The sequence below is a fragment of the Delphinus delphis genome, chromosome 11 (assembly GCF_949987515.2).
Source record: "Delphinus delphis chromosome 11, mDelDel1.2, whole genome shotgun sequence".
NCBI lineage: Eukaryota > Metazoa > Chordata > Mammalia > Artiodactyla > Delphinidae > Delphinus > Delphinus delphis.
In genome coordinates, this window is record NC_082693.1 from 54,263,138 (window position 1) to 54,335,226 (window position 72,089).

Below are 72,089 nucleotides of genomic sequence, written 5' to 3' on the forward strand. Positions count from 1 at the left end.
GTTTGGCCACTTTGAGTCTCTCTCAGGGGCTAAAAACATTCAGTTTTATCTTTTGAAAAAACCCAAAATAAAATAACTCTACTACTCCCATTATTCAATGACAATATAGGTTAATACTAGCTTATGGTCTAGTTAGTGTTGAATTGGGAGAAAAACAGTTTAACAGAAAATACCCGGTTGGGGCGGGGAAGTGGGAAGGATCTATATTTACTATACCAAAATAATAGCTCACTACATTACAGAGAATTTCCTCACCTCCTACACTCCCACCAGCACTGCCTGCCAAGGATTATACCCCCTACCCATTCCCCAGGTGATGCAGGCATGATGTGGGTTTCAGTAGATGCTCAGGCTACAAGCTCAGGTGTGCAAGAAACACAATTTCATTTTTTTCTCGATTATGAAGATTAACTTTTTTTTTTCAGGATGGCAATACGACCAATCAATAAATATAAAATGTATACATTCTTTGACCCCCAAACTTCATGTTTTTTTGATATATACCTGTTATGGGCTGAGCTGTGTTCCTCTCCCCTACCCACCAAAATTTTATATGTTGAAGTCCTAACCCCCAGTACCTGAGGATGTGACTGTATTTGGAAAGAGAGTGTTTTGAGAGGTAATCAAGTTAAAATGAGATAATCTGGGTGGGTCCTAATCCAACATGACTGGTGTCCTCATAGGAAGAGGAGATTGATACACAGGGAGATACCATGTGAAAACATGGGAAGAAGGTGGCCATCTACAAGCCAAGGAGACACACCTCAGAAGAAACCAACCTTGCTGCCAACATGATGTCAGACCTCTGGCCTCCAGGAATGTGAGAAAATTAATTCCTGTTGTTTAAGCCCCCTAGTCTGGGGTAATTTGTTATGGCAGCCCAAGCCAACTGAAAAAGACTTGCACTTTTGACAAGGCAGGTATTTGTGGGACAGGACTCAGACTTGTAGAACTTGACTTCAAGGAATCAGGACAGAGGACAGAAGAACACAGCACTGCAGCAGACACTAGGCACTTCCCTCTACCTACCCCTCCACCTCTTAAGTGCACACCTTGGCCTGAGGGCTATCTCATCCCTTCTACACAGGAGTTGCCAGAGCATTGATGCTACTGATGCTTATTCACTTTCCTCTCCATCCTGCCTCCTTCAGTCAGTGACTCCTTGGGAAATCCTTCGACCCTCAGCGCTCAGATACGAGCTCCCAGAGTTTTCCCAGCTGTGCTGAGCTCCAGTCACCCAGCATGGTAGCTGGTTTAACAATATACCCCTTTACTGGATGTTTCTCTGAATCTCCAGGGTAGGTGCATTGCTGTAGTTGCAGGCTTCCGTGTGAACTGCATCCTCTCTCTTCTCTTTTTTTAAACTTCTCTTTCTAGTCCCATTTGGGTGGGTGGTAGAAAGGAGTCAGAGGAGATATGTTCGAGGTCCAGACAAAAGGATGCCAATGAGCTGCTGTGCACCTCTTAAGGTTGACCCTCCTTGGCCCTTGGGCCACTGCCCTGACTTCCTGTCTCACTTGCTAATTAAAAATGTTTTAAATGCTAAGTGAGAATAACTTTCATTCCTCCCAGCCTCCCTCATTTCCAATAAAACTGAGCAATTTTAGGAAGTGAAGTAGAAAATAATCATTATAATTTTTGAGTTCTATGTGGCAGCATTAAGTGCTTCAGGTGCACAGAATTACTTAATTTTCACAGTAACAATTTGAAATAACTTATGCTTATTACCCTATTTAACATACTCATCAACTGGAGCTCAGAAATTAGGTAACTTGCCCAGGATCACACAGCTAACAAGTGGCAGAACCAAGATTCCAACATCCTCTCGCCTGACCCAAGAGCATAAGCTCTGTTTAAAACGAATATTTGGGAGTGTTTCTTTTTTCCAGCTTCATTGTAGTCTTGTTACAGTTGTTAAAGAAAATCTACTGTAGGAAGACTCGTGGGGATTGCACCATTCACCCAGAGAAAAATATGGTAATATACTCCAACACATTTGACCTTGTGTCCTTGCCGCATCTGGATTTGAGATGGCCTGCAAAGGCCAAGGAAAAAGTGAGTTCTAGAGTAACCGGCACCTTGGAGCCCAGGAAAACCAGAAGGCAGAGACAGGGCAAATGTTCTTTAAAGCAGCTTGATTTGACAGAGGAAAAAAGATGCAAGACTTGTTATTTCTATCTTATTTAGTGTGCATAAAGTAACTGAGGTAGTGTGTTGGTATCATCAGTAACATACATGCAAACACATAGGTACACACACAAACCACTCATACCATATTTTACTGTAACTGATGAATTTGTTATTAGCAACTAGGAAAGAGTTGAACAAAGGGAACCTGACACAGGAAAAAGGAAGACTCGCTGGCTGGTTACGATGCCCTCCAGAGAAGGAAACGGAAATTAATTGTTACAGAAAATTTGAAATCCATGAATCATGAGTGGAAAATGATTTTTCTCCTTATATGGAATTAACAAAAAACCAATATCTAAATGTCTGGTAGATTATTTTGTAACTTGCAACTGTGACTTGTGTTTATCTTAAAGAGACACTAGGATTAACATTGTGCATAGCAGAAAATATCTGTGGAATTTTTGCATGCAGTTTTAATGAATGAATAAATGAATATAGTCACTAAATTTATAAAATAAGGATTGCCAGATTTTTAGGAGCTTCTCTAATCAAAAGTGTTCTGCTTCTAAGGTTTTCTAACATATTATTTAAATAATTAAAGAACTGTATGTGTTGATATTAGTCTTTACTGTCTTTTTTATATTCAAATTATAAACACAAACCTAAATTAAAATTTTTTTAAAATTTTTCTTCTTGGTCCTCACATGTTGATTCTGAATGATGAAAAAAACTGATTATGTTCTTAGAGCCTTGACCTGTGGTGTTTTTAAAGTCTTGGCAGCTACAATTCACAGTAATTAAAGTGATCAGGCTGGAGTGTTTGTTAATGCCAGGTTATACTCTCAAATTAGTATAGTACTTTGGACGTTTCATCTTTGCAAAATTACAAGTTAAACCTTATTACTGGTTCTTTATGGAACAAAAGTGTGAGTATTGTCATACAAACCTATTTTCAATTTTCTTTGGTTTTTTTCCAGAACCTTAACTGTTTTGACCTGAATAATTTTTAACGGGAACATTAACTGCTAAGGTACTCATTGTGGGCAAAATTTTCCTGGGTGACATGCTCAAAGTCTGACTGTAATTGAATTTATGAGTGTAATGTTTCTACATTTTCCCATAGTGTGTGGCATTTAGGTTAGTTTATATTTCCTTCTTGAAGTTACAAAACTCTGAGTTTTTATTTAATTCATCTCCAAAAAAATAATAACTTGTAGCAAAAGTAGGAAATCTTTGATATTGACTGTGCATTCATTCAGAGACCAACCTTGCCTATCTTTCCTTTCATCAGTAATTATCGTGGGTCCTTTATCTCTGCATGTCTGGCTCATACCTGATAACATCTCCAATTCATGGTTCCTCTAATACACTTTGCATATACCGAGTAATTGATTCCACCTTCTAGAATCGCTGAGTCACAACACTGTAGTCACAGACTTCTTTGCTTTACCACATAACGGAAATAGACAAATCATGTCAGCACCCCTGCCCCAAACTGCCTCTGTGTGAGCTGAATGTAGGTCATCGCACACAGGGCTGTGATGCGAGATGCCACGATTTCAGGATACACTGCCTCTGGCTTTTTTATTTAAATTCAGCCTCTCTAAAACACACCTTTCCCCTACCATTGTTTTAATGAAAATTTGCCTTCAAAATAACAGAACTAACATTTCCAATTGAATTGTAACCGAATCCAGGTTTGGCTATCCACAGCTCATATGCCAATAATTGAGAGGCAAATGTCAGTAGAAAGGAAAGATACTTTAATCAGAAAACCCAGCAATCTGGGGAGATGGTGGACTCATGTCCAGAGACAAATTCCAAAGATTCTGCTCAGCCATGACAGTTTTTAAAGGAAAAAATGGGGGGGGGGGCGGGGAAGAATCTCAGTGATTCATCGAGGCAGGAGGTTAGGTTCTATATCATTCTCCATTGAGTGTAGACTAGCTGACTCTCTCTTCAGAAGTTGTCTTACCTGTGTGATCTGCCTGCAGGATTGCTTAGGGGGCTGCTGGGGGTAGAGGGCTAATCATTTTTTAACTGCTTATTTCTTCATTCTTCTTTTTATCTAGGAAAAGAATCAATAGTTTAGGCAAGGCATGATGTACGTTCAGGAGAGCATAAGTCAGGAGTTAGTTTCAACTGCTTAGTGATCTCATTCCTATAATTAGGTTTTTTTAAGGTTAGAGGGGAATAGAAATGGGCAAACAGGAAAGGGGCAAAGAGCTGCTTTCAATTCCCCACTATCAAGCATCATTCCATTTCCAAGGGATTAAGGGGAAGGTCTATCTTCTGTAACATCTTCATACTGACATAGGGCACCATATTCTCAAGAGTGGAAGATGTCAACCTGGGTCTGTAGCATCTCTTTGCTGACAATTTTAGTTGCCCGCTTACATATATGGGCAGAGCAAGCTACAATTATTTTGATGCCCACAAAGATATAGATTACTATGAGCAGTAATGTTAATCCCATTCTCTTGAGGCCAGTTTCTTGGAACTGTGCTAGCCATAGATTCAGAACTACTCAAGATGAAGAAGCTTATATCATGACTACAGTCTGGTCATCAGGCAGTTTTTTTTTGTTTGTTTTTCTTTCCCTTGGTGGCAGTTATAGTATCTGTAAAACAGCTCAGGAATGTGCATCAGACACTGAGTCTGTGACTCTATTGTCCTAATCATTAACTGCTCAGTTTTGTACTTGGGGGGGAGGGAGGTTCTGCTTGGTTCCAGAATGACATTTCGGTAACATACATGAAACGTCTTTACAGACCTTAATCATAAGTTTTGTAGATGAGAAACAAACTCAAAGGGATTTAACCAGCTTACTCCAGGTTGAGTTGGGATTCAACCATAGCTTATTATAACCCCAAAGCCAGTGGTTCCCAAACTACCTGAATATCAGAATCACCTGAGGATGACACATACAGATTCCCGGCTCCATTTCTGGATAATTCTGTGGGTGGATCATGGGTAGTGTCCCTGTATAGTCTAGTATCTGCTATTTGTGGCTTATTTTTATTTTCTAGGTAGACTTCAGCCAAGAAAGGAAATTAAACCAAAGTACTTTATTTTTATAAGCCAAGGAAGATGTGAATGGTTTAATAAATCTCATAGCTTATCTTGAGCTGCTCTTTTCTTCTTCCTGAAATGGATCATTTTCTCTATCAGGCAAATGATATGGAAAGAAAAGCAGAGACTGATGCAGTGGCTGCCATGGTGAGCTTGTATACTGCCTCTGGAGGTAATGGGGAGGAAACTCTAGTCTATAGCATTTGCCAATTTCTGTGGTGTAAATACTCCCACCATTTTCAAAATTGTCAATTTCAAACTACTGATGGTTTAACAACCTGCTCACAAAAGTTCTGAATATTTAACAATTGGCCCAAAAGCCAGCTTCAGGATAGGATACTACTGGGTATAAAATACATAGGGGGGAACTGAACAATTTCCCAACATTATCGATATTGTCCACTACATGGCTCGAATTAGTCGCGTGGTCCGAGTTGGTTGCGACCTCCCCAAACATCATTCTATCTGTTGCTCTCCTGCTCTGACTTCCAAAGGGACCTCGGTGGCCCCGCTCCTCATCTCTCACTCAGTTTCCAAGGACATGCTCTGACATGGGCCTGGGGAGTAATGAAGCCACGGAAGGGACTAGTGGGTAGGGAGCATTTAGTGGAAGAGAAGTGGATGCCGTCTTTAGGAAGACTACTCTTTCTTCTTACCTGCCTTATAGCAGGGGCAGTACAGCAGGCGAGCCGCCCTCTGCTTGAGAAAGGCTTCTATCCTTAGCAGGCCTTGCAGGACAAGGTGGGAATGACACATGAAACAGAGTTTAAGGGAGCTTGGCTCTGAATCTGAGAGGACCAAAAAGGGCTGGGTGTTTCTGTGCCTCCACAGGAGAAACACGCATAAGGCCAAGTCAGAGTACAGGATCAACATTAGCGAAGATACCATAGTGAAGATACCACTGGCTTGATTTTAATCCATGAGTTAGGCTAGAGGGGCAGGCTGGTTTCCCAGGCAGGGCACAACCCTAGCTCATCCAATGACAGAGACTGTTCTTGTGCCTGGAGTAGCCTTTGTGCCACTGACTCATCTTAGGAAACAGCGACGCTGGCAGTTTGACAAAGACTGGGCCCTGAGCATGCTATCGTGACTAATGCCACCACATGGAAAAGGACCAAAAACATATTCCCAAACCAAATGTAAATGATTCTAAGATCACTTACCGTTTTAGATGATTTGTTCCTTAGGTAAACTTCCAGAAGTTGTGATATTTTGGGGGTGTCTACAACTGCAACGAAGGTACATAATCCATCCTTGAGCTCCCTGAGTAGCCAACTGCAACACTACTTATATGAGAACAAACTTTTTTTGAACGTTAACTCACTTTTACTCTGGTTCAGTCCATTTGTACAATAACTCATTGCCCATATACTCTTTTTCCCGACTAGACATAAAGATGTTTAATTTATCTTCTAAGATGACAAAGTTAAATTAACTCCCAAATGAATCAACCAGAGAGAAATGAATCACAGTAGGACTCACAATTTTAGTATAAACACTCTAGAGCAGGCAGCGTGGGTAGATTTCAAGTAAAAAGACCTAGATTTACTCCACCAGCTGTCAAGACTTGGTCCAGTCATTTAACCTAAGAGGGTTTTCCCATCGGTAAAACCAGGATATTTATACTTAAATCTCATGGTAACATTTCCTGCCATGTACTAAGCATGTTTATCATGTTCTTTGCCCTTAATCCTCAAAATCATCCTTTAAGAGTGCTTAACTTGGAGTTCAGACTCCCACACAGAGATTGAGATGAGATCCAACATGAACCTGCCTTCCCATACACGTGTATGAAATTGAATTGAACAAAGTCTCCCATATATGTGTGTTTGTGCATTTTTATCTGGGTTCTCAGCCAGGGACACATGAGAATCTCAGGATCTGGGGTGAAGATGGGGGTAAGGAAGAACAGAGGCAGTAGGTGTGCTACTTCCATTGTGATCCTGACATTTGCTCCCCTGTCTAGTTTGTGAGATACCAATTTTGACAAAGCGACCAAACCACCAGTTTATAACAGTGATTTGGGTGTGTACCATATACGTAAAGTAGAAGTTATATTAAAGATGAATAAAAATGGAATTACCTAGGATTTTCCAGAGAAATTAAAGCACATGTCTACAAAGATTTGCACACAGATATCAAATATTCATTATAATCCGAAACTGCAAATAACCCAAAGGTCCACTGTGAATGAGTGGATTAAAAGGAAACATAGGTGCCCAACACATAGATGACTCTCAAAAACATTCTGAGTGAAAGTCATATATAAAAGTTCCATTTATATAAAATTCTGTGGGACTTCCCTGGTGACACAGTGGTTAAGAATCCGCCTGCCAATGCAGGGGACATGGGTTCAATCCCTGGTCTGGGAAGATCCCACATGCCGCGGAGCAACTAAGCCCGTGCGCCACAACTACGGAGCCTGCGCTCGAGAGCCCGGGAGCCACAACTACTGAGCTCACATGCCACAACTACTGAAGCTCACGAGCCTAGAGCCCGTGCTCCACAACGAGAAGCCACCGCGGTGAGAAGCCCGTGCACCGCAATGAAGAGTAGCCCCTGCTCTTTGCAACTAGAGAAAGCCCACGCAGCAACAAAGAGCCAACACAGTCAAAAATAAATAAATAATAAAATTCTTGTAAACTAATTTATACTGACAGAAAACAGATTAGTGATTGCCTTGGGGACCAGGGGTGGAGGGATGGACTGAACTGCAAAGGGAAATGAGGAAACTTTTTCCATGATGGAAATACAATGTATCTTGGTTGTGGTGTTGGTTTCACGATGTACACATTTTTTCCAAACTCATTGAGCTGCAAAATTTTTAATAACTGCAGATTGTACATAAGTATGCCTTAATAAAATTGATATAAAATTGAATTCACAACTCCAACTCCTAGATGCCAGCAAATCTCATGGAGCATTTCTCGTGTAATTAAAACCACTCACCAACTCAAATGCATGTCCTTTGAGTTGCTCTTTTAGGGAGAATGATGAAATAGTACTGATCCCTCAGCACTTTTCTCTCCCTTGGGCCTCTGAATAGGGCTTTTAAGAGGCAGTCAGAAGTATACTGCAAAGCTAAAGTGTCATGCGGAGGCTGGGGTAATGACCTCAGCCTCATGATAACCATACCCTAATCCATCTTAACACCTGATAGACCAAGTTCATGTGGTCTGACTTATCCAAAGGGTATATCCAGATTCTACACTCTGTGGCTTAGGTAAAACAGACTGTGTGTTATGCACAATTCCCTGCAAGCAAGCTATAATTCCTCTCTTTACTGTAGATCACTGGTCAGCCATTGAAAACTATGCTAACCAACTAAACTAACAAGCTTTTTAGAAAGAACACAATGATACATCTAAGCTTCCAGAGAAATAATGTTTCAAATTTATTTTACAATATGCCTCAGTACACATTTGTATAGAAGCCAAGATGATCTGTGTTCTGTGTTCTCAAATCCAATTATACACTAATTTCTAGTTTTTATTTCCATCTTTAGTGCCTTAGTTTTTAAATTAACAAACGTTTTTAAAAGGTCTGTGAAATGTAAGCAAATACTTTGCATGACCACAGTTCTTTATAACCTCATGGTAACATAAGATCTTTAAGACTTATTGTGAATCAGTGATTTGCAAAAACACTCGACCAAATTAAGCACTTTAGAACAGACTGTTCACTTGCTTTCTAACCAACAGGCATGAATATTCTGTGTATCATCTTCAGTACCTTCTATCTATTGTAAATATTTTATGAAATCCATACTTTTTAGAAAATTAAGTTTATCATGACCTGCAAGATAAAGAGTAAGACCACAGAACATGTCCTAAGAGTAAAGAAGTATAGTCAAAAAGTTTGTGTTAGGGACTTCCCTGGTGGCACAGTGGTTAAGAATCTGCCTGCCGATGCAGGGGACATGGGTTCCAGCCCTGGTCTGGGAAGATGCCACATGCCACGGAGCAACTAAGCCCGTGCGCCACAACTACTGAGCCTGCACTCTAGAGCCCATGAGCCACAACTACTGAAGCCTGCACGCCTAGAGCCCGTGCCCTGCAACAAGAGAAGTCACCGCAATGAGAAGCCCGTGCACCGCATCGAAGAGTAGCCCCTGCTCACTGCAACTAGAGAAAGCCCACGTGCAGCAATGACCCAGTGCAGCCAAAAATAAATATGTTAAAAACAAAAATTCTTAAAAAAAAAAAGTTTGTGTTAAATTTTTAAAAAATGAGTTTGCCTTGGAAATTCTACATTTTTCCTACATTTGTGCAAAAACATTGTGGACTCAGTTTTGCTGCATTTGGACCAAGCTGCAAAAGAAGTATGATATGTTTAAGTTGTTGTGAGTAGAATGTTTTTAAAAAATAATTATTTGTTCCAGATAATAACTTTCTAGAGAAGCCAAACCCTTGAAACCCTTGAAACAAACAGAACTGAAACACTTGATCAATTTTTATTTCAAAATGTCTACAAAGTTATAATTCTCCATTTTACAAATAATTTTTCAAAATTCAGACATTATTCAAATGTAAGCCAAAGTCCTTATACAAACAGAATACACACAAAGATCAAAAATATACATATTCTCTCAGCAAACTTTGTTACATAAATAAGTATATACAAAAGCTGGTATTTTCAATCTAAAGAACAATTATTTTAACACTGTAACCATATACAGAAGGTACTAAAATAAAAATAAACACCACAGCAAAAGTTAAAGGAACAACAAACTCATTTTATGACATCTACAACTGTAAACATACATAAAGCCAATCTTGGGGGGAATGTGTACTTCACACTTATATCTTAATTTTTACTTCACTTTATTCATTTTTAAGAATATTCTCTGGATAGGTGAAATTCACAATTCTACCAGCTACCCCTGACACCTAATACAAGTTAGAACATGTGAAGAACTATATACTCTATGTCTTTGTACTTTGGGACAGATGCAAAACGAATTCTTCAAAAGTTAAATTTTTGTGAACCTATGTTAAAAATTTTCCAAGTAAATTGAATTGGCTATTGAAAAATCAAACAATTCTTTTTAGGTAGGAAATGTTAGAAAAAAATCCAAACACTTGTAGTCTTAACATAGTAAAGCAATAAAGAAGATTATGCCAGTGGTTCCCCTAGATAAAAACAATTTAACTAGGTGTATGTCTAATTATGTTTTGCCCCAGAAATTCTCCTTCCTTCTCTGAGCTCGTGACAGAGTTTGAAAAGCCCGGAGACTAGAAGCTGCAGAGCGAGCAGAAATCTCCGACAATCTGTCCTCATCTGCAACGAAAGAATTATATTCAGTGCAAAAAATATGTCTTATAAAAATACTATGTTTCAAAACATTAACAGCAAATTAAAAGCATCAAGCTTTGTAATGTCAATATTGACTCTGTCAGAAACCAGTAATCTATTAAAATACAAGATATCAACATTTTTAGGATAGTTCATAGTAATTTTCCAAGTTTATCATATTTAGAAATCAAACATTTTAATGTTAAATGAGCATTCTGTTTCCTTCCTGAAATCCCACTATGTCATTACCTAAACACTTGGCCTGTGATTTCAGTATTACTTGGAAACAGTTCATCATCATATTGTCTCGTCCTACTTTAAAAAGCACAGCTGTTTGAGCAGAACTTTAATGTTTTAAAAATGAAACGCCATACCTTAACATGGTACTCACATCACATTTCTAAAATAATTTCACTTAATGTAGAAATAATGTCTGACTTTAATATGCTACCCTTCATTATTAGTGAAATTCCACAATCGGAGCAAGTAAATCTCTTATCAAGTTATTTGTAAACACTGTTCTTCCATTAAAAAGAAAACAGAACTGGATTCAAAGTGTCCAGATATTGGCATTTCAAAACATAGCAACTTGATTTCCAGCTCACTGAATTCTGAAAAAAGTCTCAAACTTGCTAAGAGAAAACCTTTAATGTGTGTGAAGCTATAATACATAAAGTATTAATTCAAATTTAATTTCAAATTCAAAATTTATAAATTTAGTAATTTCATACTTCTTAGGGTGCATTTAAAATAGTAATTTCAATTGTTCAACACTGAGAATTCAAAATTCCTCCTGCCACTATTAGAAGCAAATGAATTTGTCAAAACAAAAGAAAAAAAATTCATTTTCCCTAATTATATATATTTTAAGAATATACAGACATATGAAAAAAATGATGGATATAATGCTAGGCTGAATTCCTGAGCCACCAGCTACCCAGGCTGTAAAACAGAGTACTGACCTTAGGTGTGATGCTAGGCACAATCTCTTGCCAACTGTTTGTTTTAAAAAAGATTCTTCAAGGCTTATTTTCCAGTTTACTCATTTATAAAATGGGGATAATTTCACCCTCTTCACAGGGTTTCAAGGTTCTAATGAAATGACATCTGTGGAAGTACTTTGTAAACTATAAAGTGCTAACCAAATGTAAGATCATACTATTATGAACTACTATATAATAAAACATTATACTTTTATCTTGTGTTCTTTGACTATTAAAATACCTTCATCATTAAAGGCTTCTTGCTGGGGTAACTGGAAATTGTTCATCCTTGATTTTCCCACTTAAAAAAAAAAAAAAGCCAGAAGAAATTATCCTTCAAAGCCACCCAACAGTGTATCTTATTTATAGTCAACTCTAAGTGAAGGTAGGCTGTCAGAAAATTTATTAATTTTATAACTTTAATAGAAATTACTGCCAAAGGGCCATTCATTAATTCATAATGTACTTAGCAAATATGTAAACAAACAATGGATAATCTCCTGGGATTCTTTTCAGTGAAAATACTGATCTATTCTAACTTTAAAGAAATACAGTAAGCTTCTCTTTAAAGATGGCAGCTGGACTACACACATCTACAAAAGTGATATAAACCCACAGGACAGCGAAAATGGGAAGCAAGAAAACAGCAACAAAATTTTGGAAAGTGGGAAGCAAATGGAAGGGCAGTGAGTATGTGGTCATCATAGCCAAGTGAGCTGAATCCTTAGCAGCAGAGGAGGGATACCAAGAAGCAACCAATTTGCTCCCCTGATGGCTGGGGTTTTGGGAGTTCTGAGTACCACTGAGAGTTGGAGCGAAGGTAAAACTGAGTCAGGAATCTAGTTGAAAGTCTTTCTACAAAAGTCTGCCAGATCCTTCTTCAAATTTGTACAGCAGGGTAACTCTCCCAAAAGAGGAATGGAGGTCTCATTGCTGGAGAAGGTTTATCAGAGCTACTTTGACTGAAGGACACCGGATTCAACTGGGGGCACATATTCAAAATAGGGGTATTATATATATCATTTATCTCCTCAAACAGATAAAACATGCCATCCATGAAATAAGAACTGGATGCTGTATAACAGGAGTATGTAGTGTTTAAAAAATCTTAGAAATTAAAAATATAGCAAAATATCATTTAAAAACTCAAGTAGAAGATAAAAATTAGTGACCCTTTCAAATTAAAACAAAAAGACAGACATGGAAAATAGGAGAGGTAAGATAAGAAAATATCATGTTCAACACGTCCAACATCTGAAAAATAGTAGTGCTGGAAGGAAGAAATAGAAAGTGGAGGGGAAGAAATCACTGACTAAATAACTTGAGAAAATTTCCCGGAACTGAGGAACATGACTTTTCAAATTGAAAAGGTCTAGTGAGTACTAGCAAAATGAATGAAAAGGGACCCACTATAAAACTTCAGAGCACTGGGTATAAAGAGAAGATGCCAAGAGCTGCCAGGAAAAAAAAGAAAGCCACAAACAAAAGATCAAAAATAAAAAGAGCTTCAGACTTCTCAGTCATAATAGTGGACGTTAGAAAACAGCAGAGCAACACCTAATAAAACCAAAGGAAAATATTTTATGACCTTGAATTCTACAACCAGGCAACATTTGGTAATGTCTGAAGACATCTTTGGTTGTCACGCCTGGGGAAGAGGTGCTATGGCACTTAGTGAGTTGCCTGGATGTTTATGGGAAAGAACATGAGAGACACCTCACACTTAGACCAAAGTGAACTTGGGTACAGCACAACTGAGTGTTCCAGAGATGAGATTTTTTTCTATTTAAAGAAATCTATTACATTAACTAAAAAACTAAATAACACAACTTATTAATACATAGTATATACTCAGAGCCTTTGTATCTATCAGTATAACACTTTCATTTTAATAGACAAAAAACTAAAATCCAAGTAATTACCATTATGCTGAAATTCTGGATCTCTCAGGGAGCCCTGAATTCGACGAGAAGGATGCCAGTAGGATGGGGCACAGGGTGGAGATGGAGACTGCCCAGGTGTGTTAGTTGGATTTTCTGGAATTTTTGAAACTGGAAGAGTTGTCTCAGCAAATTTGGGGATATTGGGTTCAGAATCTTCCCTCAAAGGCAAGGGATCAATTGTTTTTAGACCAGCAGCTGGAGAAGTCAGGAGGGGTATAGCACGACTTTCTTTCTAAATGACAAAAACAAAACAAAATACGTATATGCGAGTGTACATATATAAACAAAACAAACATTTAAACACACAAAAGTATATAACCATAAAAGCAGTAGGAAAAAATATGGGGAAAATTTATGTAACCTCCATGTGGGGAAGGTTTTATAAGCCTAACAACCGATATAGATAAAGATATTTAGCTAAGTAAAAACAAAAGATATGTAAATATTTAAAAAATGAAAGAAAAATGACAAACTTGGGGAAAATATACAACTTACTGGACGGACAATGAATTATTATCACTGTTACATAAATATTTCTTTAAAAGTAGTAAGATAAACCTAATTTAAAGGTAGAAAAAGGATACATGTCAGCAATTCATATACATACAAATTACAAATAGCAAACATATTCCACACCTCACTGATAATCAAATAATTACAAAATAAAAGCAATGACATAGTAATTTTTCACTTACCAAATTACAAAGATAAATTAGAACAAACAAACTATAATACCCTGAGCTGACAAGGATGCAGAAAACTGGCACTCTTATCCAGTGTTACTGGTAGGACAACCTTCCAGGGGAGCTGGCAAGATAGCAAAAACCTTAATACTGTGGCTCTTTGACCACACAATTAATACTTAGGGAGTATTTACATAAAAATAGGTAACAACAGTATGAACAAAAATGCAGGTAAAGAATGGATTTCTTTAGAGCATTTTTTCAAAATAAAGTAAAACTAAGAAATAACAACAATAGGCATCTAGTTTTAAAAAATACATTTCAACAATGAGCATCTAGTTAAAAAAAACTATAGTATAACTACAGATCGTACATCATATCACAATTAAAAGTCAGATTATAAATTAATGGTATGGAAGTATGTTCACAATACATTGCTAGGTGAGAAAAATGTATTATGAAAACTTATCTACAGTATAATAAACAAATACACTATATATCTAAACTCAAATTCAACAACGGATGTTTCTGAACAGTAGGTATGAATTACCTTCTTTTTTGGTTTGCTCAGTATTTTCTATTTTTCCACAATGATAGTATATCATGAATAGAAAAGTCCCTGTATAATTTTACTTTTTAGGAGAATGTAAACAAGTAAAATCAAATATAGCCCCAAACTTTCCTGATCATTCCTTGTAATTGTTGCCTTTAGTTATTAACTTTGAGTTTATCAATGTAATGTTCAAAACATTGCTTTCTGACCTTAGGCATCATTTTCTGCAATTAGAGGGCTTATTGCTTCAAAGGGGAGATAGCCTGGGGTCTCATCCAAAAAACAAATATTTTTAAATCAAGATCTAAGATAAAATCACAAATTTTCCACTTGCTTCCCTTTTTTTTTTTTTTTTTTTTTTTTTGCGGTACGCGGGCCTCTCACTGTTGTGGCCTCTCCCTGTTGTGGCCTCTCCTGTTGCGGAGCACAGGCTCCAGACACGCAAGCTCAGCAGCCATGGCTCACGGGCCCAGCCGCTCTGCGGCATGTGGGATCTTCCCAGACCGGGGCATGAACCCGTGTCCCCTGCACTGGCAGGCGGACTCTCAACCACTGCACCACCAGGGAAGCCCCTGCTTCCCTTTTTAATTACAAAGATCTCTTATGAAAATCGTTCTTTTGGTTTTTTCTTTTTGTATACATATATGTAGAATTTGGAACTTCTGTCAAATTGGTTTCATTACTGTTAAAACCTGAATTAAATCTATAGAATATTTGTAATACATGGGGTTCCCAGGTTTAATTTGACTTTATGATCTGTTCTTGAACCTAAAAGCCTCCTTATTGGCCTCACTGCTTCTACTCTCCCCCAGTATAGCCCATTCTCCACTGAGTAGCCAGAGTGATTTTAGTTATCAAGTGTATCAGAGATCTATATCTGCTTTACTGCTTAAAATCCTCCAAGAGCTTCCCAGTGCCATTAGAAGAACATCCCACTCCTTACCCAGCTCCCTTGCCCACTCCCTTTCCACCCTCATTCCCACCCTCTCCCCTGCTTTCTCCAGGCTCCAGTCACACAGACCTCTTCACTCTCGATGAAACGCTCACTGTTGTTCACCTGCACTTGCTGTTCCTTCTACCTGGAAAACAATCTCCAGCCCAGATCTCTGCATGGGCACCTCCCTCATCAGCCAGGTCTTGCTAAAATGTCACCTCCTCAGAGGTGCCTGTCCTGATGACCCAAACTAAAGCAGTCTCACCCACCTCTTGGAGGTCATTTTCAGTTTTATTTAATTGATAGCACTTACTACTATCTGAAATTCTTTTTTAAAAAATCATTTGTCTACTTCTCCCAATGAAAATGTAAGTTCCACGATCGCAGGAATTTTATCTTGATTACCAATGAATCCCCAGATCCCAGAACAGTGTTTGATACATAGTAAGAGCACAGTAAATTCTGAACTGAGTGAATGAAAACGAAACTCCTGATATTCCCCTCCAAAGATGGCTTTCGTGCAGAGTTCTCTTAGTGCGTGGCACTCTCCATCAATCCTGCTGGGCAAGCCAGAAACCTAGAAGTCATTATCCAACCCAGCTCCAGGCCTTGACATTGTTCCCCTTACACAATTCTTCAGTTTCACTCACGTCTATGCCCACCCTCTTTAGTCCAAGCTATCACAGCTCCTATCAGGACTACTGCAATGGGCTCTCAAAGGTATCCACAGTCCACTCTTGCCTTCCACGGCAGCCAGAGAGATCTTGCAAAACATAAATCAATCACAACACTCTCATATTTAAAATATTTCAGTCGTTTTCCATTTTACTTGAGATGAAAGAAATTCTCAATATTGCTGTCTCTTCCAGCCTCATCGTGCTCCTGCTCCCTGCCACACACTGCACTGGTCTTTGTTTCCTAAAACTCTATGTCCATGGGACTTCCCTGGCGGTCCAGTGGTTAAGACTTCACCTTCCAATGCAGGGGGTGTGGGTTCGATCCCTGGTCAGGGAGCTAAGATCCCACATGCCTCGTGGCCAAAAAACCAAAATATAAAACAGAAGCAATATTGTAACAAATTCAATAAAGACTTAAAAAAAATGGTCCACATCAAAAATAAAAACAAAAAAATATGCCCTTTCTCTCCACGGGACTGTGGCATATGCTATGCTTCTCCTCCCCTCCCTTTTTACCTGGTTAACTCTTCTTCTTCCTCTATATCTCAACTCAATTATGACTTCTTCAAAGAAGCATCCTTGACTTTCAAGAAGCTTCCTGATCTCCATGACTAGGTCAATTCCTTCCAGGACAGCACTATATACTTCTTTGAAACTATTATTAGTTTTAATTTTACTTTTTTGGGGGTGTGATTCTCACAAGACTGTAGGTTCAACAAAATCATGTACCATGTCTATTTTTGCTCATTATCACAACCACAGCATCTAGCATGTAAGTAAATGGATAAGAAACATCTGCTGAATGAAGTGAGCTAACATACACTTGGGTTTTTAATATCATTTTTAAAATGTACAGATGGTACTTGACTATAAAACCAATATCATGAGAATTCTACTCTCAAGTCTTGTGAGACAGTGTTGTTTAGGGGTTAAAAATGTGGGCTCTGAGAACAGACTGCCTGGGGACAAATCCTACTCCACCATTATGAAGACTGAACAAATTAACACATGTAAAGTACTTAGCACGGAGCCTAGAACATAGTAAGTGCTCAGTAAATGCTAGCTATTATGATCATCCCCACAGAAGTTCCCCAAATTGCTGCTGCCCCACAACACTCCCACAATTCAAGGTGAAAATATTTCTGGATAATATAATATAGTCTTCCTAATTCCTATGGTAAAAAAGAAGAGATACAGAATGATATTAACCAAGGGCAACTGAATGACAGGGATAATTCACTGCAAACTGAATGACTTACAGATTTAATGTTATTATAATAGTAGCTTCTGTAAGAAAACAAAGGAAAAAAATGACTGTGTTCAGTGAGTTTAATGACTCCTCTGCCTACCAGCAACCAAGGGGTAGACAATGGAAAATAACCAAATCTAGCTCCTGGTACAGCTACTGCTATGATCCAAATGACCATCACCTCTTGCCTGGATATTGTAACTGACTAACCAGTTTCAGGCCCTTGCTCTTGCACCCCTACTGTCTATTCCCAATACAGTTGCCAGAGTGACCTTGGAAAAACCCAAGTCAAATCATATCACTCCTCTGCCCCTCTAAAGGCTTTCCATTTCATTCAGAATAAAATTCAAAGTCTTTGCTATGACCTATAAGGCCCTACACAATTGAGTTCCTCATTATGCCTCTGACCTCATTGCCCATCCTGTTCTCCCTTTCTTGCTCTCAGCTCCACTCCTGCCTGTTCCTCAAAGAATCAGGTACCTTCTCACCTGGAGGACTTTGCACTTGCTATTCTTTTTGCCTGGAATGCCTTCCTAGATATGCATATGGGTCAGTCCTTCACCTGCTTCAGATTCTGCTCAAATGTTACCCTCTCAGTGAGAACTTCCCTCGCCACTTCCTACTCACTTCCCCTGCTTTATTTTTCTCCTTAGTTCTTATCACTATCTAAAATACTATGCATTTTACCTAGTTATCCTGTTTATTGTCTCTCTCCTCCACTAGAATGTAAGTTCAGTGAGGGCCAGGATTTTTACCTGCTCCTTTCACTGCTACATCTCTAGTGTTAAATCAGCATCTGGAACATAGCTGGAACAAAACTGCCACAGAAGATGCTCAATCAATAGTACTGCTTTTCTTCTCTCTCTTCCTGTTGTCACTACTGACAAAAATTGAAAGTATAGCAGAAATACAGTGCCACTACCCAAAAAAACAATTCAGTGCCTTTGCCTTCTGAAAGTAAGTTAAGAGCATCATCTCCATATATGATAGGCAGAATTTTCTAAAATCGGAACCTCTCATTCACTTATTGCATGTGACTAAAATAATCACTTCCTGAAGAGATGTTTTTCTCCAAAATATAAATATTTACCTTCCTAAAAGTTTCTAAGCCATCCTGAGAGGACATTCTTTTTCTCTGTTCTGCAACTGAAGGCTTCATTTTAGATGGAGACACTAAAACAGCACCACCTAGAAAAATGCAAAAGATGTTATATTTTGATTAAACTAAATTATCATGTAGAGAAAGCAGGTGAAATAAGAACTGCACAGTGTTTGCCTGTTACCAACAGCTGGAGTGGTAAGATCGTGATGAGTCCTCTGGATTCCACCAAGTTCTCTTAGCTTCGGAGTAGGAAGCCTGCCTCCTTTTCCTGAGGACACAGAAGACGACTCCGACCTACAAATTAAAACAATTATGAAGCATGTCCTCCAGAAAATATAATAAAAAAATACTTTGCCATCATTATGCAATTAAACGATAGACCTATAAGAGAAGGCCATTTTGTTTCTGAAAAAAATAAACAAATCTACGCACAGTTAAGAGTAACTGAATATTGGAAAAGAGTTAAGATCACTGCAAGTCAGCAACACACCAGAGAATTCTTCCATTATATCAGAACCTAACTTCCATATTAGCTGCAAAACTCACGAATGAATGCTAAGGGCATTGGACTATGGACAAAAAAATACCATAACCAATGGCAGAGAACCACTCCCCAAAGCATTCTGCATATAAATCAATGGAAATTAGCTATTTGCAGAAATCACTTATTTTATTAAAAAAAATTTTTTAAACATCTTTATTGGAGTATAATTGCTTTACAATGGTGTGTTAGTTTCTGCTTTATAACAAAGTGAATCAGCTATACATATACATATGTTCCCATATCTCTTCCCTCCTGCATCTCCCTCCCACCCTCCCTATCCCACCCCTCTAGGTGGAAACAAAGCACCAAGCTGATCTCCCTGTGCTATGCAGCTGCTTCCCACTAGCTATCTATTTTACATTTGGTAGGAAATCACTTATTTTAATATTACAAAACATCTTTTCTTTCTTTTTGGTAGTATAACCATCTGATAGTAAAGAATATCGGTTATTTTCTTCAAGTCACAAAGTCATACTTCCAGAGGTATCTAGCAAATCATAATTAGGAGAATATAAATGAACATAACCCTAACTACTTCCTCCCCAAGTAGCTCAATGTTCAAGTGTTCAACTACCAAGTAGTGGTGACTCAAATACCTGAGTGAATCAAATTATATAAACCATAAAGAAATGCCTATTTCGTGACATTAAAGTAAAATCTGCTCTTTATTAGTCATAAAACCAAAGTATAAACCACTATAATTAATTAGTGACAAAACGAAATACATATTAACTGTGAACAATAATGCGTCTATATACTGATTAATTTAAAACGCTCACCCTTCTTTTATTTTGTCTGCTTTAGATTTTTCCTGTACTTCCAACTTCTCTAGCTCTCCCACATTAACCTGCTTGTCCCTTTCCTCCTCTTCCTCCTCCTCTCTTGGCTGTTTCTGTGTGTCTTCAGTGGTGTTCTCTGCATCCCAAGCCAGACGCCTTCTAACAGGTATGGGAGCATCTGACACACCCAATTTCTCTGTGGTAGTTTTCTGGGGCTGTTCTTCCAAGATAGGTCTTTTTTCTTCTAGTTTTGTAGAAGGATATTTCTGCAAAGTCTTATGGCTTGTAGGATCTCTGCATAACAAAAATAAGTTTTATTTTAAATTGAGTAGTTTGAGGTTTCTAATTGATACTTATTTTAATAAGTCCGTCATTGCCTTCCATCGTTCACAACTCTGTTTCCCACTGATATTGCCTTGCCCAGATACTGAAGAAAAAAATCGAATTAAGAGTTCATTTTACAATAGAAGTTAAAGTTACAATCTATTAAAATATTCCAAAATAAATTATATTTATCTCCTTCTACTCCTCCCATCACACATACATGCCTGCACCACTGCTGATAAAACTCACATGTATCTCTCGAGTGGCCTCTGCATACATAAACTAGGACCCCCTCACATGGTCTAACTTGTTCAGTTACTCAATTAGGGTTTGTGCACAAACTCATGTGTACTTATGGATCAAATAAGCTGATTCCAATTTTATATTTTAGATATATTAATCTTTTCAAGTCACTGTTAACAGATTTTGTGATGAACTTTTAAAATCAGATGTCACATAATTAGAATTTATAGTTAATTTGGTATGTATGGCTACACTAATACACTATAAAAACCAAAAACTATTTTATTTGCTACAAATCGATGTGCTATTCCTCTTAGAAACAGTTTAATTGTGTTCACTTTAAAACCCAAAATAGCAGAGAATTCTTCCATAGAATCGGGGTGGAAGTTCCATATTAACCACAAAAATCCATTAATGAATGATAATGGAAATGTACTAATAGATAATATTCTCTAAGTTTTTATTATTGTTACCTTTTTCTTTTTGTTTTACTTTTTAAAGTTTTTTACGTCTACTGTATAGTCATCCCTAGTCTACTCTTAATTGCTAAGAAGGAATTTTATAAAATCCAATCTTCCAGATTTAAATTATGTATTATTTCTACCCAAGCGTGTAAAGCAAGTATGTATAGCTTTACTTTTCACAGAGAATAAACTAAAAATAATGAAATGTAATAAGTGGCTGGTATATTTCCATTAGACTAGACGACTTTTGAGTCTTCATATCATTTTCCTATGTAATTCCATGATCTACATAATCTATAACATACTTTTCCACCATCCACAAATAACATCTCACCCAGCAAGATCTAGTGCTCTAATGTTGCTACTAATGGTTCCTTCTGAGCTCGTGGTCGAGGAGACATCCCAACAGCGGTTGTTTTCAGACAGAATCTGATTCAGATGGTCCCGAGAAAAATGAGTTCCCTGAACTCGTTTCCTATAAAACTCAGCCTTCTCTCGGAGTTCTTTAACCTATGCAGGAGAGTTGAGATATCATGTATCATTGTAAATGCTCCCTTGCAAATATCACCAAGTAGCATATCCAAGACATTGTACAAATACAGCCAGAGACCAAGGAGAAAGAAAGGCAAAAGTAGCCACATATACTATGTGCATTTTTAAGCAGAAATTAAAACAGTCAAGCTGATGCACAGTGCAGTTATTTTACTTCAGGCCAGCAGGCAGGGAGAAATTTGCAGCAGCTAAGAAAAATATCGACACCTACTTCTTACTTCAACTGAAATTACACAAGTACTCTATGCATTATTACAGATTTAAAAACTCAAAAGCAACCAACCTCCGCATACCACATGGCATTTAGAGAACCCTAGGGGAGGAATACAGAAACATACTTAATGACAGGTTAATGCCATAATTGAATATTAATGGGAATCACTGAAATACCTTATTATTTTTCCTTCTAAATATATACCAAACTTGTCAATCAATTTTTTTTTAGTATTTTCAGTAGCATTTAATTCAGTAACCAAGATACTTTAACATTGCCTTGAAAATCAACCACGTTCTTGCATGGGTGGAATGCTGTCCGCAACAAGGTAACCTAATTACTATTTCCCCACCTCTGGAAGAGTACTGACATGCCAGAAACCCCTAGCCCCAGTCTTTACTTCTGGGCTTATATACACCTGCTGCTACTACTACAGAAGCTCCACTGAGAGAGTCATGAGGCTTTCCTCTCCACATTCCTCAACATTCCCTTGTAATCAGCAAAACCAGTATTAAATACATAATTTAAAAGAATATCCCACAAAATAATAACTGTAATATATTAGACAAAGCAACAGGATACCAAAAAAAAGTTCTGATGAACTACTGATATAAGGTGACTTGAATTCCCTAATATGCAAATAACATATTTTCACGTGAAAAGGAGTCTTTTATACTCATTGAAACCCTTTCATTTTATACATCATACTGCCACCTTCTGGCTTCCCTGAATACAATTCCACAATGTAAAAAAATTAAGTTGCAGCTTAAAAGTTTTGAATAATCTGCTTAAAATAATTTATTCTCAAAAAACTGTATAATTTTTTCCTATCATAAATACAAATATTAGCCTTAAAAGGATACCTGGATACTGTCTGCTAAAATCGCTTTTCTCATATTATGTAACAACCTAAATGGGAAAAGAATAGATACATGTGTATGTATAACTGAATCACTTTGCTGTACAACTGAAATTATCACAAAATTGTTAATCAACTATACTCTAATATAAAATAAAAAGTTAAAAAAATAAAAGCAAAGAAAAAAACTGCTTTTCTCTCACTTAAAGGCAAAAAAGCAAATAATGAAAATTGGCATTGCAAAAGCAACTGGAGAAACATATCCTCAGCTCCTTAAGGAAATACTACTGATGCAGAGAGATGCAAGTGCTACATCTCTAGGGAATCAGACAAAGCAAAGGACAGCGCCTGCCAGGGCAAAAGAAAACACATAATCCCAAAAGAGTCCTACTGCTCTAATGAACCAAACCTGAAACATTCCTAAAAGATAATTCAAAATATTGTTTTCTTCACTGTTAAAAAAATTAAGCCATGTTCATTTACCATTTTTTCAACTCTTATACTTTAAAGAAAATTACTAATAATGGTTTTTGCATTTAATAGGTATTGAGTCTGTTGAACTCTTAACCAGTGTATTCTGAATGCATGGGAAGCTTGTAATAAAGTGCCTTGATATAATCCGGATTTTATTTCTAATAAGTACCCCCATGCTTCAAATGTGTCATGGTCACTCCATCACCTACATGATAACATCTTCATGCCTTAGGATCACTTCCTCCCCCCTGGGTTCTCAAAGCCCTTGGTGCATATCCCCACTAGTACTTATTTCATTCTTCTGGAATTATTGCTTGTGTCATTCTTCCCCATTAACCTATGAACTCCTTGAGGTGAGGGAGAATGTAGCCTTTCAACATTGATTCCACAACCTGTCCTGAGTATGGACTAAGCACTAGGCCTGAGCTAGACGGCTGGTAGCAAAGATAAGCAAGAAAGTTCCTGCACTCAATGTGCTCACAATCTGGTAGAGCAGGCCGATCTCCTCGTATATGATAAATCATTATCATAATATTGGTACGATCTATTCCATAATAAACAAATGAGATATAAACTGAAGGAGTGGTTTCAAAAGGGGGTCCTACCAGTCCTGCACTGTGTGTAAGGTGGAGCAGGAAGGAGCCGCAGAGAAGGCTGCATTCTATCCATACGGGAGGACCTCACTGACTGATGAATGAGAGGATGGACGAACATCCCCTCCATGTACACAGTGACCTAGTTTTATCTGACATCAACTTTTTTTAAAGAAGGGAGGGGAGATACAGAAATTCTGTAAAACTTTATTCAGTTCTATTTGTTACTGACATTCAAAACTCAATGTTTTAAATTGACTTTATCAGCAATCTTTGTTAATAATCTTAGTACTGTTATATTTTACAAATACATGATTTTAAACTTCTGTAGTCCTAAACTCAGATGAAAAAATAGGACGCTGATATTTCCAAAGTAAGGTGTTCTACTAGAAAGAGAAAAAAAAATCAATGGTGTGAACTCAGTATTAAAAACAATCCCTACAGCCAAAAAAAGGAGCTACTAAAAATGGTATGAATAAACCATGCCTAACTCAGTTAAAGCCACACACACACCCCTTTTCAGGTCAAGTAACACCATCAGGTTACATAATATTAAATGCTATAAGTAGAACGTTTTCCTTTCTGGATTTCTTTTCCCAAATTAAGAATTCAACTAAGTTGTTTAAAATTTATATGTGAAAAATTCAAACTCAGAAAACTGGGGAATAAAATACTCCTTTTCCCAAAATCATCCCCTGAAAATGAAGAGTCATCTTATACCTAAAAGTCCTTACAGTGTCTGTCAAATTACAGAATGTCTCAATGTGGCACTTCATCTTGAAACAAAGTCCTATTTCTGGAAGACACATTAGAAAAAAATTATCTCAACCAATGCAGTTGGGAGGATTAGAAGACTACCTAACAATCAGGAAAAAAAGACATTTAACACAGATCCAGTAGTTATTCTGAGGATTGGACTTAACAGTTGCAGTTGCTGATTATTATTAAAAAACAGCCTTCAAGCGAGCATTAGGAATAGAGCCACTGGTTATAGTATAGAGATAACAAATATACAACCACTGGACAAATAAAATCAACTACCCTAATGTTATGTGAATAGGAACTTGGGACACAGGATAAAATATCTAGTGACTAGACTATAAATAGATTTAAAAAGTACAATATCTCAAAGAAGAAAGAGGGAAATGAAGATGATACATGGACTAGAAAACTGTAACATGATTCAAAGTGCGTTAATATCCTAATGATAAAAAAGTCACTTATGTCCAAATGCATTTGACGAGTGTGAATAATATTCCATGAAATGTTAGGAGTAGGAAAATGAGGGAGTACCTTATACGTAGGTACCTCAAAATCAGCCACATACAGTAAGTATCTTCCAGGGAAAAAAATGTAAGATATAAGAAAATATGGCCCATATTAAATGTCTATGACCTGATCGACTAAAACTATTAGCACTATCAGTGATCGCTAACCTCATAACTAAAAATTCTTATTCTTTTCTAACTCCAATTTGTTTTTTTGAATGATTTTGACCATGAAGTTAAGGCAAACTATTCTACTAATTTAAACATTTTCAACCACCTATAGCAATTAATAAAACAAACCTTCAGAAAAGTCACATTACCAAGATATTATAATAGGAAATCTTAAAGACTGATCTTAAATTAACAACAAAAACAAAAATGTTCTCTTCCACAAGGGCAGGATAAGGACTGTCACATTATCACGACTCCAGACATAACAGTCCTCTGAGTCCATTAAATGTTTACATCTGAGGCCTAAATACCAACTCATCTTAGTTCAAAGAAGTCTCAGACTAAGTGATAATCTTTCCAAAACAAGGAGCTTCTCATGAACCCAACCTAGCAAAGTACCGGAACACGACAGGGCAGTGGCTGACACCTACCAACTGGCCACACACGCCCTCTATGGCCACACTCTGCTCCTGCCTTTGCCTGGGGTTTTCCCCCATTCCCCGTCAGACTCCTCAGGCACAGAGATCCTCACGGAGGTCTGGCATGGTCAGAAACTGCTCAAGAATTCAAAACTGACTCAATTCCTTTCTTCTGTCATGGCTGCTTTCAATGTTCTCATTTTTAACTTGATTTCACCAAGGTGAGTATAGGAATTTTGCCCCCAGTAATATTCGGTTGGCCGAAAAGTTCGTTCGGGTTTTCTGTGACATCGTATGGAAAAACCTGAACGAACTTTTTGGCCAACGCAATATCGTCACCAGGACATAGGTCTGGGAGCTGCCAGAGCCAAGAACCAGAAGCTCAAAGTGTCAGAGGCTGATTACACATAATTGTTAGCCATGGTTTAAAGTATGGAGCTAAATAAGATTCATTCCCCATCCAAATTATCCCTCTCTTTATAATGTCTAATCCAAAATGTTCTCATTTAGCTTATTCACACAGAAAGGGGAGCAAACCATCAAGATGTAGTTTAAAAGATGCTAACTACACAATAACCAAAAAAGCTCCACCGTTTATCCTTTGGCTATAAGAAGCTAGTACTAAACTAGCACTCACCAATTCTAGAATTACCCTTTTCTTCCAACCTTTCTTTAGGATCCTCAGAATTTCTCCCATATGTCAGGGTATCCCAACACTAGAACTCAAACCTCTATCAACACAGGCCACTCCTTCCTTGTGCTTGCAGACTGCACTATTAGTACATGCTAACAGGGCACGTCAGTCAGATAAACTAATCTTGAAAAATTAATCAATCTTGAATTGAGAGAGGTCTGAAGGTTATAAAATAATCAAATCTATAATGCTACAATTCTATAAACTGACTTCATTAACATAAATATTTGATTTTAAAAACATTTTTAACTTTAAAGACCTTATAATAATACTAATCTCTAAGCTAGTATTTTTAAAAAAACTAAACACACTGATAAACTATATCCTCATACATACAATTGAAGTTCCTGATACTTTTAGTGCTATTACCGCATCATACATTTTCATACTGTCATCTCTATTACTAGGTGAAACTATTGTGAAATCAAACTGATATAGTGCCAAAGAAAATGTGGGCTTCCTGAGCTTATACACTCACCTGATTTGGTATGTTTTCCTTCACACGTGTCCAAGTCCCAGCTTTATAAAAATATTGGGCTGGGCTCAGAAATTTTGCTCTATATTCAGAATTCACCTTCCTAACAGAAATGAAATGAGAGTAAATATTTCACCATGTTGATCATCTAAATACCATGATATTTTTCTTACAAAATACATACCCAAGCCTTTGATGTCTCCAAGGAGTAAGTTTCTTTTTAGGCTGGTTTAAGTCTTTTGATTCCATCTCTGCTTCTAATTTTAAAGGATCATCTGTTTTATTATACTAAAATGAAAATAATTTTAACTTTTTATGCTCAATTTATGTTATACATTAAAGTGAAAACACAGATGTTGTAAAGTATAGCTGGATACTGAATTACAATTCTGTTTTTAAAAGTAAGCTTTAACTACTAAAGATAACATAGAAATCATAAAAAATCAACAAGCAAGTTTTGAAACTAGTATATCTGGTTAGTTTCTTGAAGTATATAGCTCAGGATATGGTTTCATTTTCTAACAATAAAAATTTTAGATACTTGGCTAGGAAAAAGTTTTAATTAACAAACATCTAAATAAATAAACTTTATGTTAACGACCTATTGAACACTGGTCTTACATTTTCCCTTGATATTCTAAGTTTCCATTTAATTGTTACTCATTGGGACCTTCCACTTAATTATTGTAAGTTAGCACACAGCTTTACTGAATAACTTAATTCTTTTTTTTTCAAGAACATCATAGGTCCAACAAGTATATATATTATTAAACATATACATCATATATAATATATATGTATGACTTACATATATGCATATATAATTTTTATATATGTATATTTATATATATATAAATTATTTCACTTTTAGTCATATAATTTTTATTCTTAGAACCCATAACATTTCAGGTATGACATTCCAGGAGATCAAAAAATAGGACTTACCCCTGATTTACCTATAATTTACAAAAATTTTAACCTGATGCTGTAACTGAAACAGCTGTAATTTCACACAGAGAAGTACGTTTGTATATACCAAGGTAAATCATGTGAATTATACTGGCTATAATTTGGCATATTAAAGCTATGGTTTAAAATACATGTGTGGATGTGTGTTTCTATCTGATTTCCACTATTTAATTTAAAGTATGTGTTTCCATCACCACTGTAACCCCTGGAGCTCACATTACTATAAGGACAATCATTTGATATTAGACATAGCAGATTTACCTGCTGTATTGCTAAGCATATGCTGCACTGTATTACATTTAATTATTTAGATCTGTCTCCCCACTGACCCAAGAACTGCTTAGGGCTTAGTGTAGTTATCATTGTATTCTCAGTACCTACCTGGCGCCTGGTTTCTACCAGGTGCTAGATGAACTTTTGACATTTAGTGAATAAATAAACAAATTAGTGAACTAGCTAAAAACAAAATCTCAAATGGTGATAAGTAAAAGGAAATTTGTAAAGTTCCAAATGGTGGTAAGTAAAAGAAAACGTGGAGAGTTTCAAATCATGAGGATTTTATTTTGTTTAAAGAGCTGACAAATACCTTCTTTTCAGGAGATATTGTTTCAAAATTTCCGTTCTCCTTCAAATGATTTCTTTGTTTTGGTTCTTTCACTGGAGATAAACCCTTAAAATTTCTTTTGTATTCAGTTTCATGGATGAATGAGTTACCTTTGAATTGTGGAACGAATTTGCTTTTATTGTGGAAAACCTTAAAAAAAAATTACTTTAGTTTAGTTTTTTGTTAAATATACAGAACTTCTTCAATTGCTTAAAAAATTTCACATATGAAGTTGAATCATAGGATACAAAAAAGGGAAAATTATATACGACTGTAATTTCATTTCACATGTCTAATTAACATCCATTGCAACAAAAGCAAAAACAAATGGGATTGCATCAAACTAAAAAACTTCTGTACAGAAAACAATCAACAGAGTGAAGAGACAGCATATTGAGTGGGAGAAAATATCTGCATTCATCTCATAAGGGGTCAATATTTAAAATATTTAAGGAACTCAACTCAACAGCAAGAAAACAACCCAATTAAAAAATGGGCAAAGAGGCATAAAAACAGACATATAGATCAATGGAACAGAATAAGGAGTCCAGAAATAAGCTCACATGTATATGGTCAATTAACTTATGACAAAGGAGCCAAGAACATACAATGGCGAAAGGGTCTCTTCAATAAATGGTGTTGAGAAAATTGGACAGCTACACACAAAAGAATGAAAATGGACCACTGTCTTGTGCCATACATAAAAATTAACTCAAAATGGATTAAAGACTTGAATGTAAGCCCTGAAACAATAAAACTTCTGGAAGAAATCATAGGCTAAGATCCTTGACATGGGTCTTGATGATGGTTTTTTGGATTTGACACCAAAAACAAAGGCAACCAAAGCAAAAATAAACAAGTGGGACTACATCAAACCAAGACACAATATTTTCAAATCATATATCTGATAAAGAGTTAATATTCAAAATAATAAAGAACTCATAAAACTCAATTAAAAAAAAGCAATCTGATTAAAAATGGGCAAAGGAACTTTTTTCCAAAGAAGACATACAAATGGCCAACAGGTACACGAACAGGTGCTCAACATCACTAATCATCAAGGAATAAACCAACATCAGTGAGATTTCACCTCACATGTTAGAATGGCTATTATCAAAAATACAAATGGTAACAAGTGTTGGCAAGGATGCAGAGAAAAGGGAACCCCGGTCCACCGTTGGTGGGAATGTAAATTGATATGGCCATATGGAAAGCAGTATAGAGGGTCCTCAAAAAATTTAAAATAGATCCAGCAACCCCACTTCTAGGTATATATCCAAGGGAAATGAAATCAGTATCTCAAAAGATATCTACACTCCCATGTTCATTATAGCATTATTCACAGTAGCCAAGATATGGAATCAGTCTAAGTGTCCATGGACAGATGAATGGATAAAGAAAATGTATTATTATTCAGCCTTAAAAAAAAAATCCTCTCACTTGCAACAACATGCATGAACCTGGAGAACATATGCTAAGTGAAATGAGCCAGGCACAGAAAGACAAATACTGCATTATATGATCCCACTTATATGTGGAATCTAAAGGAACTCATAGAAGCAGCAAATAGAATGGTGGTTGCCAGGGGCCAGGGACCAGGGGGTGGGAGAAATGGGGAGATGCTGGTCAAAGGGTACAAAGTTTCAATTATGCAGGATAAATAATTATGGAGATCTGAAGTACAGCATGTATGTAGTTAACAATACTGTATTATGTACTTAAAATTTGCTAAAAGGATAGATCTTAAGTATTCTCACCACACACACAAAAAATGGTAACTACATGAGGTGATAGATGTGTTAATTAGCTTGATTGTGGTAATCATTTCAGAATGAATACATATGTCAAAACTTCACATCGTACATCATAAATATATAATTTTTTGTCAATTAGAGCTCAGTAAAGCTGGAGAGAAAATCCAAAGGTCAACTTTCTCTACTCATTACTATGTTTTGAATAATAGTTATTGTAATCAAATAATGCTTAAGCCAAAAGAAATAATGAACCATATCTTTTCTCCCCCAAGTTCCCCACCCCCCTATTAGTTTGGTAGTGAGAATAGTAAAATAGGCAGATTTTAATAATAAGAAAATACACATTAGCTTTACAAAGCAACTCTGTTGTCAGCTCTGCAGGGTTTTTTTCCTCCTTGACATGAATTTTTTTTCCTCCTACAACAATAAAAAAGTCTTAACGTTTTGAATATCTGACATATGCATTTGCTCAGGTTTTTTCCTTTGCTTATTTTTAGCTTAAAGCAAGGAAAAAAAGAGGTAATTATCATGTCTCTATTTTTAAATGTTTTCTTTTATCCTTAATATTTCATAATATGGTTTCCATTTCATGGTCTATTACCACTGATTACAGAGAAAGCAAATAGAAAGGATATGGAGTTCAAATAAGGTATATTATTGCTTCACAACGCTGCATAAGACACCTTCATACAGATCACAACCAAACAGTATATCTTTTTAAGTACAGTATAACCTCAAGGACTCTTCTGCCAAAAATTGTTCTGACTCTTTTACATATTAATATGACATCCTTTCAGAAAACAGGTGTCTGATAAAACAGAACGGAACAGCTCCTTTAGAGGTTCCCTATCAACAAGCTTTGAAAGTTTCTGTCACAGAGCTCTTCAATCCACAGACCCGAAAACTGATATGCTTTCAACTAACAAAGAGCATTTGCTTCCAAAAAAAATTCTCTGAAACCCTCACTAATGAAAGCAATAAAGCTAGTAGTGAAGGTATTGCTAGTGATTTATTTTATGTTATACTTCTGATACTATCAAAAGAACGTTTCTACATAATGCTTTCACTGAAGTATGCAGAAGTTGTCAATAGGGCTTTGATTTGAATCACCTCTACCTTAAAGGTAAGATATTCTACAAAAATTGAACAGTCATGATTTTTAGGCTGTAAGTAATTTTGTAGGTACACTTTCTATCCAACAACACTTGTGAGCCAGCAAAAGAAGTACTGATTCTATTCACTAGGTTTATAAAGGGTATGTATTGATTTATGTTATTTTATGTGTTCCTAAAATGTTATATAAATTTCAGTTTTTTAAAAACTGAATAACAAGTAAGCAAGCCTAAAGCTGCTACAATTTGTAGGATAACACTGGTACTATCTTAGTGTAAGATGACATGTTATTGTCTTGCTGAATCTAATTATCCTCTTGGTCCTTATGGGTGTATAAAGTATATAGGTGAGTGAGAAAGAAAAGACTAAGCTGTCATGAGCCTTTGGGGATATTCTAAATGGAAGTATTTCCTACCTAAGCCTAGGAGTATGGTTAAGAACATAAATGAGCTAAGAACTGTATGGAGAATTCTAGTAGTAAAACAACAGAGTATATATTAGTAATGGTAGTCTAATACTAAAATTGTGTGAGGATACAATGAAACCTAATATCACATTTAGTTACCATTATAGCTTTTGAATTTATAAATATAGTTAAACTGACAATTCCTATCACTGCTCATTTGATATAAGGACAAAATTATATATCTTGCATCACTTTCAACCTATTTTGTACTTATTAAAATAAATATCCAATGCAGTTACACCTTTCTTAGAAGACAGAAAACATGCAATATATTAGTCAACAAAATTCAACATTTCAGAATACAATCAATTTAACAACTTTTTAATAAATAAAAAAAATTCACAGCATGCAAAAACTTACCAGTCCTCAAGTTTTCATTACCCTGTCTCATATTTAGTATATGTGATGGATCTGGCAACAATGATCATCAGTAGCCTAGGACAGTATAATATTACTACTATAAATCAGAAGTAATAGGATGATTTTAGCAAAACTCTCATTTTCACGTTTCTAGAACCCACCTTCAGGCCTTCTTAAGTATCTAATTTCTTTCAGTTCTTAGTTCTATGTAAATCTGCAACACTAGATTAGATGATATTCCTCAAAAATGTATTGCATCCATTAAACTACCTGATTGGCTGCAAAAGCTGAAGTAGTTTCTTTAGGGGTCTTCCAAACAAACTGCCTTTGATATTCAGAATTTCTCAAGACATTATGTGAAGGAACAACAGTCAGTCCAGCTTTTTTCTGTAGAAGTCTATCCAACTGTTAGGGAAAAAAAAAAATCCAACTCAAAGTTATTAAAAATTTCTATTCAAACTTTTTCTTTTTTTTAACTGTGGTAAAAAACATAGAACATAAAACTCTACCCTCTTAACAAATTCTTAAGTGTACAGTAAGGTATCATTAACTATATGCACATCGTCATACAGAAACCTTTCTTTAATTGTTAATCTTCCTTTAAATTGTGAAACTCTTTAAAATTCCCTTAATACCATCAAGGAATTATTGTGCATCCCAGCAAAAGATAACATTTCTCTCATTGCTTCTCGGCCTTTTGGCTAAGATCAAGTGTAGATAACATTTCTCAGTCCCTTCCTACCAATTATGCATAAGTGAATATATTACTAAGAAACAACAGCACATTACCTCGTCCACAGCTTGCTTTGGGGACACCCCTTCCCCTGCCCACCAGACTTACATGTCACCTTCCTTGATTCCCATGCCCCCTGGTCTTCCAACACTTCTAAATGCCTCTCCGTGGTTCCAGTCAGCGGTGGACATGAGATGGGGAGGAAGCAGTAGAGTGGAGAAAAATGGGGAAGCAGTGAGGCGTCTGCACGGGTCCCTGCAGCCTCTGCTTATGTGCTCGCAGGGACCTGCCGCAGGCCAGCTGGGACATAAGAGAGCAGAACTGCAAGATCTTTTGAGATCTAGCCAGACCTCTCCTTCCTTTTGCATTTTGTCAATTGAGACTCTGTTTTTTCTGCTAGTACACAATAAGAAATTGAAAAGGGCCTAGGTATAAGTCAGCTCACCATCCCTGCCAGAGGTAATGGCCTACTCCCTTTCTCTGTCTCAACTTGATCTGTCCCTTAGGACTCAGGTGCTGATATATGATAAATAAAATCCAGAGGCAGGCTGTGTACCCAACGAAGGGATATCTTAGTAAAACCAGTACAAAATGGCAACTATTAAGAAGAGAACTAAGTCATAATAACTAAAGTCAACAGCCTCTTATCAACTCTTCTACAGACACTGGACAAGAAAACAAATAATGGAAAAATTTAAGCACAAAATGTAATATTACTGAAATGATGATGAAATTTACAAAGAATTCTATGCTTCTGAAAGGAAATACAGTGAATATACCTACCCCACCATCTATGTTTTCTGAAAGAAGCTTGGTAGAATGTTCCAGCTCCACATTTTCATTAACTGGTACATGATTTGCTACTATAGCCTCCTTATTTTCCACAATTTCTGAAGCCCCTTCAGCTCTGGAGTCTGCAGAGTGAGATCTGGTTCTCTTGGGAACCCTGGAGGCGTCTAGTGCAAGAACCCTTTCTTGGTTAACATCTTCTTTTTGTTCTGGTTCTGGTGTTCTGGGGGCTTCGGGTTCTGGTGATACAACCACAGCGTTCTCTGAGGTAGCTCCATTCCACTCAAGAGATTTTGAAATCTGTGGGTCATGGTGAGGGACTCTTCTTTTGGAAATAAAACTTGGCTCTTTTGTGATTCCTACAAAATATAATATACAAAAATAGCAGATACCAAAGCATCAAGCTACAAAGACAACTTTTAATCACATGTATGAGAGGAGAAATGGAATTTAAAATTCAGTTGAGATACACAATATCCTTCCAGTTACGGGATTAAAAAAAGTACAGTTTTTCCACATAATATCTTTAATTTTGTTTTAAAGAAATATTAAACGTTTGACCATAATTTTTAAATTGAGGTCACAATGTTCGAGTTATCCTAACACAAGTTGCTAGAATCACAACGTGATGGACCTGGCAAGCCAGGTGGAATGTGTTGCCTCCGTTTCTAATTACTTTCCTGTGCTACTTTACAGAACAAAGGGCCCTGGTGCTGTCAAAATTTGGAACTTTTCACAAAGCTTCTCTTATGTACAGCAGACCAAGATGAGAAGGGGTGAGATGTCATTATGCTGGATCTTAGTTCTACATTTGCCTTGAGTTCCTGAGAAGTAAAGAGAATGAACCCTTTTGACAAGACCTAAGATACTATTTCTCTATATTTCTGTCTGGCAAGCAAATGTCCAAAAACTTAACCTTCTACCCAGGTAAGAGGAGCTCTGTGGAATGACAGTCACTGAGATACTGCCCTAGTTTGGAGCCATTCTTTAAAAAGAAAGAAGACAGTGCAGGGTGGGGTAGAGAAGAAAGATTAAGAATGGAAGAGAAGGGAAGGTAGACAGACAACCTGGCATTAGGTAAAACCAGAGTCCTTTAGCCTCTATCATGGATGTTCTGGCCATCAAACCCAGGGTCCCCACCCTTACAAGTCTGCCCTAGACCATGGTCTCCAAACTGGGTGCATATATATCTGGAGGCACAGAAAGACATTCTGTGGGGGGGCAGGAGCAGAAATGGGCAGCTTAAGGGAATCACTTTCCAGATCCTAACTTCCATGTGTGCTACTTCCTGACAGCCTAAGGGCTGCATCTGCCATCTGTAGTTTCCTTTCTCACCACTCCCTTCATAATCACCCTCTTCCCACTTCATACAAGAAAGACACGCCTCTCAACCACCCTATGGAATAAAAAAATTGTCATAGGTGGGGAGGACAAACAAAGGAACAATTCAAGAAAGCACAACTCCTGAGGAAGAGTATTTGACAGAAAGCAACAAAGGCAGAGATTAGAAATAACAAAAGAACAGTGCATTATTCTATCCAGCACAACACCTTTTCCATCTACCTATCTTAGAATTAAAATTCAGGGTGTAAGATAGTCATTATGTGAAATGCATATATGCATATTAATGCATTTATGTGGACCAAAAAATAAAGTCAGACTTTTTTCTCACAGAATAATTCTAATTTACATGATTAGTTTTCTAGTGAGGACTGACTTTACCAATTAAATGATGAACATTTACCATAAACTGAGCTCAATCGCTAGCTCCAAAATTTTAACAAAAGACATGTAAAACATATACACAATATTCAATATGCTAGAAATCATATCCTTTGAAACTATTCATTACACTTTTGATAAAAAAGAACTTAAATATCAACTTTAAAATGTGAACAGAGATAAGAGTTTCTAAATTCTTTTAGCGGGTATGAAAGCACAAAAGCTTGAAGACCACTGCCCCAGACTTCTCTTTAACACAGAGCAGGGCTGCTGGAAGAAGAGCAAAATGAAAAGAGAAGATTCTCAAGTGGTCCACCCTTGTCTCCTAGCACGGTGGAAAATACACTATGAGGAAAAATAAGCACAGAACGCCCAGCCAGCCTTCGGTAACACCGCTGCTGTTCTTTCCTGGCCCCCACCTCCCTTTCTGAGCAACCTGGAGTTCTCACTCTGCCCCTCCCCCTTACCTCCCTGTTAACAGGCCTCCCCCTAGACCATTCCTTCCTCACAAGGTACCATACTCCAAAGTGGCTCTGCTCCCGCAGTCTCATTTCATCACCCCTACCCTCACATGTAGCTGATCCAAGCTAAAATGTTACATGGGGGCAACTATGTGGTTAACCAATGCCCCGTGTCATAACATCCCTCAAGGCCCTCAGTGGGCTAGCTACATTTTGAGAGATTTATGTTGGGATTCTTAATCTAATGGAGCCTCGAATCTGTGGAGTTTCTGGTCATTCGGAGAGTATTATGAGCACCACCCTGCCCAAGATGCAGTGACACCCAGTCTTTGAAGCCAGGCTCTGGGCAAAGGGTCCTGACAATTCAGAGGAATCCTAAAAGAACCACCCACTCTCATCCACTTTTCCCTTTGTTCTCCAAACCTAATCCTGGAAACACTCTCATCTTACTAATTTCCCAGGCTTGCCACCCCACATGCAAGTCTTTCTTCTCCTGGCTTCAAACATCTAAGTTGGAGGAACTTATATACTACACATCTGGCACTCTCACACATGTCACAGGTTGGGCACCAAGCACTCATCTGTATATATGCACCTAGCCCTTAAGAGGAACATCTCATTTCATCCCTCCTAGGAATCCTGTGCAATGGGCTTCCCAACTCCCACTTGGTGAAACAGGCCCAATTTGCCCGAAGTCACACAGCAAATGTGGATTCAAACCCAGGTTTATTCATTCATTCAAAAATGAAGTTTAATAAACTCCAGAGTATGCCAAGGCCCTGTGTCATGTACTAAGCAGGTGGTGAAGACAGACAGACAGAGCCCTGCTCTCAGAGATCTTATGTTCTAGTGAGGGAGAATTAAGCAAGCAGGTTGAATGGAATCAGTCTGTCTCTTTCCCCCTCTACCACACTCTGGGAAGCCTTAGCCGAGGGTTCTAACTTCCCTGAGATACAGGGAGGAAGCATGTGTGATGACAAGAACATGGCCTCTGAACTCACAGGCTTTGAACAACACAGACTTGATTTCAAATCATGGTTCTGTCACTTATGAGTGTGAACCTTGGGCAAACTGCTTTATCTATCTAAGCTTCCATTCCTCAAGACCTTGGGAGTACCCCTCCCCACACTTGTCCACACTCAGCTTTCATGTCTCAGCTCCAATATCACTTCAAATAAGCCTTTCCTGACCACTGATTCTAAAGTGTATTCCCTCCAACCCACCCCTCCTTCCAGTTATCTATCACACCAGCCTACAATTTTATATAACAACCTGAAATCCCCTGGTTTTTTTATTGAGTTACTTGTTTACTGTTTTCCCCACAGTTAAGGGTCTTTGTCTGGTTCAAAGTTATATCCCTAGAAGAGGGGAATAGTCATGGCCTACAGTAAACCCTCAATAAATATTTGTTAAACAAACGAGTAAATCAACCAGGCCAACTGAACAATGCTTCACAAAATTTTTTTTTTTTTTTTTTTTTTTGTGGTACACGGGCCTCTCACTGTTGTGGCCTCTCCCGTTGCGGAGCACAGGCTCCGGACGCGCAGGCTCAGCGGCCATGGCCCACGGGCCCAGCCGCTCCGCGGCACGTGGGATCCTCCCGGACCGGGGCACGAACCCGTGTCCCCTGCATCGGCAGGCGGACCCCAACCACTGCGCCACCAGGGAAGCCCACTTCACAAATTTTTAATAAATCATTTTGCAAACTTGACCCCGAGGTTTATTCAACTTATAATGACTACTAGCTGTTCAACTTACCTAATTGATCTGATCTAAGTCCAGCCCATGGGTACCTTCTCCCCAATGAGGAATTACAGGACTCTGACAAATATGACTTTTTCCACAGAAAGTTTCTCTGGTATTCACTCAACCCCTGTAATGCAAAGTACAATTTGAGTAAAACGTAATTAATGAAAGTTGTTTTAAGGTAGACATCAGTAAAAATCATTTCTGAACCTCTAAAAAGAGTTGAAAGACTTAAGACTGATAATTAAACACAGAAGAGGTCCTTAATAATAGCTCCCAACATTGACCCAGCCCTGTGCTACCAGTTCATAGTGTTATATCCTTAATCCTCACAACCACTTGAGACAGATGTTACAAGGATTCTGAGGCTCAGAGTGGCTACCCTTTTGCTGGTTGTCTGATTCCAAAGCCTGAGGTCTTGTCTGATAATGGGTGGCAATCTAAATCCTCATCACTATAATTATCCTAACTAACGAAGTTCTCACCGAGTACACAATATAATATAGTATGCCTAATCCCTTTAGAAGTTTTGTAAAATCAACCAAGAAAAGCCAAATTCCCTCCCATTCTGGATGCAAACCCTCAAGATAAAAGAAGACAGTCAGGGCTTGTGGAACACTGTGGTCAACTGTTATGTTGAAGGGTGCTTGACCATGACAGCTACCAGCTACCTGGAACTATTAACAAACCTTAAACAAATGCACAATTGTGAAGAATGTGTATTTCTTATACCCTGTCTTTATCTTGTCAGGGTCCCATTTCTCAAGCCTTTAAAAGACATAACACACTTTAAAGTTTTAAAGGGAAGGGGTGTCAAAAGCTAAGCTGTGATGTGGTCCACAGGTGTCCCAATCTGAAGCCACCGTAGTTCCCATTATAAAGTGCCCTCCATCTACACGCCTCTGAGCTCTCCCCGCCCCCACCCACCCAAATAAATCCACCTCAAACCATCTAACTATTCCACTCGGCAACTCGGAAGTGAGTGTGAGCGGAGAGGGGGCTAGGTAAGAGGACAAGAGCAGCATCCTCTAGGATGGTTACAGGCAGGATCGGGAGCTGACAGGCTCAGCAGGGCCGAGGGGCGCGGCCCAGGAAGCCAGTGAGGCTCCGGCGCCCTGCACCCGCCCTGTCCAGCTCCCCCCATCAAGCTTCGGCCCCCGGGGACCCCGGCCTCACCTTGAAGCGCACCGGCATGTCGCCCGGCGCTGGAGCCCCAGTCACTCCGACAGTTAATGAGACAAAAAGCCCGGAGGGGGCGGGGCGACAACAGGAGGTTCCCTAGCAAAAGCCTCGGCCCAGCGTCCCCGACTACGCGCCGGCGCACTCCGCGCTTGTCGCCTTGAGCCGTGTCGCTCTGCCTTTCCCCGCCCATTCTGAAGACTGAAAACCAGTAGAGACTCGGAGAGCCCCGCACCGTCATTAAGAGTCGACCAATCAGTGCTGGAAAGGAGAACGCCCGCCTCCCCAGCCAAATCCCGGGGATTGATAGAGATGGCGGGCGGAAGGCCGGCCAATGAGGCTCTCGGGCCCGGAGTGGGCGGGGCCCCGCGGGAGCTTCGTCCTGAGGAGAGCTCGACGGCGTCTGCTTTGTCGCGTCCTGCGCACCAATGGGTCTGCGTGCCGCTGGGATTCGTGAGTCGCCGGCCTCGCTGGACCCAGGTTCTTCACGTCATAAAACAGGAAGGTGTGTTTTTAGTTCCAACATGTATGACAGAACGGAGTGTTTCTTTGTATGAAATGAAAATATTCAGGTCTGTTCTTTAGAATATCAATTCCTGCCACCGACAACCGTGCTACACTATTTACTGTCACGTCAAAAGGAAGAGGCCAGAAAATAAATATGGCTGACAGGCCAAAAAACTTTTTTACTGAATCTTGATAGACAAACTGCTGACTTCCCAGTGATGTTCTTGCCTCCCACAACCCCCACCCCACCCCGCCTCCGCCCCAAAAGATGTACATGTAGCTCCTAGATTAGGAAACGTTCGTTAATGATGCTTGTGAGTCTCAGCTTCCAAGGTTTCAGCCTTGTCTCTCCTCTCACCCTTTTTAAAAATAAAATTCCACTTGAATTTTACAGATTTTTGCCATCATCAGTATATCTTGAGATTCTACCATTGACAGAACACTGTGCTGACCCTGGCGATGGAAAAGTCATAAATTGTCCAGATAGTTCTCTAATATGCTTGGGGAGAATGAACATATATTTATTCAATACTATTGTACAATGTATCATGTGCTAAATTTCCAAATGAGAGGTATGAATGATAAACGAATTGGAGGAAGGAGTCATCCCCAAGGTCAGAGATGGTTAGAAAAAGCCTCAGGAAGAAATATTCAGACTTAGCCTTGAAGTTTAGAAGAACTGAAATAAGTAAAGAGGAAAATGGGACAATCAAAGGGCAGATGTCTGAATGGAATGCTGCCAGGCTTTTTCCAGAACAATGAATGCAGTTTCATTTTACTTCTGTCATTTGTTGACTGAAGAAAAGGATACCCTCTTTTAAACTTTCAAATATTATTAATCCTTTCTGCAGAGGCTTGTCTTCTGAATCCTAATTGATGTCTCTGTTCTTCTTCATCATCACTGAGATACTTAAAATTTCATTTGAAGGAGCCATCTGATATATGAAACAAAGAGAATATTAAATTAGTCCCTATGCAGCCATGCATCCAGAGGGCCCTTGATAAATGTTAATTGGTGATGACAGCATCTCTGTCGTGTAAATTAAGAATGGCACAAACACACAGTGGAACATAAAACAAAAGTCCTCTGCAGGAAAGCAGCCCAGATCTTACAGGATAGGAAAGACACAGATCTGGTTGTACACAAAGCTTTGTTACCACATAATGCTAAGGTGAAATCAGTAGAAGTAAGTATACAGAATGTAGCCTGTCTGCCAAACAAGGGCAATGATAACTATAGTCGAGCTCTGCTGAGCAGGGAACAAATGTCAAGAAAACCAAACAGCAGATGGTAAAAAATGACTTAGTCACAACCTGAGTTTGCTGAGATGTGTTATAAGGACTCAAGGAAGACGAATAGTTTACTTTGTTATTTTTAAGAAAAGCCTATTTCAGTTTATGAGCCAAAGATGTAGAAATGAAAAGAGCGACAGTGTTGCTAAAGGAGAGTTTTGTGGCCTGTGTTTTACCAGCTCCTAACACTCTCCACTACTGTAGGCAGCAGACCCGGTACCCCACAAAGTTCCCCCCAAGTGTTCTGGAGAGTGCCTAGGAAGTGTCTCACATGTGCTTACAGCTACCACATATAGTTTGCCCAGCAGCACTGCCACTTCTTCGAATAGCCACACATCTCTAGGTGTCACTCTTCTTGCTGGCCGCCAACATTTCCTGTGGCCTGAGTTACCACAGGCGCAGCATGGAACCTCCTTGGGCTATTCAACCCTGGTGGGAATCTGTGGCAAATCACCTCCGTACATTTTTTGTGTTACCCTCTATTGAATGAGTACCAAAGTGTCTTACAGAGCTTTTCCACTTGTATTTTAGCCTTCCTTCTCTCCAAAGGACTCAAGGTGAAGTCCATTGGGTCTAGGCCAGAAAGTAATTCCTCAAATGATGGATCGAATTCCTTGAGATGAGGGTGTCACAACTGGCTCCCTCTTCCCTTTCTTGATTTCTCTGTTTCTCATGCAAATAGATTTCTGTTTATTGCCTGTGAGAGACAAACTGATACAACCTCTATAAAAGGCAATTTGGCAGTGCTTTTCACCCAGCAATTCCACTTTTGTAAGTTATCTTACAGATATACGTGCCCAAATGTGAAAAACCAATTCATTTAATGTTGTTGACTGCATTGTTTATAGTAACAGAAGTTGGAAGCAACTTAAATGTCCATCTGCAGCGTACTAGTTAAATACATGATGGTTCCTCCAGGGACCAGAGCAGGAACAGGCGGTGCAGCAGGTCCAGACGGCAGTGCAGGCTGCTCTGTTCCTTCGGGCTTTCTGACCCAGCAGATGTCAAGTACACACTATATCCTTCAGGGTGCGGTAGGGAAAACAGAAACTACCAGAAGCATTTCAACAGAGAAAACTTAATATGAGCGATTGGTTAGCTGTTGGAGAACTTTAAAAAGCTAAATGGAGAAAGAGAGCATAGTAATTCCAAGAAGCGGCTCATACCCTGGGTCTGGAAGTACAGAGGGAAAATGTTGAGGTTACTTGAGCACAGCTCCAGGCTGGCTGGAGACACCTCATGGGAGTTGGTCAGACCTCTGAGAAGGAATCACTGCCTAGTGGTGCTGGTGCCTCTGAGGGGACAAAATGAGGCTGCCCCCCAAAAAAGAAAAGGGAGGCAGAAGGGAAGGGAATGAGGAGACTGCAACCAACTGGCACCATGGAGGTAAAGGTCATCGCTAAGGGGCTGCAGAGAGGAAAAGCTAGTAAAAGAGAGCATTCCTGTCTCTAGAGTCTGTCTTAGCACACCTAACAGGGAGCTAGCAGGATCCAAGGGGTCTGCAGATTCCAAAGGGTGAGACTAGAATTGAGACAATAGCTTATTAACTTGAATGCCCCCATGCAACCCTTAAAAAGAAAGAAGCATTTCCTTGAGCTAACATGGAATGATTCCCCCCTCTCCCCCTGCCAAAAAAAAAAGGCAAGTTGTAGAAGAGCTTGTGTAGTATACCGTCAGCTGGGATAAAAGACAGACAAAAAAAAGAAAAATGATGTTATGATGGCATCATTCACAGACATTTTTACCCTCATGAGTCTAACTACATTAGCAGCAGCTATGAAGATGAGCATTTTATTCATAGTTTCTAATACATGGAAATTTTGTGGTATTGATAGTTATTAAGGCTGTCCTCCTATTTAAAATGACGCTTTCCATTGACCCGTTCTAGAGTCACTTTGATTTATATATATCCCAATAGGGCTGTTGCTTATTTTAGAGACAAAAACATATCAAAATCGTTTAAAGCAACTTTTATTTGTACTTGAAGTGTAAATATACTACTCACTCTATTAAAAACAGAAAGTCGATCACTTCACAAATCTAACAATCTCCCATCATTTTCTCAGTAAGAATTGAAAGATTGGAGAATTTGTATTTGCCTCTAACTATATTTTCATTTAACAAACAAAAATATGTTATCTATAAGCAAAACACTTATACAGATAACAAAGTTGAAGAAAGAAGATACAGTGAGTAACACACAGCCTCTGCCTTCAAATGTGATTGCAATCAGATGAGGGAACAGACGCGTACACAAAGAACACAGGAAATGATAGAGAGAAGGAAGCAAAGAAGGGGCTAAATGTGAGCACCCTGGTATTCTGAAGATGCTTTTAAATCTAGAGCCAGCAAGTTTGATCTAAGCCTGGGGACTAAAGAGCAGACAGGATAAGGCAGCTGCTTTTAAATTCCATCCTGGGAAACACCTGACCTAGGTGACCTTTCACTTTCTCTTTTGTTATGCCCCCAGGTAGCTGAATCCAGGCCAGAGATCAGGAAGATTTTAAGGAACACTTGCTCAAGATTCTTTCCCCAAAAGGTAAATTACTTGCTGTCTGTTGTCTCTCTTTTTTTCCCTTACTGCTTCAGAAATAAGAGTAAAGCTGGTTTAGAAATCACCGTTTTAGCAACATGGTGATACGTCATCCTTGCGTTTGCATGTGTATAATTTACTCTGAAATACTTTACAAGGTAACTGAAATTCCAGTTTCCAGGCTCAGCAATGCTCTGGCACTTGTAACTTCCCCTCAGGTCACACTTATATGGTCTTCCCTTGGTAAAGCTTGAGTTCAGCCTTTGCCAAAAAGCAATCAGTCTGACCACTGCTTTCTTTGGCGTTTTTCCATAGGTAATAACTGCCTTTTCCTCATATGAATGAATTTCTGATTGCACAACTGAAAAAAAAAGTGAAAAAATTAAGTCAATGGATTCTGTCTTGGAAGCAAAATTTCTGGCATTTCACATTAATGTAAGAAACAAATAAACAGGGTCTGTGATTAAGACTTGCCAATGAGCCAAGTGCAGTTTGCCCTCCAGACTTTTAGCCCCCATGCCTTTGTTGACAAAGAAGTGTCTGGCTTTTGAATCAGTGCGGCACCTTTTGGAGGGACTCCAGCTTCTCCTGACAGCACAGACTTTTGTGTGTGTGTGAGGCTGTGGGACTCCTTGCCATACAAGGCTATAGTGAGTAAAGTAATTCTCAGTAAGGCATAAACCACTGCAAGCCTTACATACCATAATAATGTTGTGTCTCCATGCAACAAGACACAGAACAATATTGGGGGCACAAAATTCCTTTCATTTTAAGGCCTTCACTGTTGAAGATTCTGTTATCTAAGAATTACCTTCCCTTTTCTTCACTGAATATTCATTGTCTTAAATCACCACCCCTACAGATTTTTCTAGAGTTGCTAACTCGGCAGATTTGGAAGCTTTAATTCTCTCACCACTTAAAACCAGATGTCATGTCTTAAGGTCAGATCAGAGGACACTACCCACCTGCCTTCCTAAGACCCTTGTAAATATCTACTCTATGCCAAAATAAATTTTGAAATGTTCTTTTATCACATAGTTGTGTATATACACCTTAATAACTGCAGATCAAGACCAAATAGCTCTTATTATTCCTTCTGAAATCACTGTTTTTTCCATTAGCATTGCTATATCAAATATCATAAGGGACCAAGAATTTTTCAGAACATAAATCAGTTTTCCTCTCCTTAGTTGACTTATAATTGTTGGTTCCCTTAAGAAATTTTTATTTGAATTTTGCTGAAGCCATGAGTTCATAAAATCTTAGTACTACGTTGTTAATCCTTTACTCTCAACTTCTGTTAATTGAATTAATGATGTTTGACAGTGTAGAGAGTGATATGCCCAGTTGTGAAATACACTGAATGTATGAATTTAAAGAAGTTGTTTTCAGTATCATTGAGCATATGCCTATGAAATAAGTTTTAGGACTAATGCTTGTTTTAGTTAATCATAGCTGTGGTAGATACTGAGGCTGACTCATTCCAAATCCATTCCAACTTCCTTCTCATGTCCTGCAGAAGCTAGAAAGCTAAAAATCCCTTTGACCCTAGATGCCTTTGCAGCTGAAGTTCAGGTGTAACCTACATTCTGATGACAAGAAGCACTTACATAAAATGAATTAGATGGAAGAAAGGCAAAGCACAGGCATCTACCATGATGGTGTAAATCATGGCAATAACAGCAGCAGCCTGGTTCTGAGTTAGCAGCTTCCTAATTACAGGAGAAGTGGCAGGGTTCTGGAACTAGAGCTTGTAACAGTGGCTTGTCAACTTAGCAGGGAGTTTCCTGGTTTGACAACTTCATGACTTTAGTGACTCTGTCATGTAACATGGCCCCAGAGTCTCCTTCTTCAGACTTCCCAGTGATTCTGTAAGCTACTCATATCAATCATCTATTGCCACAATAATGCTGTATAACAAACATTCCTAAATGCAGCAGCTTAAAACAGTAACCATTATTATTGCATGAATCTCTTGGTTAGCTGGCCAGTTCTACTGGTCCAGGTTGAGTTTGGCTGATCTTACTGAGCTTGCTCACGTGTTTGTGGTGTGAGAGCTGATGGGCTAACTAGAGGCTGACTGGTCTCAGATGGCCTCAGCTAGGACAACTCATCAGTGTTCCATGTGGGCCCTCATCTTCCAGCAAGCTAGCCTGGATAGAGATCCAAGAGGAAGAGCAAGGTGTGCAAGGCCTCTTGAGGATTAGGTTTACAAACAGCACACCATTTCTGCCACATTCCATAGGCCAAAGCAAGAGTCAAGGGGTAAGGAAATAGACTCAATCCCTTGATGTGAGGAGTTACAAACTCACATGGTAAAGGAGGAATGAAAAATTGGGGCCATTATTGCAATAAATCTGTGTCAACACTGAATACTCTGAAAATACCCTTTCTGTTTTGAATTGCTAGAGTAAATTATGTTCTCTGCAGTTTAACTCTGACTTGCACAGTGGTGGGTTAGACGCTCTCATTTACCTCCAGTCCCTCTTAAAACTCTAAAAACTGACAATAAATGAGGAAAACAGGTACAAACTGGTACGGTCAAAGAGAAAGGCAGAGGCAACAATGGCAAAATAGAGATAGCAACACATACTGGCCATATAGAGAGCAGTCTGTGGCAGACTGGGTTCTCTGGGAAGCAGACCCCGGGATGTAGTTGCATGTGCTGAATGTTTGTTAGTGAAGGCCCTGGGGGTCCATAGCTGTGGAGGGAGAGCAAGGGAGCAGGAGTGAGCAGAAGTCAAGATGCAAGGCGGGCCTGACCACAGCCTCAGGCAACCCCCTGGGGAGTCCAGAACTAACATGGCCTGTCAGAGTTGTTCTGCGTTGGGCCATAATAGGCTTCCCTAGGAAGGGCATGGCCTTGGGCAAGGTGGCTGTCTGCAGTGAAGGTGATCCCTAAGGGGGATGATAGCAGAGAGCACAGCCAGTAGCAGCAGGATTTGGACAGCGCATCATTGTAAGCATCTTCCTACTGCGCAGTCAGTGTTCCCAACTAGTAGCATATATTTGAAGCCATAGACCAAAAAACCTCTGTTCCCATTGGGAGCTAGTCTCAGTGCAACCATTAGAGTCTTAGGCCCCAAACCTTCAGGAGTGAAGATGGGTACCTGTCAGCACTAGTGCCCTTCATTTCAGGCACTAGGCCTGAATTTCGCTGTGCCCTTTCATTCCCTCTGCTGGTCTCCTCAACGTTACCGTGTGGCATGGTGTTATAATGGGCCTCTGCAGAAGACCATCCGTAGCCTTGTATTTCCAGAGATTCTGGTAGAGTTGTTGCCAAGCAAACAATTAGGAGAGCTGGATCCAAGGGCCAGCAGGACATCCTGCTGATGGGAATTGGACAAAAGGCAAAAGAAGGATGGGAATCGGAGCTGAGACGAGCACAGGAACCCCTACTCTAGAAGGGAGCAAGGAAAACAGAAACTGGACCTGAGCATCTGGGCCCAGAACTTGTCTTTCTACCTATAGGTGTCTAAAACACAGTATTAAGGAAAATTGTCAATATTGGTGAGCCAAAAAGAGAAAAAATACTGGCTCCCTAAAATTAATTCCAATTAAAGTCATTTATAAATTGGCTACTACCATACATGTCATCAAGTGTGTGCTCAGTAAATTAATTGGAAAGCTAAACTCTGCAATTATTGAAATATGGATGGTCATTAGGGTTTTTTACTACTTCCTTGTGATCCAAGGCTCACACCATAGCACAAGAGAACACATGAGCCAGAGGGCAGCTTCATTCTCTTCTGATGAGAGAAAACTCTGTGGAACAAATCCATGTTTCAAACAAATGTTCTTTTTACAATGTAAGCCACTTTGTTATTATAGTTGTGCTGTTCTCTTGATCATGGGCTTTTATTATTAAGAAAGTAAGTGTCTGTTTCCAAAATGTGTTTCACCTTAGCCAAATGCAGTAAGGTATGTGCAAACACTTTGTGAATTGAAAAGTGTTATAGAAGCGTGAGCAGTTCTTGTTATTAGGTATTAAGAATGGTCTCCTTTTATACGACTCCTCGTATTTGCTGTTCCTAAACAGTGGAACTCACATGGTTTAACAATCTTTGTTTTTTCTTTTCTTATTGAGGTATAATTGACATATAACATTATATTAGCTTCAAGTGCACAACATAATGATTTGATATTTGTATATACTGCAAGACGATCACCACAATAAGTTAACATCTATTCTCATACATACTTACAAAAATTATTTTCTTTTGATGAGGACTTTTAAGATCTACTCTTATCAGCTTTCAAATTGCAATATAGTATTGTCAATTATAGTTGCCATACTGTACATTACATCCCCATGACTTACTTATTTTATAACTGGAAGTTTGTACCTTTGCCCCCCTTCACCCATTTCTTTCTTTTTCTTTTAATTAATTAATTAATTTATTTATTATTTTTGGCTGTGTTGGGTCTTTGTTGCTGCACGCGGGCTTCTCTAGTTGCAGCAAGCGGGGGCTACTCTTTATTGTGGTGCGTGGGCTTCTCATTGCAGTGGCTTCTCTTGTTGTGGAGCACAGGCTCTAGGTGCGCGGGCTTCAGTAGTTCTGGCACACAGGCTCAGTAGTTGTGGCTCGCAGGCTCTAGAGTGCAGGCTCAGTAGTCGTGGCACACAGCCTTAGTTGTTCTGCGGCATGTGGAATCTTCCTGGACCAGAGCTCAAACCCGTGTCCCCTGCATTGGCAGGTGGATTCTTAACCACTGCGCCACCAGGGAAGTCCCACCCATTTCCAACATCATTAATCTGTTAGTCTCAAGTTTATTATGAACATACGTTTTCTGATTAGTGTTATTATTGTCTAATATTTATTGAGTGCTTGCTACATCTCTTAGGACTGTATATACTATATCAGAATGGTTCTGTCAGGGAAACAGAGCCACTGTAAGTGGTATAGGCAATGTGGCAAAGGAAGGGAATACATATGGGGAAGAAAAGTTCCTGTAGGAATTTTAAAAGGAGAGAATCAATAGCTTTTACTTTAGTTGTGAAGAGAGGGCTATTGGATTGTCAAGTCTCAGGGTTGGAAATGGTCCTTAAAATCTGGTCACTAGTCTGGCCCTTGAGATAGATGCATAGTATTGATGAGAATGAACTTGAACATGCAATTTCGCGCCCCTAAATTTATTTAGCAAAGAAATACATGTGATATCTCCAATTGTATGTCTTTAAGGCATCTTAATATTACTCAATCCAAATGACCCCTAATTTCTCACCCTTGCATCTAAGAGTTTCCCCCTCCATCCTTTTAGTTGTTTAGGCTGAAAACCTTGGCTTCATCCTTAACTTTTCTGTTTCTCTTACATTTGGCATCCAATTCATCCGCAAGTCTTGTCTGATATGTATTCAAGGTTTATCAATAATCGGATCATTTTGCACTATCTCCACTGATACTATACTAACTCTAAGCCACTGATAATGTTTGCCTGAACTGGTATGGTCTCCTGGCTCCCACCCTTGGCCCCACACAGTCTGTTTGCCCTCACTGGGGCTCTGCACATTCCCTGTGCTCGACTTCTCAGGGTGGACCTCCCCCAGGATGCATTCTTGGCCATCTGCTCTCCTATCTGCCTGCCTTCTTCAGAAAGCTAATCCATTTCCATAACTGCAGTTAACACCTCTGTGCTGATGACTCCCAACTGTTGTTTTCAGTCTTCACTTCCTGCCAGAGTTTGGACTTCCTGAGAGTACTAAGCACAGTGGTGGTCTAGCACAAGCACTGGAATCAGACAGCTTGGGTTTAAATCCCAGTCAACTCTATAAACTGCATTAACTGCTTAACCTCTTGTCCTTCATAAAATGGGAATAATAATAGTACCTATCTCAAACAGTTTCCATGAGGATTAAATGAGTTTACATGTGTAAAACACATAGTGCCTGGCACATAGTAAATAATAAGCATCAACTATCATTATTGGAGGTCATACTGTCACTGCCAGCTATATTTATACAACACCAGACTCCTCATTTGCTTCTCTCCCCCTTTAATCAGTTCTCCTCCAGTTTTCTATGGGGTCTCTAATTCTCAGACCCACCGATTTGAACATTGGAAATAATTTTTGACTTACCTGCTACTTAATTTCCTTTATCCAGTCAGTGACAGACAGGCCTTGCTAACTTGCCTGACTTTTCCTCGAAATGCCACTTACTCTTTTTCTTTCCTCTCCCTCCCTCTGCTGTGCCCTGGACTGGCCCCCATTGGCCCCCATGTCCTCTCACTGCCACAGCCAGAGCAGCCACCTCCTCAGTAGTCCCCATGGGCTCAGCCTCCAACCCCCGAGCCCTGGAAATGTTCTAAGAGTCTCTGTCTGTTGCTCTGTCCTTCACTCAGAAGCTTGCTGTTCTCCTCTCTTTCCACTTCCATAAGGTGGAGAGTCCTCTAAGTAGAGAGAATTGTCTAGAACTTCCATAATGAAGCTCCGTTCTGTGCAATCTTATTTCCTTCCACTCTTCTGCTTTGCCAGCTCTTTCGCCCACTGCCCCAAGACCATCTCACACTCTTTCTGGCCTCTGCTTTCTTGCATGTTGTCCTCATCTGGAATGCCCTCCTCACTTTTCTTCATCCAACTCAGTTCTACCTGTTCTTCAGCCCAGCTCAAACTCAACCCTCTCCCTGAAGAGCATAAACCCACTTAATCTCATTCTTTGTGTTACTGCAGCACCTAAAACCAGCATTTGATTCGGATTACATATTGTAGCATATTACTTCATGTAGTTTTAAATATGTCATATTTTGTGTGTATTAGATAAGATCCTGGAAGGTTGTAATGTTTCCTAAACTTCAGCGTTCCTGCTCCACCTCTTCCCTACTATACACATAGGGAAGACATAAGTAAATGGTAAAGATTCAGAAAGCCTTGATGACAATATAAAATAATAGTAATAATAATAATACACATTATATACCAAGTACTCATCTAAGGAGTTTTACATTTATTAATTTGTTTAATCCTCACAATAATTTTATGAAGTAGAAATATTATTAACCCCATTTTACAACCAAGTTAACTGAGGCACAGAGAGATTAAGTAACTCGCCCATGATTAATTGCTGACCCAGAGTAATCTTTACATATGGAGATATATGAAGGAATGCAAAATATAATCTACGAAGACTATATTGTAGAAAATATATTGAATACCCAAGGAAAAGAAATCCTAGGATTCATCCTCACTTGTTATACAAAATATAATAACTGCATTTCTGGGTTGTGAAGGGAAAGTAATAAATAGGGATCACTTAAAAAACAATGATGCAATTTGTCTTCTCTTTATTTTTCTGATTCTAAATGAATCACAGAGATGACCTGAAAAAGCATCTCATCCCACCTTCCACCTCCCCACTCCCATTTTATAAGTGAGGTCACTAGGATTGCTTTGAGAGCTCACCCAACCAAAACCATCAGTTGTTATGAAATAACAACTGTGTAAATTGGCAATTGCCCTGCCCTAGGAGGCTCATGTTCCATGGCATGCTCTGAAAGTCACGTACTCTTTTCTTTATCTTGCCACAAGGAACAGTTTGTATATATACAAATGATGAAGGGCTGTATTAACTTGTGTCTGAAAATCAGTTAAGTATTCCCCGCAAATAACAACTCGCCCACACCTACCTGAACTCTAGGTCTTCACTCTTCAGAAGAGAGTGCAATAGGGCCAAGTGGTCCCTCCATGGCTGGCTGAAGAGCCTGCCCTCTTAACACTGAAAGCACCATCCCCAAAAGCTGGGATTTCCCCTTCCCGCAACACTCATCACCTCCTGTGTATGAAGGAAAGACTGTAGCTTGTCTCCAGCACACAACTAAGGTGGTGAGTTGAAGAGTTGAACAAATCAGTCATTTTCTGTGGCCTGAATAGGAATCTGTACCTCTTGGCTTTTTGTTAGAGGAGGGAAAAGCAGTGGCCTGTTACCTCAGAAAACTCTGCCCAGTAAGAGGCTGGCCCTTCAGAGGATCTGCCCTGGTTGCCACACAGGTTTTGCAGACCTGGTTAAAAAGTTCTTGAAATGGTTATCTTTGCTTACAGTAGTAAGTTAAAAAATGAAATGAGAATTAAGAAGCCTTGTAATATAATTAATATTTCATACCACCTCATTAGTATTTGAATATGTTTTTGCTAAGCTCAGATGATTTCCATACAGGTGGGAAACTTCACATTTCATTTTATGACAAACAATTAACAGCACTTTGAAACAGTAGTTAGTTATATGTCATCCTACCTCCAGAAAAATATTTGCGTGTGAGGAGGTTTGAGCTGCCACAGGCATTCCTGACTGGCGTTCAAGTGGATTATTCGCTATCTTGCCTCTAGCATCTATTCTGCCTTAATGGCTTCTATCCTCCAACACTGCTGAAAGTGACTTGAGGCATTACAGATTCCAAAGGCAACCTGCCAGATGAAGCAGAGAAGCTGCAGGAAGCATACATTGTGACAGAAAAGTGAATACAGTTCCCCTGAGACAGGCGTGCATTAATATAACCATGGTTTTTAATCTCCTCAGATACTCTCTCTGTAACTATACATGCCTTGTATAGTATGTTCAAAGGAAACATGAATAATATCTAACAGCTGGACTCTTTCTAGTACTTTCTTATCAAGTCCTTCTAGTTTGCAGCTTTCTGGAACAAAGAGTGTCCCTAATGCTTAAGCCCAAACGCTTGACTTATAAACTTAGTGTAATGAACCCTGTCAAAATTTTATTACCAATTGGTTTGTACCATAATATATGTATGGAGCAGCTATTGTACACAAGGATGAGTTATTGTAATGAACTTTCCATTTGTTAGCTTTCTCTTAACCCCGGAAATTGTAATGTCTCCTTTGTTTTTATTTTAGCCAGCTGCCATTTAGCCAGCTGCCATAAAGATAGCCATCTCCATCTGATTTCTTTTGCAGCTACAATTCACATATTAAAGTGGAATCCATATCTTTCATCCTTCTTGGGTGATGTACAGAAAAGATCCTGTCCACAACTGGTCTGACACCTGTGTGTTCTCTCTCATAAAAGCCAATGCCAAGCTAAATCTTGGACTAGGTTTAATCATTACAGTCCTTCTGGACCCCACAAACGCCAAGGCATTTGCTCCACAAGACAGCCTGGAACCAAGGTGTAATCAAGTCTTCCACTGGTCCCACTGGACTGGGCTATGAATCATCTTCCTTTCTTACCCAGCTGGCACAGATAAAGAGCAATTGGACAGCATTTTGTCTCCTGAAGAGTATAATTTCCTTAAATTACCATAGGTACTAGTTGTTGTATTCACTTGCAGCTTTTATAAGGCCAGACAGATCTCAGGAAGGCCAAACTAATCTCAGGAAGCAACCCACATGTGGAGAAAGCCCATTGCAGAGTTCAAAACCTCTTAGGGAGATGGAATATGCAGAATCATCCTCACAGTCACCTGCCTGGGAAACTTGAGCTGATGGGGCCTGAAGAGCATTGCTGCTCCAAGCAATGACACCACCTTTTGTTCTCAGTTTCATTTCACTGCCAAAATCATTCTGTCACCTGCCTCTTCCCTAGGGGCTGAGCTAATAGGAGATTGTTACACCTATCAGTAAGTCCATCTGGTTCACTGAAATTTATCTCACAAATAGTAGCTAGTCAAAAGAGATGGGAAGAGTGGCACAAAGTGGTCTTATTTCTGTAAATCACCACCACCGCCGCCCACCCCGTGAAAAAAAGCACTAGCTTACCCTTCACTAGAGCAGCAAACCTGTAAGGTAAGGACTCTTTCAGAGCATTCAGGTATGACCTGAATTGGGGCTGATATTTATTTGGTTTGTTCCTGGTATTTTATTCAGATTACATTTGTAGTGCTTCAGTCTTCCACTGAAAGTGACTTTCTTCTTAATCTTCATAACCTGGAGGGAATGCAGATTGTCTAGGTATATACAAAAGGAAATAATGTATTCACAGTATCAGCAAAGAGCAGGAAAATCTTTTTTTTTTTTTTCCCCTTGTAGGTTCCTGCTGAATATTTTAAGAGTCAGTGGGAGTTGTGGTACTTACTCATTTTTTAACCATGGGTCAGATTGGCTGCACTCTCCTCCTCCAGTCTGTGGCTAGAACAGAGTTTCCCCAACTACGTTGCTGTGGTGGTAAAGTACGCACACTTTGGGGCCACCTGCCTGTGTTTGAATCCTGGCTCTACTACACCAGCTGTGTGATTTTAGGCAAGTTTGTCAATCTCCACATGCCCTGGTTTCCTCATTTGCAGTGTGGAGATAATCATAGTGCCTACTTCATGAGATGGTAGTGAGGATTCATTTCAGTAATATAGGTGAAGTATTTAAAGTGACTGGACGATCATAAGTGGTAGGTATCATCATAATTATATTCCACAGGACACTAGTTCCAAGAGACGTTCCTGAGGAAACAAGAGCCTGTGGTCAAATAAGATTGGAAATGCTTTACACTAACATATTTCATCAAACCTATAAACTATCGATTACATACCACTAAGAAAGAAAAAACAATGCCAATTAAACTAGGACACGATGCTCTTCTAGGGATTTGGCAGTTCTCCTGAGTTTTGTTGCATTGCTCTCTGGCCTGTGGTGGGCAATCGTTTTGCACCTACCTCAATAACACAATATAGCCTCAACCACTGGGTATTGTCCTTTCTTAAGTTCTATCAAGCACTTGGTTATTGTTTTGCAAGAAAATATGGCATGGCTGTTAACCCTGCATGATGAATTTTGGCTGCTATAACATCATACATACACGCCCACTGCTCTGTTTTCATACCTCTTGGCATATACAGTAACTTTTCATTCCAGCGCCAAATCATGGTGTCATCTTTATAAAGACATTTTAAAGAGCAATTAAACATCACATATGTTGTTCTAAGAATGTTCCTAACTCAACTGACGTATGACGACAACAGCTCTGACCAAGTTCATATGTGCCCACGCAGTGTCTACCATTGCACAACTGCTGCTTGATGAACAGCCACTGGAAGATGCCTCTGTCCATAAGAAGCATCCTAGCTTCAGAGATGACAAAATGTGGGAGGAAAGTGCTGCTTAGAATTGATGAAACATTTATGTCCCCCTTTAGGAGATACTCAATGCATGTTAGCATATTAAAGGTTGGAGGATGCCCTGCAGTGAAGAAACCATCTTCCCTGATTGAAGCCAGTATATTGGGCCACACAGATGTCTTTACAAGCTGCACCTGTCAACACATTGTGGTGTGCTGAAATAGAACCTAACAAATCTGAGCATTACAAAGTAATTGGAAGGGATTTTTCTAGCCACTCTGTAATCAAATAGCAGCAAAGAGAAGGCTGACTGACCCTGATGGGGTTCGGAACTTGCTACCCCAAAATATGGCATCTTGGCATATTGAATATTTTCAGCTGAAGGAGTTTGAGAAAACAGCAGAAACAGGAAGGTCACCCTCACCTTCTCCCTCCACAGCCTTCTCCCCAGAAAAGTCATAAAACCCTCAAGTGAGAGGTACCTTCCCTATACCCCAGGGGAAAGGAATACCATTACCTCCGAAGACCAATGGACCCTTAAAGAATCCTAACAAACAGACCTTGTTAAGTTTGCCCCAGTTTACTATACATGCTTCATACTCCCTAACGTATCATATTTCGACATTGACCACTCTTCATCAAACCTAGCATAAAATTACATAGGTCTAACTGTTTCTTCAGATCTTCATTTCCTTATGAAGTTTCCCATATCACATAAAACATATTCAATAAATTTGTATGCTTTTTTTGGTATGTTAATCTGTCTTTTTCAGTTTAATTTTCAGACCCAGCCAAGGACTGTAAGAGGGTCAAGAGAAAGTAGCCCTCAGAAAACTCCTGGAGCCTAGTGTTGAGTCAATATCTCCATACTCTTAAGGAAAACACTTGCCTTCATCCCAGTCCAGGGTTTCCACCGTGATGGGACTAACTCCCTAGAACTGGTCAAATTTTCAGTTAAATAACAAACATTCTTGAGCCCTCAATATGTATCAAGCCCTGAGTTACAAAATGGTTAGGGAACCTGTTTCATCATCTATAAAAATGAAATAACAACACATAATAATAGTGTTTATTAAAATAATAATAGTAATTATTGTAGGTATACAGTTAAGAGATGTATGTAAAGCACTTAATACAGTGCCTGGCATGGCGTGTTACAGGGTTCATTGCAATGAGGGAGATGGGAGGGAAATGCAGGAAATGCTGAAGGTCCTGGCCTGCTGTGAGCCATGAGGGCCACTGCCGCCCACTTGTCTCTTATTCTAAAAGGGCAGATTACCATAGAGGACACCAAGCGAATGGCTTTCTGTCCTCTGGTTTAGTTTAACTTTAGATTCAACTCATTCTAGTTCCTTTGTGCCTGCAAAACCAGAGGAACTAAATGAGGCTTCAGCCAGCCTTGCCTCTGGTCACCTGCCCCCTGCAAATGCTGGGGTGTGGGAGAGTAATGCAATGACTTATTCTACCTTCAGCTTGGCATTTGGGATGAGAACCAGCATTGAGAAGATCATCTGGCAGGCAGAGGGAGAAGGTGCATGTGGGCACCGGGAGTTAAGCCAGACATAGACGTCAACTCAAGGCTTTCACTTCCAGCCCCAGATTGGCAAGCTAAGGGAAGGATGGCACCTGAAGTCCTGCCCGACAACCCCCACTGGCCCCCCGCACTGGGCGCTGCCCAGAACTTCAGGAGATACACAGGCCTGCTTTTACTCGGGCCTGAACTTGAGTTAGAACCAGGCCAGGTACAGAGATTTTAAAGACAGGAAAACTTGTCCTCAGAGCACCCACTTTGCAGCCAAGCTCCCTGTTCTTCCTCCCTGTCAGAGGCTTAGCCAGCCGCTCCTGCAGTTTTGTAGTGCTTTTCACATACTCACAGCCTCTCTGCAGCAAGATGTCAGCCGCTTAGATGCTAGCCGCCTGCTGGGAATGAGAAACCAAAGTGAGAGAATGTTTTAAAGGGGATTATTTGCAGGATGGGAAAAGCAAAACACCGCACAGACATTGAAATCGCAGTAATTGGCTGCAATAACAAAGTTCAACGTTAAGCTTGGCTTCTCCATGCAAACATTAAGAGGGATAAGGAACAACTTGGTGAATCAACAAAGATTGCTCCCACCTAGAAGGAGGAAAAGAAGAACAACGTAGAAGTGAACAAAGAAATAGAAAAAAAAATGCTGCCCAGAATCATGCCTATGGAAATGAGTAGGGGATAATCAAGAGAAGAAAGTTGGTGGTGGAGGTATAGGAATGCATTCAAGGAAAAGTTTAGTAGAGAAGGCATTTGTAAACCAGTGAAAGAACTTAAAAACGGTAAGAAGAGGGAGTTAATCTTATTTTTGCGGCAGTGTCTGCAACTGCCTGGAGGATGGAGAGAGGCCCCAGAGCAAAAGATAGCATATATCATTGGTTTCCATGGTGATGACTAACCGTGTCACCATCAGAGCATTATGACTTCAGAATAGGAATGAGGATATAATGATAGTATATGCTAACATACCCCTTTAATCCCTCCCCAAGCTCTTAGTATTTATTCTTTAATTTTCACAATGCCTGTGAAGTAGAGAATATTATCCATTTTATTTCAGAGATTAAAAAACCAAGACAGGAGCAGTCCAAATGGGCACAATGCCTGAAAAGTAGTATTTCTGTTCATCTTTCATTCTACAGTATAAATTTGTGAAATAATCAGTATGAAAGACTATTTCATTGGTTTCATGATAAGTAATATGAGTATTTTGAGCTAATCATTTTTGAAAAATGTACTAGCATTCTATGGAGGAAAAACCATTGCTAACTACTATTCACATGTTTCGCCTTTGCTTACAAAACAAGAAAAGCCAAAATTTTAGCATTTTCAACGGGTCAGCATTGCCTTCCAAACTTTGTGTCGAAGATTACCAGTCCATCTTACCCATAGGTTACTTTCATTGCAACTGGCATTTTTTCAGGCTTTTTATATTTTTTCTGGGCTTTGTTTCATTTTAGTCTTCTGTCTCACTCTCTTCCTCTTCATTCATCTGTCCCATATCCCTTCAAACACACCTTCAAAACCAGGGGTAATAAGACCTGTGACCATATCACTATAAAATTCTTAGAAATAGTTGACATGGAGAGGAAGTTTGTATAGTAGTTGAGAAGGCTTTGGAGTCAGACAAACTGGGTTCTAATTCTGCCTCTGCCACCTACCAGCAGGGTGACCTTGGACCAACTACTGCTCTAACCTTAAAATAAGATTCTATTAGTATGTTTTGTGAGAATAAAACTGGAGAATGTATACAGAGCACTTAGCAATTATTATTCTTGGGGCTGTGAAAACCCAGGAGTCCTTTCCTAGGTGGCTCTCCTTCCACTTTCTCATACCCTATTTCACATTCCCCACCTTGGCTCTAAGGTCTTTTGACGCTAGCCTCCTTGTGGGAGGTTCTCTCTAGTCATATTAAGAGAACAAAGAGAGAATCTCAGAGAAGCTATGTTCATGCTTAGGATCTACTAAGACCTCAGGAAGTGGCTGAGGGGCTGTAGATCCAAGGACCAAAGTTTTCTTTCTCTGTGTCTCCCCCTTACAGATTGTGTGATCTAGGGCAAGCTACTTAACTTCTCAGACCTTCAATTTCCTCTTTTGCAAAATGTCATCGCAGTGCTTCGTAGGTGGTCATAGGGACCCTGTGAAGGTTAAATGTGATTATGAATATGAAAATTGCCTTGTGCAGGAGCATAGCACACAACAGATGTGCAATAAAGTATGAACTGAATGTGACTATGAATTTAAAATATTCCCCACCATTCTCACTTTCCTGGAATTTAACAGTAATTAAGTACCTTCTGGTGTATCCTATGATGCAGTTACTAAAATCGTGTAATAGAAAAACATTTTTTGACATGAGAAAATGCTCATGATCTATCACTAAGTGAGAAGTATTTTATATCATTTTTGTTCTTTGTTTTTTAAAAACTACAGGCACACACAAATAAGGAAAAAGGGGCAGTAAGGATTTTTGCCAAAATGTTAACAGTGATTATCTTTAGATGATGGTGGTGTGGTGTCTGTGTGTGATTTTCTCCATTTTCTAAGTGTTCCACATTAAGAATAAATCCTTTTCCTTTTCGGGAGAAAAAGTAAAAATGAAATTTAAAAAGGAAATTGTGGCAAGTTTTTAGAAGAATTATATGGTGATTCTTAGGGACATAAAGCATGACCATGGAAGAAAAGCAGTAAACGCAGCAGGGAATGTGGAGCAGGCCAGCAGCAGCCGAGAAAGGGGGGTATGGGTGGAGGGAGAGGGAAGAAAAGAGGTCAGAGAGAGGACAGGCAGTAAGTCGAGGCCAGGACCCAGAAAGAACCTTGTCCTCTTCCAAACATTTGTTGCTTGGACTGCCAAAAAGCCTGTGGGGATACAGGGTTGTGTCTCCAGGCATGCAGGCCGCTGAAGTTCAAATTTCACCAGGGAATTGGGAGTCAGTGGGCTTCTGAGCCCCAGTGGCTTTGAACTGCCTGTCTTTTCTGTCTCGGGTCCACAGAAAAGGTGATGTACTTGCCTGCTTACGTAAAAGCTAAAGGATGACCCAGATGGCCTCTGTGTGGCTTTCAAGCCTAGGAGACTGATTTACTAGGACTTGGTTTACTTTCTTCCAATGAGCAATAAACCAAAAGCTATCGCCACTAGGTGGCATGCCCCCAATACTATTTCACTTTGAAACTGGCAGAAAAGTTGGTGTGTCAGGGAACCACAGACACCCTATAAATCAAAAGCATAGTTAAAGGCAACAAGGTAAAGACCACTTAAGGTTTTCAGTTTCTTCCTATTAAAAACAAACAAAAACAATCACCACCACCACAACAAACAATCCTCTCCAGAATAATAAATTCAGTGCATTTCTCATGAACACACCTGAGGGTCTCCTTGGAAGACTTGCCTCCCCCCACCTCCTCCTCCCCGTCCTTTGCCAACCAAAATAAGTAAGTGCTCCCACAATACTCCAGAAATGGAAGCAGGTATCTAGTGTCATCTTAGATTAATGTCCAGCCATTGATGTAAGATAAGCTTCAGTTGAGGGAGGACGAGAAAGGTCCCCATGTAGGATCTGTTACAGTTGAGGAAGGACAAGAATGGTATTCAGCCCAAAATGAATATACTCCTTTTGGCCTAATAAATTTCTCTTTCTGAATATCAGTGCTAGTGCCAGGACCTCTATATTTATCTAGAGTTATCAGTCATTCACACCTTGCTGTGGATTCATTTTCCTCTGCTGTCTTTTCTCCTAAAAATTACATGCTATTGGTTGTCCTGTCAGAATAGAATTTTGGTCAGATAGCTAAAAAGAAGGATAATTTTGCAGCACATGAAAGGAGCACCCAGAAAGGATAGGACAGGGTGGGACCTTGAACTTGCTCTACACGTGGTTGCTGAGGCTCTCTGAACCCTTGGCATTTTTGAGTGAGGAGGAGAGAGAGTAGATGGAGAAATAATTAAAGGGAAGTGCTGAAAGAAGGGGATGCTGCAAGACATTTTGCATAATTTGCAGATTTGCCTAGGACTATCTGGATCATAAAGCCCCAATGATGAAGTGGAAGAAGTACAAGCAGTTTGGTATTTTCTGATTATAAAAATCTGACAGGAAACTCCCCAAATTCCCTGTTATTTAAATAAATATATGAGATGTGACAATAAATATAAGGACAGATTTTTTAAAAAACAAACACGCATGTATATACACACAAATGGGTATTACCCATTTCAAAGTAGAAAACTTAGGAAGCTGATCACTTATTTTAATGATGCAAACCATTTTGGGAGTTCCTCTTTTTGAATTGATTTTAGCAACTGATACATATCTTTTGAAAAGCCACAGTGCTAACAAAACATCATTCTTTTTGAAGACAGATTTCATTTGTTGATAGAATCAAACATCATTTGGAGCTAAATCTGGCAAATAGGAAGTTTGATCAATAAGAATGCTCCATTGCTAGTCAAAAATGAGATGTGACTTTGAAGTATTGATCAGAGGTATGTGCTCTGATATCAAGCTGCACCCCAATCCCCATTCCACTATTTTATTAGCTTTGTGAATGTAAGCAAGTTGTGAAATCATTCTGTGCCTCAGTTTCCTCATCTATAAAATGCAGGTGATAATAATTGCTACCTGATAATGTTGCTATGTGATGAGATAGTGTGCGTAAAATACTTCCATGGTGCTGGTACATACTATTTACTAAATAAATAGTAAAATTGGTAGTAGTATCAATAGCAAAAATAGATGTAGCAGCAGCCATAGTAACACGTGGTTTATAAACTCAGAGGCAATTAAAGTATACAGTCTCCCAAAGTAACAACTTGCAATAAGCACACTAATTTGCATGTGTTCTGACATATTTTTTAATGTTCTTTTTTGCTTATTAGCCAATCCTTATTTAAACTCAGGTGGTACATATTTTCCCAGGAGCTCCTCCAGTCAGTGGAGAATATTCAAACAGGCAGTTTCTGCATCAGTGGTTTTAAATTATTGTACCAATACATTAGAATTAATTAAAATGCTCTATTCTCTAGACATGTCAAATTGTATGTCTTTTGTTAATTCACAAGATGTACCAAGCTAATGCAAATCACTTAAAAACTAAAATAGATCTAGTCAGTCACTGATTAAAATAGATCTAGTCAGTCATAGATTAAAATAGATCTAGTCAGTCCATCAACAGATAATTATTGACAATGAATTTTGGACAGTACAGGCTGGCCCCTGTTCTAGTCACCAGAGATATAGGGATGAACCAAAAAGACATAGCAGACCTGCAGGAAGTTCTTGGATTCTTGAAAATCCTTCTATCTAAGGGACACGCGCGCGCGCGCACGCACACACACGCACACACACGCACACACACACACACACGGCATCATTTATAGAAGCACACCCAAGACACTACCAATGGTTGCTTCTAGGGAGCAACCATTTTATACCATTTTGTATTGACTTCCCATGTGCTTGCATTCATTACCTTTTCAAAAAGTAAATAGAAACTAAAAATTTAAACTTTTATATAAGCCAAGAAATTTAGCAGCTCATATCTATGACTCTGATCCATCTCTTCTAACTATGTGAGATCTTTGCACTTCCCTCTTAACGCAGAAAGAAAATTAAATCGTTCCCTGCGATATAGTACTGCTATTGATCCCCAGCCCATTAATTACTCCTAATTTCCCTTGTAAGCACACAATAACAGCTGTGCAATCAGTCAATCCATGTACCACTGTGACAGCCTGTTGAAATGCTTTGCCAAAAGAATTTGGTTGTGGTGGGGTGATCAGGATCTCCCTGTGTGGCTGGGTAACCATTCCGTAGTGGCCAGCAGGATCTGCAACCCGCACAGCAGAGCCGGTCCAGCATCCTCCTCATCCATCAGCAGCGTGTCTCCCAGAGGCGCTAGGCAATGACCTTCCCCCACGAACTCTGAGGCTCATTTTCTTCTTTGAAGCTCATTGCTATGTGCTTGACTCCAGAGAGCAGTATGTCCTTCAGCTTTAACCTTGCCAAGAAACCATCAATCAATCTATCAGCAAAAATTTATTAATCATCTCCCACGTTCAAGGCACCATGATGGATGCTTTTGGGAATGTCAAGAAATAGATGTAGTTTCTAACCTATAAGAGTTTATTATCTAGTTCAAGAGACAGAACATGTAACAATTCAAAAGGTAGAATCGTAGAAGGTAGAATATTAAAAGTGACAAATTAAGAGGTGAAGGGGGAAAGGGAGCTAACATTTATCAAATGCCTATACATTGCGCTAGGGCTTCACATATGTTTTTCACTTAATCATCCTGCCCTGCTTTTAACTCCATTTTACAGACTGAGAGATGAAGAAAGTTGCCTAAGATCACAGATAGGTAATGGCAGCACGTGCATTAAAATTTCAGTAAATCTGATTTCAAAGCTCTGCTCTTCTGACTCCAAAACTTTGCTGTTCCCAGTGTGTATAATACCTCTGCACAGAAAATAAGCACTCTAAGAATTCACTGGAATGAGTTATCACTTTGATGGTAACATAAGGCATCATGAATAGGATGTGAAATTTGAGTAAGGCTCTAAAAGGTTAAAAAGCCAAAGATGGGTAGAACGTTGTCAGGTAAAAGAAAGGAAGAAAGGTATATTTCTATTTGTAAGGAAGGGCCTGTACTGTGGTGTAGAGATGAAAAAGCCCAAGCTGGTGAGAAGAATACTGGGTGGTGTGCCCATACCTGTTACCTGCTCTTCTCAGCACAGGTATACAGCATGGTCCCAAGAGCATGTAGGTGCTTCTGGGACCGTTCAATTAATGAATAAGGGAGCACTTCTTAGGAGGAGGTTCCCCTGGGCATATACTGGGAATGGCATCTGAAAACCTTATATATCTCCTTAGGGGTTCTTGGTGTATGTCAGGGACCCATTATACAAGACTAGCAATTTAACTTGATTATAAGTAATGAATATATTGAAAGAAACACAGATATTTTGGAGTAGAATCCAACACTGACATTCTTTTGAAAATATAAGACAATAATGCAATGCCTTACTTGTAGTGGGAGGCATCACAAGTTTTGGGCTCTGGCTCAGACAGCTGGGAATGATTGGTTACTCTTCTCTGCCATTGGGGGTCTTAGGGTCAGGGTTGAGAAATGCTAGTATGGACAAGACACATACATGGCACAGCACATGATATTGTGGAGGCAAAAGGTGAAGGAGGAAGGATCCGTGATGCTCCTCCAGGTCTCCATGTCCTGATCTCCCTTGTCATCCATACTCTCTTGTTTTTTATTTCTTGTACTGACTAGTAAATCTCTCATTAGGAATACTTCATGTGTTGCTTTGCCCTGATAGGTCATCTTCGATTTTGCTCTGTCTCACATCCCACATCTGATCCATCAGCAAATCCTGTTGACTCTACCTTGGAAATAGACCCAGAATCCAACAATGCCACCATCTCCACTGCCAACACCTTGACCCAAAGCTCATCTTCACTCCCCTTAATTGTTGCAGTAGCTTCCTCACTGGTCTCCCTGCTTCTGTCCTTGCTCCCTAGAGTCTACTCTCAACAGTACCTGGAGGGATCTTTTTTTTTTAATTTATTTATTTTATTTATTTAGTTTTGGCCACATCGTGTCTTTGTTCCTGCGCGTGGGCTTTCTCTAGGTGCAGCCAGCGGGGGGCTATTCTTCAGTGTGGTGCGCGGACTTCTCATTGCGGTGGCTTTTCTTGTTGCAGAGCACGGGCTCTAGGCGTGCGGGCTTCAGTAGTTGTGGCTTGCGGGCTCTAGAGCTCAGGCTCAGTAGTTGTGGCGCATGGGCTTAGTTGCTCCACGGCATGTGGGATCTTCCCGGACCAGGGCACGAACCTGTGTTCCCTGCATTGGCAGGCGGATTCTTAACCACTGCGCCACCAGGGAAGCCTGGAGGGATCATATTTTAATCTACATCAGCTCACGAGAGTACTCTGCTCAAAACCCGGAGTGACATCTTGTCCCACTCAGAGTAAAAGCCCAAGGTCCAGCTGGCCTACAAGGCCCTCACAATCCTTTCGAACCACCTCCTCTATTCTCCCTGCCCTCACCATTCCCCAGCCACACTTGCCTCTTTACTGTCTGAGCAAGCCACGTACCTTCTTCCTCAGATACTCTTCCTTCTCTTCCTTCTTCCTGGGATACCCTTCCTCCAGACATCCACCTGGCATTACCCCACCCGCCTTCAGATCTCAGCTCAAATGTCACTTTTTCACTGAGGCCTGACATGCCCTGCTAGCAACGTCTGACATCACCATGTATTCTACTTGTTCATTGTCTACCTTCCTCCACTAAAAGGTGAGTTTCACAAGGGCAATGCTCTTTATCATTTCATGTACTCCCAGCACCTTGAACAGTGCCTGATACATAGTTGGCAGGCAACAAATAGTTGAATGAATGAATCTGGTAGTCTTTGGCTCAAAAAGTTTCTGTTTTGTTTTTATAAAGCATGGATCAAAGTAAACCACCTGCTAAGAGGCAAAAAGAAATTGCATTTAAAATTTAAAACAAGTTGCAGAATTTGTATAGTATAATTTCATTTTCAAAATTATATGTTTGGGTGTATATTATGGAACACTAATTATATGCTGGCAGTTTGATAAATATACTCTACATAAGCCATATAATATACTCTTATATAAATGTTTGTAATGGCATGAACAAAGCTCTGGGGAAATACACCAAACTATTGGAAAGTAGAAGTGACATTTGAGGGAGCAAGGAAAGACCAGCTTTACTTTATATACTTCTCCAGGAGTTGATTTACAATGACATATATTATTTTATAATTTAAAAAGAAAAACATCCGAAGAAACTGGGTACCAGTCTTATTTCCATTGAATGCTTTCCATTTTCATTTTTAACTTCTCACAGAATGATTTCCTTTGGGTTTGGGGCATGCGCTAACTTCCAAGGTTGTTCTGTCTCAGGAATTCTTTCTTGGCTACTATAGAAAACATTACAAGTGTCGGTGCCATCCAGAAAGCAAAGGACTGTGATCTTTCATTTTTTCCTTTGGGTTGCATTTTTTTTTAAGATTTCCTGTTCTTATTGGCATGGTTACAAAATGAGAGATATTGCACACTGGATTGCCACAATCGCCATTTTTAACCTATCTTTGTGTCCCACACGTTCTTCAAGGATTCCTGTCACCTCAGTATCTGTAATTTCCACACCAGAGCATAACAGCGTGGTGCAATTGTCCTTTGCAATGCAGCTGAACAACAGAAAGATGCCGAGGCCTACGGCAGTTTCACAACACAGAGGGTCTTTCCACTTCAGCTGGACAGATGCCCAGACAGGCTGGGTGGAGTATTCTTAAGGTCTCTACACAGAGACCAGGCCTGTTGGAACTGAAATGGCTCCACCCAGTCAGCAAGGGACACTGTGTGGGGCAGGCTGCCTGCATCCCTCTGTTTGTTGTTTAGTTGGGCAATTTGGGCAATTGTTCACTGGGCAACAGGGACTCCACCACCTATCACATCTGGGCTGTCACTGCCGGGCTTATGAGTTACTTCTGCCTGTCAGTGACCACGCCCTTTCCCAGGCTTGGCCACAGGAAGTCAGGCCGGGAGGGAAGGAAGCCTTGCGAGCTGTGGGAACCACACAATCTCCTGTACTGCTGACCAAGATCTACTCACCCCTCACCAGAGGAACTATCCTGGAACCACCTTTGCTCCTCCTCCCCAGCCCTCTTGCCCTGAATGGCTGACTTGGGTGAGGTTTACATTCATTTTTTTCATACCTAAGGCTTGGATACAGGGATCAAGTTGCTCACCACTCAGACTGCACACAAGAAGCCTTACACTGAAGCATGCTCAACCTCCATTAATCAAGTCACGCAAATGGGAAAAAAAAATCAGATCGCATTATATATTTTTTCTTTTTTTTTCTGATGGTAACAGTTGTTGCCAAATACTTGGTTTCAGTTAACTGCGGTTGGAGTATACAGCCTTGGTACAACCTTTTTGAAAGGTACTTTGACAGCATGGATCAAAAGCCTTAAAGATGTTTATATCCACCAGTAATTCTACTTCAGGGAATTGAATCTAAAGGAACGCAAGATGAACATACAAGGATGTTTCTTTGAAGGTTACATCCGTAGGGATGGAATACTTGAAATAATATTTTAGAAGGTTTTTTAAGGGCATGAGGAAATGCTCATGATAAATGAAAAAAGCCCTATATTTATGTAAAAATATACATAGTGAAAAATATGCATGTGTACATACATGTAATATATGTATGTAAGTGTTATGTGTGCAAAGAGAGAGGGAGCACTTTCATTCTCGTGAACTACCCTCTATCCTTGGTACCAACCACTGCCCCCTCTCCTAGACTTCTTACTAGTCACTGGCTGGTCTCTTATGCTGCATCCTCCTCCTCTTTCCAACAGATACATTTTGGAGGGCCTTAGGTCTCGGTGCTCAGTCTTCGTCTCCATCTGCATTTAACTTCCCTAGACCAGTCATCTCTTTTTCCTCCTCTCTATGCTGATGATCCTTAGGTTAAAATGCCCAGTCCCGTCCTCTTGCCCGGAGCTCTCACCATATATCCAACTGCCTACTCAGAATCTTCATTGGGGTGTGAAATTTCCATTCAGACTTCTCATTTCCAGAATTAAACTCTTGATTTCCACTACCACACACACACTTCTCTCCCATTGTTTTCCACCTCTGTAACTGGATCATCATTTCACCAGAAATGGGACTAGAAATCTGAACGTCGTCCTTTTCCTGCCGTCCTTCCTTACATCCAATCCATCAGCAAGTCCCCTTGCCCCTATGTTCAAAATATATGCTCAATCCAGTAATCTTTCACCATCTCCACACTTAGCTCTTAGCCCAGGACACCAGCATCTCTTCCCTAGACTTTTGTAAGAGCCTCCCAATTGGTCTCTCTGCATCCACACTGCCTACCTACAATCCATTCTCCATACAGCAACCAATGATCATTTAAAAATAATAAATCAGATCAAAGGCAAGAAATCCATAACCAAAATATTAAAAGTTACCCAGGAATGATGAGATTATGGACTGTTATTTCTCTGTCTGCTACTCTGTTATTTGTCAAATTTCCAATGATAAACACATTTCACTTTTACCAGCAAGAAATCAAAATGTTGTTTTGAAAAACCAAAATCATTACAGAGTTCAGCCTGAAATATTAGTATTTATCTCCCATGAATCAGTTCTGGCAGGCTAGCACCAAACAAGCTATAGGGGGGTAACGAATGCTCAACTTCCAAATACAGCACAAGGAGCAATGTCCTAAATCAAGGTAGCTGATACATAGCACTTGTGATGCCACTTCATCCTCCTGCACGCATAGCAGACATCACTAAGTGATTGGCACTGTTGCCAGCTGAGCTTAGGTGCAGCCTTGAAATCCTTCTCAACACAGAGGCAGCCACTACCATTCAGTTAGGACTGACACTTAAGAGGAAACATGTTAGTCATCTATAATAAGCATTCTATGTGAAGATTGAGACATTAAATTTTTATGCTCCATTTAAGTGAATATAATGCACTAAACATTTTCAAATTATCTTTACATCTAAAGCTTTATATATTTTCAAAACACCCCATAAGGTGGGTAGGGTAGATATTTTTATGGCCCCAGTGGTTAAAGTCACACAGCAGAGCTCTGGTCTCCTCATGCTTGTCTGTGGTTCCCATAAACCTCTGCAGCCTATGAGAGAGGTCAGAACTACACACCAGACACCGACCACAGCAGACAGGGAGGTGGGGGCCAGGGTAGCATCAAACCCCAGCAAAGATGGACTGCAGGTAATGAGTAATTCATTACTTAACAACTTCGAAAATAAATACTGGAGAAACAGATGAAGTGCAGTTCACAAATATCAAAACAAAAGCCATCATCCTCTTCAGGGGCAGGGCCTTTGAAAGCCAGTTTGTTGGTTACCATAGCAACCCAACTGGTGTGCTGGCCAGCTAACCATTTGACCTATTCTGAAGTAGTTTTTATTCGGGGCTCCCAAGCCTGCAAAGGACAGATTGCTCAGCTGGCTTTAGTATCTTTTCACACTTCCTTGTCACCTTCTTTGCAGTCATATACAGGTTCAATGACCAAGAAAAATAAAGTGTTCACATGACCGCCACGAAGTAGAGTACAAACTCCTGCTGCTCTTCCATCTGTCGGAAGTAAGCAGCTTATTCCTTTGGCCACTAAGCAATTCTGATTGCCATCGGAGATAGTGTGACCCCTGTCCTTGGCAAGCCACTTAATGGAAGTTCCATGGTAGGAAATAAGTGGAGAAAACTCCTCTTCCCATAGGAATAGGCATGGCACTCTAAAATAGCAAAGACTATCAAGGAGATTAATCTTTCTGTAACATTCAGGACCACATCACAACATTGGTGAGTGAGGAAGTTCATCTTCTCTTCAATCTCCTGCCGACACACCTCCCATTAACTGCTCCACCTGCCCCCCACCCTCCTAAGGCATCCTCCTGCAGTCTCCTGCAGTCACATATCCAGAGGCTGATGCTTTATATTCTTTTCCCACCTCTCTGCCTTTTTACTCTAGTTTTGGAATAAAATGTTGTATCTCTTTGAGCAATATGCAAGTAAGAGGGGGGCATTCTCTGGCCAGGGAATTCTGCATTTTTTAGGTGCAGGGACGGAGTGGGAGTAGGGAAAATATAGAGCACTGGGGTTGTATTGTCAGCCCCACCTCCTTTAAACCTTACTTCACCCCTCCCACCCTCCTACCCTAACACCACGGCTCCCGGAATCCAAAGCTCTGTTTCAATTAAGGGCAAGAATGTATGTCCTTATCCTGCCCAAGCCACTCCCCTTGCTGCTGGCTGATGAAGTCCTAAGACCTTCAGGTGTGCTGGGTGAGAGTGATTATGCAACAGCTCACAGTATTGTTGAAAGAATGTGGGCTGAAGTCAGAACCCCAGGATCGGAGCACAGTACTGGCCCCTTCCACTTGTTAATTATGTGTATGGACTCTGTGTCTAATTTCCTCTGCAGGATAATAATGGCTATAAAGTGCGATGTGTTCATGTGAAATTAACATAGCACCATGGTGGAATACCATCAATGCCAATTATACATGCTAGAGAAATAGATGAGAAAAACAAAACACGGTTTAGCCAAATAAAAAGAAATGATACAGCAGTAAATTGTTTACAGGGTGTGCCTAAGTGCCATGCAACCCAGTAACAACTAGGTATTCTATTAAATATGTGCTGCAAATTTAATTCAAATACAGTAATCAGATTTACACAGGGCCCTTTGCTCACGATCAAAAGAAAAAACGGATCCCCTCCATCCCCATGGCTGCTCCAGGAATATGGGAAATGGCATCTCTAATGTGCCTTATGTTATAGTCTCCTGAGTCTGCCAGCTGCCCAGTGTCCACTGGCACCTTCTGTTTAACGCTACTCACACCCCTTCCAGCTCTGTCAATCCCATGGATTCCCCAGTTTGAGCAAAGGGAAATAGGTCTTTCAGAGACAGCTGACAACGTGGCTTCCCTGAGGGGAGCTGACAAATGCTGCCTCGGAATGGCAGGCCTTCCCTAGTGGGAAGGGCAAGGCAAACAGTATCCAAGCAAGTAGGTGGGTGAGAAGGAGGTTGTTTGCACTGACTGAAACAACCGGTGCAAACAGTCAGTGACAGGAAGAGCTGCCAGTGGAACAAGCCAAAAGCTGTGGTCAGTTGTGGGGATTGCTGAAGGGAGAGCACCAAAGCCGCAGGAGTCCGAGGCCAGACAGAAGGTACCCCCCAAAGAAGGCCACCAGATGACAAGCGCTGGGACGCAGTGGGCCTTTTCATCAGCACAGCTCGCAAGCTCTCCCTTGTGGGGGGCCTCTCCTGCTCTTACAGGGCCTGACTTCTCACAGCAAGACTCAACTAGAGCCCAAACAGGTCTGGTAAAAATGAACCAAGCTGGGCAAAATTCCACTCCATCAGACCAAAGGGCAGAGTTCAAGGGAAAGCCATGATTCCACGTTCATGTTAAGATCACAAAATATAAAAGATGTTCCCCCAGGTCACCAAATCTGTATCAGATCTACTGTCATCTTAAAAATGGCAGCTCTGGACCCCACTTCAGGAGTGAGGTTTACCCTCTGAGTCAACCACCAGAAGTTGGATATCAAAACATAAGGACACATGTTAGAGGGGAGTGTAGTTTTACGTTTGTTGCCTGGTAATTGTTGGGTCCCAAAACAATAGGCTTGGAAGGAGTCTGGTCCTCCACACCCAACAGGGAGAATATGGGTCATAGGGTGAGGACAAATCTGTATGAGAACTCACCATGTGAATTACCCCTATCTCAAACCTCCCCACCACACACAAATATTTTAGTTATACTCTGCTAAAGCAGAGAGGCATATCCCAGTGTCGTGGCAAAGCCAGGCATTTAGTGGCTTCCCATTGCCCTTGGAATGAAATCCAAACCCTCTGACCAGAGCCTACAAGGCCTGGCACGTTAGGGACCCTGCCTGCCAGCTAAATGTCATCACTTGGTGTCGCTGGCCCCCTTGCTCACCCTGACTCAGCCACTCTAGGCTGCTCTCTGTCCCTTTTCCCTGCCTTAGAGCCTCTGCACCTGCTGTTTTCTCCACCTGGACCTCTGACACCACCTGCCTTCACCAGTGGCTCTTTCTCATCCTCAGGCCCCAGTTTCACATATACTAAGTCTTCCAGCAAATACTTACTGAGAACCTGCAGTGGGGCAGGCTCAGCAGTGAACTGCAAAGCCCCTGCCCTCCTAGAGCTTACATTCGAGTTGAGGGAAATAGATAGTAAACAAACCAGTAAATGGAGAAAAGAAAGCACAGTTAGGGGCTAAGGAGGAAGGAAGGGGAAGGGAGGGAGGTATTATTCTATCTAAAGATCTTTTCCAATATTCTCTGTCTCAGCCTTTGTCTGTTTCCTTTATAATGCCCATAACACTGTGTAACTTTTAAGGTATAAGTTTGCTTGTTATTTTTAATCTGTCTTCCCCACTAGAATACAAACTCCATGAAGGCAAGAACTACTGCTGCCTTATTTTCTATGTATCTCAGCACTTATGGTTGGTGTAGTAGTTGCTTGATAAATTTGTCGAATAATTGGATAAAGGAAGGAAGGAAAAAAGGGAGGAAGGGAGGAAAGGAGGTAAAGAGTAGGAACTAGAGGGAAGAGCAAAGGAATCAGACAGCCAGGAAAAAGACAGGGTGAGTAGGATGTGGTCTCAGTGGATATTGCCCTCAGGTGGACTTTAACTTATTCATGAATGAGGGGTGTGTGTGTGTGTGTGTGTGTGTGTGTGTGTGTGTGTGTTGATGGAAGGGTGGGAAATGACGCTAATGAGGGTAGAGTTTGCCCTGGGTCCATCTAAAAGGTTTTGAAATAGAATAAACAGAGCAAACTTAAAGCTCTCTCACTCCCCTAAGAGGAGAAGGCAGATGCTCAGAATGATTATACACCCTAGTGGGGTGAGAACTGGGCAAGTCTGCACTCTGAAGATGGAACTGAGACACTGTCCTCGTTAGAGAGTGAGGAGAGGGACAAATGTCGTCCCTGTGTTCTTGGCACTGCCTTTGGGAGGTACATGTTCTTTGAAAGTTTTTAATGATTGAAAATGAAGTGACTTTGGTGAGGGTGAATGAAATGAATACTTACATAAATTGCTGATGGCAATAGGAATTGAAAAATAACACTTTGCCAAGGCAGTTAAGCAACATGTATTAAGAACTTTAAATGCCTAATGACCTTAACATTTTACATTGAATGTTTTAGGGAAATAATTAAAGATATGAAAAAGCTTTATGCCCCAAAATAAGCAAAGCTACCTATAGCAAAATTATTAACAAATTGTAGCGGGCAAAACAATCTCGAATGTCCAACAATAGAAGATAAATTAATCAGAGTACATGCACCTGATGGAATAGTATGCAGTCATTAAAAATGAAGTTTATAAAGCCTGAGTAAAATTGAAAATACTTCATAAAATGTTAAGTTAAAAAAAGTAAAATTAAAATCTTTATATGTCCTCTAACATAAAATTTACATGGTTATGGTAAAAGGAAACACAATATAATTAAAGCAAAGGTTAAGGGGAAATGTTTCTAAGAATGTAAACAATGGTTCAATTTAAATTCACTTCAACAAATGACATGAACTAGGTGCTGGGCTGTGCACTGAGGATAGAGATGCCCTCACAGAGAAGGGCTAAAATACTGTACGATGAGCCACATGATGGGAGAAATTCTGTGGGTATTTGAAGTACCCAGCAGGACCTCCAAACTCAGATTTGATAGGGAAAGGGGGAAGGACAGTCAGGGAAGGTGTTTTAGGGGAAACTAGTATCTAAATTCTGAACTGGAGAGAGAAAAGATGAGGAAGATAAACACAGGTAAGGAAACAGAGGAAAAGGACCAAGAAAGGTGGAGAGAATTCCAAACAGAGCAAACAGCTTGTGAAAAAGACCAGAGGCAGCAGGAGAACATGCAGCTTGTTTAAAGAACTGAAGGAAATTCCATTTGGCACAAGTGTAACATGATAGGGCTCAGAGGATAGGAAGCTGAAGAGACAAGCAGAGCCAATGCTGTTGAGTAGTTTGGACACTGAGGGCAACGGGAAGCCTTTGAAGTGTTTTAAGGTCTGTGTTTTAGAAAAATTTC

The 72,089-nt window shown here is 39.7% G+C and overlaps 1 protein-coding gene across 3 annotated transcripts; it reads right to left on the bottom strand.

Moving 5' to 3' along the window:
* Positions 1–9,647: 9,647 nt before the first annotated feature.
* On the bottom strand, positions 9,648–38,718 carry MDM1 (Mdm1 nuclear protein). Of its 3 annotated transcripts, XM_060023852.1 has the most exons (15): positions 38,588–38,718; positions 37,424–37,538; positions 33,477–33,841; positions 32,231–32,365; positions 28,250–28,417; positions 26,879–26,982; positions 26,698–26,797; positions 21,811–21,840; positions 21,310–21,485; positions 19,945–20,238; positions 18,803–18,915; positions 18,610–18,707; positions 13,403–13,655; positions 11,722–11,781; positions 9,648–10,482 (listed from the first exon to the last, which is right to left on the bottom strand). In XM_060023852.1, exons 1-15 carry the CDS (start codon positions 38,603–38,605, stop codon positions 10,370–10,372), a joined length of 2,142 nt encoding a protein of 713 aa, XP_059879835.1. In that variant the 5' UTR covers positions 38,606–38,718; the 3' UTR covers positions 9,648–10,369. The 3 variants fall into 3 exon arrangements, with proteins under 3 accessions (XP_059879835.1, XP_059879836.1, XP_059879837.1); XM_060023853.1 differs by lacking the exon at positions 21,811–21,840; XM_060023854.1 differs by lacking the exons at positions 9,648–10,482; positions 11,722–11,781; positions 13,403–13,655; ... (8 more) ...; positions 32,231–32,365; positions 33,477–33,841 and adding an exon at positions 34,230–34,306.
* Between the last annotated feature and the right edge of the window lie 33,371 nt (positions 38,719–72,089).

What these genes read in the sequence shown, in the direction of transcription:
- MDM1 (XM_060023852.1), bottom strand. An exon ending in ACTTAGATCAGATCAATTAG is followed by an intron (nt 33,842 to 37,423) that starts GTAAGTTGAACA and finishes TATATTTTGTAG; the next exon opens with GAATCACAAAAGAGCCAAGT. An exon ending in ATGCCATGTGGTATGCGGAG is followed by an intron (nt 21,486 to 21,810) that starts GTTGGTTGCTTT and finishes TCTCCTGCATAG; the next exon opens with GTTAAAGAACTCCGAGAGAA.